This window comes from Misgurnus anguillicaudatus, chromosome 2 (genome assembly GCF_027580225.2).
Source record: "Misgurnus anguillicaudatus chromosome 2, ASM2758022v2, whole genome shotgun sequence".
NCBI lineage: Eukaryota > Metazoa > Chordata > Actinopteri > Cypriniformes > Cobitidae > Misgurnus > Misgurnus anguillicaudatus.
The window spans coordinates 48456429-48528517 of record NC_073338.2 but is presented as its reverse complement, the minus strand read 5'-3'; the positions used below and the strand labels follow the sequence as shown (position 1 = coordinate 48528517).

General features: G+C 36.6%; 2 protein-coding genes across 2 annotated transcripts; both read right to left on the bottom strand.

Annotated features, from left to right (window-relative positions):
• Positions 1-34088: 34088 nt before the first annotated feature.
• On the bottom strand, positions 34089-36751 carry LOC129443155 (relaxin-3 receptor 1). Its single transcript, XM_055203585.2, has one exon. It carries the CDS (start codon positions 36528-36530, stop codon positions 35334-35336), a length of 1197 nt encoding a protein of 398 aa, XP_055059560.2. The 5' UTR covers positions 36531-36751; the 3' UTR covers positions 34089-35333.
• Positions 36752-39815: 3064 nt separating this feature from the next.
• Positions 39816-68693, bottom strand: LOC129443154 (cyclic AMP-responsive element-binding protein 3-like protein 3-A). The gene is made up of 10 exons (XM_073857005.1): positions 68507-68693; positions 62676-62789; positions 61768-62047; positions 57022-57155; positions 55524-55634; positions 53650-53756; positions 49799-49867; positions 49044-49128; positions 45076-45172; positions 39816-41612 (listed from the first exon to the last, which is right to left on the bottom strand). The coding sequence occupies exons 1-10, from the start codon at positions 68525-68527 to the stop codon at positions 41365-41367; spliced, it is 1266 nt and encodes a 421-aa protein (XP_073713106.1). The 5' UTR covers positions 68528-68693; the 3' UTR covers positions 39816-41364.
• Positions 68694-72089: the final 3396 nt, after the last annotated feature.

Here is a 72089-nt window from a genome sequence, read left to right as displayed (position 1 = left end):
AGCCATTCAGCCAGAAATGGATTCGTGAAGCAGGAGCTGCTTTCCCACAGGGGCACTGCTAAGGATTTTGGGCCCCATGAAAAGAATCTTGACAGGGCCCCCAACACAGCTGAGACTTTTTTCATATTAATTTACATAAAACCATGCGCTTTTATGGTATTTTGACTACCAATGGGGTGAGAAAATTTTAATTTAATTTTGAATTAAGTGTTTAAGAAAAAAGAAATCTTATTTCACAATTTTTTCTCACCTCATTGGCAGATCATTTTGCTCGTTTTAAGGACAATTTCACTTAAATTGTATTTTATTTGTCTTAAAACTAGACTGATTTACTTAGGTCATTTTGCTCATCAAGAAAAAGCATCTTAATTTAAGAATTTCTAGATATTTCTACTGAAAACAAGACAAAAATACTAAGTAAGAAAGTCATTTTTTGCAGTGTTAAATGTTTAATTAAAACTGTGTATTGTTATTTTTTCCAGCTTTTTCTTGACCTAACATGAGGAGAAAATTGAGTTCCCTTATCATGCACTTTTAACAACGGCCACCAGTAGTCATTTTAACCGCAACATTTAAACTTATGCATTGCAAAAAATGATTTTCAAGAAAAAAATTCTTAGTATTTTTTTTCTTGTTTTCAGTAAAAATATCTAAAAATTCTTAAATTAAGATGCTTTTTCTTGATGAGCAAAATGACCCAAGAAAATAAGTCTAGTTTTAAGAACAAAAATATTACATTTAAGGGATTTTGTGCATAAAACAAGCAAAAAAATCTGCCAATGGGGTAAGCAAATTTTTCTTGAATTTAGTGTTTAAGAAAAATGTTCAAGATTTTTTTGCTTACTCCGTTGGCAGATTTTTTTGCTTGTTTTATGCACAAAATCCCTTAAATGTAATATTTTTGGTCTAGAAACTAGACTTATTTTCTTGGGTCGTTTTGCTCATCATGAAAAAAGCATCTTTATTTAAGCAATTTTAGATATTTTTACTGAAAACAAGACAAAAATACTAAGAACTTTTTCTTGAAATTCATTTTTTGCAGTGTGGTAATTATCTTTAACACTAGAATGAACAAGGCGTCATTTTGAAATTTGCAATAACTTTGTCTAAATAAATCACGTGCATAAATAAACGTGCTTACTTGTCGAAAAATGCTACCGTAGAGACCTGGGGCCTTGTGTACAAAGCGTGCGCGTTAGCACAGAAAAGTGCATTGTCACGGACGGGCGGTCCACTAACAATTTAGGCCTACTTACAAACCCACCTTGGTAACATAATGTCGACCCTTTGCCTCTTTCACTTCTTATTTTTTTCTCTTTCCGTTTTTGACTTCCAGATTTTTTAGGCATTTTCACTTCCTTGTCAGTCAAGTTGATATTCTTCCGGCGCTATAAGTGAAGTCAAGCTGTGTTGCCAGGATTATACAATTTGGGCGGACTAAACCATTTTATGACAATTGAGAGGGGGGAAAGGGGCCCACAGACGTTTGTGTTTCCTACACAAATACATTTTTGGATACCAGGAAACCGCAAATAGAATAATTTAAAGTTAATAATTTTTACTATTAAATATTTTTTTAGCACCACAATTTTGAGGGCTTCTCTGGGCCCCCTCTTACTCGTGGGCCCCGAGAATCGTCATTGTTTACCCCCCCTTTACAGCACCCCTGCTTTCCCATATAGAAGAGTTGTCATACCCTGGCATTCAGACAAAACATTAGAAATAAACAGTTCATGATGATGCTCATTAAATATAATTTCTGAATAGATCATTTATAGGTAAGCGAACTCCTCCGCATGATTTATTGAATCACGGTTTCTTGTGGTACTTTGAGCCGTTTTCAATCCGAAGGCTTGAAGTCTTCTGGAGGTCGCATTTGTAGGCTGAATACGTCATCAAGACTGTCTTATTTTGAGAATATTAACAATCATAAAGTGAACTATTAATCTTTTTTTAATTTTGCCTATTGGCAGCGACACATGAAGTCGATTGGATCTCACTTAAAGGGATAGTTCACTTTAAAATGAAAATCTGTCATCATTTACTCATCCTCATGTTGTTCTAAACCTGTATGAATTTTTTTCCTGATGAACACAAAAAAGATATTTTGAGAAGTGATGTAAACACACAGCAGTAAGTGACTATTGACTTCCACAGTAGGAAATTTTTTTTGGAAGTATTGTGATATGATAAAGAAAAAATTTGGATGAATGATGGTAAGCACACAGTTGACGGTACCCATTAAATCATATTTTTTATTCCTACTATGGTCACTATCTGCTGTGTGTTTACCATCATTTATCAAAATATCTTCTTTTGTGTTCATCAGAAAAAAATTCATGCAGGTTTAGAACAACATGACGATGAGTAAATGATGACAGAATTTTCATTTTAAAGTGAACTATCCCTCCAAGGATTGTGGGTAGTGTAGTGTATGTTACTACCAGATATCAGAGAGGTTTTAAAACACATATCAAGTGGTTATATTAAGAATTTAAATTTTATTTAACACGTACAGTGTAATTTAAATTGTTTAAGAAAATACATATTGTGGAATTTTAAAAGATAAAAAGTTGCGTTCCCCAAATTCATCTCTGTGATGTCACATCAATGCATGCTACCCCTTTAAGAAAAGGATGAAATCTATTTGGACTACTTCCTGTGTTTAAAGGTCATTGCATGAGCTGTTGATCTGAGGGATGCACGTTGGATACATTTTTTTTTTCTTATTTTCTTAAAGGGACACTCCACTTTTTTTGAAAATATGCTCATTTTCCAGCTCCCCTAGAGTGAAACATTTTATTTTTGATCATTTTGGAATCCAGCCGACCATTAGCATCGCGCTCAAAAATAACCAAAACAGTAAAAATCAAAGTTTAACTCTAGAGGAGCTGGATAATGAGCATATTTTCAAAAAAGTGGAGTGTCCCTTTAAATTTAGCTACATTTCTGGCACCTTTATTAGTGTCTGTGGTGTTATGTTGATGCAGATCACAACATAATTAAATAAAATTTTTGATAAATACAGTCTAAATATTTCTGATCTCACAAATTTCCATGGCATAGTCACAGAATTTTTTGCTCATTTTTCCATGCCATTCTCACGGATCTCCCGTGGCCCTGTCACACACTTTCTTTTCTGTGGCATTCTCACGGATTGGCCACTCAACTTTTTTGTTCTATTTTCTTACCATTGTCGCTTCGGTTTAGGGTTAGATTTACATAAAAATGTCATCCTTACCCAAACCCAACGCCAGGCGACAATTGTTTAAAGTTTAGAAAATATAAAAGAGTATATCAGAAAAAATAGTATAAACCAATAGTTAAAGTGACATACTAACGCAAACATCAAATCTAACCCTAAACCCAAGCGACAATGGTTTGAAAATAGGAAAAAGCAGTTGAGTAACCAATCCGTGAGAATGCCACGGAAAAGAAAGTCCTTGGCAGGGCCACGGAAAAATGCGGAGATTCGTGAGAATGCCTCAGAAAAATTCACAAAAAATTCCGTGACTATCTCATGGAACTTTGTGAGATCAGGTTGCAACGCCTGATCCCCTGAAATCATCATGATTGCAGCCTCCATTTTAGAAAAGTAACTGTTTTTCCTGGTAACACCATAGACAATATATGAAGAGTTTGGTTCCAAAACGCGACAAACGCCATTTTTGAAAAAAATGAGTTACTGCCAAAATCAGTATTATATCAGGTCAGTAGTTAAAAGTAAATTCTTAATTTTACGCAAAATCCAATACCCGCCGTGTTATTCTGTCATCTTTTCTCCCTTTTTTCCCAAAATGCGATAAATGCGTTCTCCTTTTTTACAGAACGCAATAAATCCATTTCTGATATTACAGCCCACCGTTCACGCAATGTAAACAAACAATGGCGGACGCGCTGAGTACACGGAGTCCTAGTTTTCCTCATCTATTTTGTACTTCGTGATCAACAAACAAAACAAAATAATACTTTAATTGCATCGCTAAACCTGTGATGGTTTTCTGTGATGGGAAAGAAACGTAAGCCATCAGCATCTAATATTTTCCCTGAGAGGCACTCGGGAGACGGGTGCTTGTTCTCTCGACAGCATCAAGCTTCTCATGCTAACACATTGACCCCAGAGGATCTTATGAAAAACTTTACATAATTTTACTCAAAGTCAACGAAAATCGAGCAGGACCAAAAACATTTTACAGCTGATCTCTGTGAAAGACGTTAAGCGACGACGTAACCGCAATGACAGTGATCTTAATATGACAAAGTAAGTGTTTTGATTAATGACATTAATGTTTATATTTTTAATTAGTGTGTACAACTAGTCAACTAAATGAATATAACATGGCAAAGATGAATGCACATTTATATAGGCTATTGATTCAATAGATTTATAGCATTTTGAATAAAAACTTGTCATGGATTTATTGCATTTTGTGGAAAAAATAATCCGTTTTTATAATAAATCTTTGAAAATCAACTTATGGATTTGAATTTTTTATGTTTTTATAACCTAAAGATGCTATGTGAAAGTTTGTAACAGAAAATAGTTGTTTTCATCTTGTCACTTTCTTGGTATAGAAAACACGTTTTTACCTAAATTTGTCAAAATGGATTTATTGCGTTTTGGAACCAAACTCTTCATATATATTTTTTTACAAATGTTATTAAGCTTTTATTTTACTTTATTATATGCATATCAACTGAACCACCAACTGAGTTTTTTTAGTACATGTAGATCCAACTTTCACTTTTTACAGTGTGTGTTTTCAGGCAGGGTCATATATTATTTATATTGTCTGTGCATGTCCTTGCATTCTTTTAGAGTGGATTTTGTACACGTGTGTGTGTACACGTTTTATACAATGTGAATTTATTGATCTGTTATTTGAGTGTCCTTGCTGTATGGCCAAAAGAAAATTAAGCCATAGGTTTCTGTGAAACGCCATCACTGGAAGTGTATTGATATTGAATGAGAAGAGTGTACTGTATAGGTGTCTCCATTAGACCGTCAGAAAAAATCTCAACGGTGTTTCAAATAGTTTTTAAAAATTCATTCAGTATTCAAAGCATTCAAATTAAAATCATATATCTGTCACGGTAGGAAATTCACTGTTTCCTCTGTGTCATGTGTGTGTGATTGATTGTTTGTTTACTCACCGCTGCCATGTGCTCATTAGAGCGATTCAGTTCACCTATGTGTTGATTGTCTCGCTCCAGCTGTTCATCATTACATCTCCTCCATAAATACTCACATGACTTTCTGTTCCCTGCCAGATTCTTACATTGTGTTCGGCTCCGTGTTGTTTGGTTGTCTCGTGTCGTTTGGATTACAGTTTCAGTTGGATGTGTATTGTCGTCGTCTTCGTGTGGATGTTCCCGTGCTCAGCCTGGATTTCACCACTGCTCACCACTCCACCAACGTCGCACTCAAACACCAACTTCCACCGTAGTCTTCACCACCATTGCCAACAACATCAACACCGGACTCTGTTTACTTCCGCATTGACTTTCAATACTCTCTCTCTGTTTATATTTAATAAACATTGTGTTAAATTTCCCCTGCAGTTGTTTCCACTCCTTACGTGTCATTACAGAAGAATCTGGCCAACATGGAAGCAGCGGGGGAACAACCCATTTTCGCGTTGGAGGAGTTTCTCCAGCGATTGTTGGCTAGGATGGATCATCAGGACAAAGCAATCGACGATATGCGGAAGGCCGTCCATGCTATGGTGGCGAAAGTTTCCGAGCTCTCCCAGCGATCTCCACACACCACGCTACCCACTGCGCCACCCACGCCGCCCGCATCATCTTCACCTCCAGGGGGTAGTTCTTTTCCGGAACCCCGACTACCGATCCCGGAGAAGTATTCTGGTGAGCCCAATTACTGGTGTACATTTCTGTCACATTGCTCTCTTCATTTTGCCCAACAGCCCCGGTCATTTTCTCTTGAGGAGACTAAGGTCGCCTTCACCCTATCTCTGCTGACCGGCAAGGCTGCCCTCTGGGGGATGGCGGTGTGGGAGAATAAGGATATCTGCTGCTCCTCATTCGCCCTGCTATCCCAGGAGATGAAGAGGGTTTTTGATCGCTCCGTCGCCGGGAAGGAGGCCGCCCGTCTCCTCACGGAGCTTCGACAGGAGGAGCGGTCGGTCTCGGACTATGCCATCGAGTTCCGGACCCTGGCGGCGGAGTGCAGGTGGATAGAGGAGGCGCAGTGGGATCATTTCCTGCATGGGTTGGCGGATCGGATCCAGCGAGAGATCGTTAAGGCGGAGTTACCCACGACGCTCAATGGACTGGTGGATTTGGCGATCCGGGTCGATGCTCGACTATCCATTGCCGCCCGTAGGAAGTCATCTGCCAAATCCCAGCCACATTCCGAGGTTTCCCATCTGCCCAGCGAAGTCTCCGTCGGCGGTCTCTCAGATCCGGAGCCCATGCAGGTGGGTCGAGCTCGGTTAGCCCGGGAGGAGAGGAATCGGCAGAGATCCCTCGGGTTGTGTATGTACTGCGGTGAGCCGGGTCATCAGTGTCAGCGATGCCCGGTAAAAGACCAAGCCCGGTAGTAAGACGGAGGCTACTATCGGGCGGGATCTCTGCCAGCAAGACCTCGACATCATTCACTCTCCTTCCGGTGAGGCTACGGTGGTCCACCAAGTCTCACACTGGTCACGCACTTCTGGATTCGGGGGCGGAGGGTAACTTCATCGACAGCTCACTTGCACATAAGCTCCAGTTACCTTTCATTCCACTCACCCACCCGATTGCACCCTTCGCCCTCAATGGACATCAGCTTCCCACCATTAAGCACACTACTGCACCCATCACACTCATCACCTCTGGCAACCACACTGAGACTATTTCATTTTTCATTACTGACACTGCTCTCTCCCCTATAGTTCTCGGACATCCTTGGCTCCATTCCCATAACCCCAAAATAGACTGGAAACTGGGTTCTGTTACCAGCTGGAGCGAGGAGTGTCATAAGTCCTTTCTTGTCTCTGCCTGTTTATCTGTGTCTGAGTCTGTGTTTCAGGGGGAAGCAGTGGATTTGTCTAACGTGCCCGCGGAGTACCACGACCTGAAGGAGGTGTTCAGTAAGTCTCGGGCTGATTCTCTTCTTCCGCATCGTCCCTATGACTGTGCTATAGACTTATTGCCAGGTACGTTTCCGCCTAAGGGCAAGTTATACTCTCTGTCCGTTCCGGAGATGGAGGCCATGGAGAAATACATTTCTGATTCTCTGGCAACGGGGTTCATTCGTCCTTCCTCTTCTCCAGCGGGGGCGGGGTTCTTTTTTTGTGGGGAAGAAGGACGGATCCTTGCGACCTTATATTGACTTCCGAGGGTTGAACAATATCACGGTAAAGAATACGTATCCTTTACCGTTGATGTCATCAGCCTTCGAGAGGTTGCAGGGAGCGTCCGTCTTCACTAAATTGGACTTACGTAATGCATATCATTTGGTCCGTATTAGGAAGGGGGATGAATGGAAGACTGCATTTAACACCCCTAGAGGCCATTTTGAGTATTGCATCATGCCTTTCGGGCTAACGAACTCGCCAGCAGTCTTCCAAGCACTCGTTAATGACATGTTGCGAGACATGGTAGATCAGTTTATATATGTTTACCTGGATGACATATTGATTTTTTCTTCGTCTCTCCAGGAACATTTGCAACACGTACGACGAGTGCTTCTGCGGTTGCTAGAGAATGGGCTTTTTGTCAAGGCGGAGAAATGCGTTTTTCATGCACAGTCTGTTTCTTTCCTAGGACACATCATTTGGACTGAGGGTGTTCGCATGGATCCTGAGAAGGTTAAGGCTGTGGAAGATTGGCCATCCCCAGAGTCTCGCAAGGCCCTGCAGAGATTTCTGGGGTTCGCCAATTTTTACTGGCGTTTTATTCGCAACTTCAGCCAGCTAGCCGCACCTCTGACCGCCTTGACTTCCCCTAGTTTGACGTTTAGGTGGTCAAACGCAGCCGAGGCTGCGTTTGCCAAACTTAAAAGCTGCTTCGTTTCAGCTCCCATTCTTGTTACCCCTGATCGCTCACGTCAATTCATAGTGGAGGTCGATGCGTCAGAGGTGGGGGTAGGAGCAGTGCTTTCCCAGCGCGCATACTCAGACGAAAAGGTTCATCCTTGCGCATATTTTTCTCACCGTTTATCTCCTGCGGAAGTTAACTATGACATTGGCAATCGAGAGTTGTTGGCGGTCAAGCTAGCATTGGAGGAATGGCGTCACTGGCTTGAAGGGTTGGGTGTACCCTTCATTGTCTGGACGGACCATAAGAATCTCGAGTACATTAGAACCGCCAAAAGACTTAACTCCAGGCAGGCTCAGTGGGCACTTTTTTTCGGACGTTTCGATTTTACATTATCTTACCGGCCGGGTTCCAAAAACATCAAACCCGATGCTTTATCCCGTCTTTTTGAGCGTTCCGATCATACTGCTACTCCCGAGCCCATTTTACCGGAGACCATCATTATCTCCGCGCTCAGATGGGAGGTCGAATCGAAGGTTTTGACAGCCTTAGAAGGGGTAACGCCCCCGGCTCGGTGCCCACCGAATCGATTGTTTGTGCCGGAGAGGTTACGGTCTGACCTCCTCCAGTGGGGCCATTCTTCCAGTGTTGCTTGTCACCCAGGGGTTAGTAGAACTAGATTTCTAGTCAAGCAACGATTTTGGTGGCCTGGTATGGCTCGTGACATTCACGACTTCGTCTTGGCTTGTTCGGTTTGTGCCACTGGTAAGACTTCGAATCGACCTCCAGATGGGTTACTCTTACCGCTGTCTGTCCCTTCGAGACCCTGGTCCCATATATCGCTAGATTTCATTACCGCCCTCCCACCCTCTAAGGGTAATACGGTGATTTTAACCGTAGTGGACCGGTTCTCGAAGGCGACTCATTTCATTCCCTTGCCCAAATTGCCATCAGCCAAGGAAACAGCGGTAGCTGTCATTGACCACGTCTTCCGAATACATGGCCTCCCGACAGAAGTGGTTTCTGACAGGGGTCCCCAGTTTGTGTCCAAATTCTGGCGAGAGTTTTGTAAATTGTTAGGAGCGACTGTTAGTCTTTCGTCCGGGTTCCATCCCCAGAGCAATGGTCAAACCGAGCGAGCCAATCAGGATGGTGAAAGGGTGTTACGATGTTTGGTTTCCAAGAATCCTTTGTCCTGGTGTCAGCAACTATCAATTGTGGAGTACGCACACAATTCTCTGCCAGTGTCATCTACGGGCATGTCTCCTTTTAAGTGTAGTTTAGGGTACCAACCACCTAATTTTGTCAGTACGGAATCCGAGGTGTCGGTCCCCTCCGCACACGCACTAGTCCAGAGGTGTCACCGTACCTGGACCAGAGCTCGTAGAGCTTTGCTCCAGGCAAGGTCGCGCACCAAGGCCAAGGCCGATCGCCACCGGTCGAAGCCTCCCCATTACGTTGTCGGTCAAAGAGTGTGGCTTTCTACCCAGAATATTCCGATGCGTTCCGTCTCGAACAAGCTTGCTCCCAAATTTTTTGGCCTGTTTTCTGTTACCAAGATCATTAATCCGGTAACAGTGCGTCTTAGCCTTCCACCGGCGTACAGGAGGGTTAACCCCGTCTTTCATGTTTCCAAAATTAAACCGGTGATTTCATCCCGTCTTAATCCGCCTGCCCCGGTTCCCCCCCCGCCTCGTATCGTTAATGGGGAGACCACGTATTCGGTTAACCGTATTCTGGACTCTAGACGGAGGGGACGCGGATTTCAGTACTTGGTGTATTGGGAAGGTTACGGTCCGGAGGAGAGAAGATGGGTTCCTGCTCGAGACATACTGGATCACCGCCTTATTGATGATTACAATCGACAGGTAAAGCAGGCTGGGAACGTCAAGGGGCGTTCCTAGGGGAGGGGGTACTGTCACGGTAGGAAATTCACTGTTTCCTCTGTGTCATGTGTGTGTGTGATTGTTTGTTTACTCACCCCTGCCATGTGCTCTTTAGAGCGATTCAGTTCACCTGTGTGTTGATTGTCTCGCTCCAGCTGTTCATCATTACATCTCCTCCATAAATACTCACATGACTTTCTGTTCCCTGCCAGATTCTTACATTGTGTTCGGTCCCGTGTTGTTTGGTTGTCTCGTGTCGTTTGGATTACAGTTTCAGTTGGATGTGTATTGTCGTCGTCTTCGTGTGGATGTTCCCGTGTTCAGCCTGGATTTCACCACTGCTCACCACTCCACCAACGTCGCACTCAAACACCAACTTCCACCGTAGTCTTCGCCACCATTGCCAACAACATCAACACCGGACTGTGTTTACTTCCGCATTGACTTTCAATACTCTCTCTCTGTTTATATTTAATAAACATTGTGTTAAATTTCCTCTGCAGTTGTTTCCACTCCTTACGTGTCATTACAATATCACATTTGAATTTCACTGATTTTAGTTATTCACATACTGTATTAAAGTGCTAAACTCTCTGTGTCAGTGTTTCTATTATTTAATACACTTTCCTGTTAATTTAAAAATGATGGTAACTCATCAAAACAATTTACACGTCATAACTGCAAACATCCAAAGTAAATAAAAACATATTCATTTTTAATTATATTTATAATTATAAAATATAATATGTATAATTATATATAATGTTTAAAACTATTTTATTTATTTGTTTGTTTGTTTTCAATGTTCAGTATATCACCCTTAACCTAGAATTTACAGAAATACTGATCTCACAAATTTCCGTGGTATAGTCACATAATATTTTGCTCATTTATCCGTGTCATTGTCACGGATCTTGGGATTTTTCCATGTCTGTACCATTTTCACTTTGGTTTGGGGTTAAATTTGGGGTTAGGATGTCACTTTAACTATTGGTTTATACATTTTTTTTTCAAGATTTTTAAATAATTGTCGCCTGTCGTTAGGGTTAGAGTTGGGTTTGGGTTAGGATGTCATTTTATGTAACAGAAAGTCGTTCCCAAACCCAAGCTACAATGGTAAGAAAATAGGAAAAACAATTAGTAACCAATTCCTGAAACTGACACGGAAAAGAAAGGCCGTGGTACAGACACAAAAAAAATGCGAAGATCCGTGACAATGCCACGGATAAATGACCAAATATTCTATGACTATAACACAGAAATGCGTGAGATTGTTGTTTTATCAACGAGATGCTTTTTAAAGGTGCAGTGTGTAAATTTTAGCGGCATCTAGTGGTGAGGTTGCAAATTGCAAGCAACGGCTCAGTCCACTACTCACCCATCGCTTTGGAAACGCATAAAGAAGCTACGATAGCCACCACTGGGAAAATGTCATCATCGGAGACAACTTAGTAAAAAAGTTTGTCCGTTACGGGCTTCTGTAGAAAATGTTGGAACAAAATGGCGACTTCCACATAAGGGGACCCTCAGCGTATGTAGATAGAAACGTCTCATTCTAAGGTAATAAAACATAACGGTTCATTATAAAAAGGTCTTTATACACCCCTAAAAATATAGTTTTGTATATTATTTTACATTTCTGTCAAAAGATCCTTTTAAAATTTACACACTGCACCTTTAAACAGTACTGAAAGAATTTCTTTCTGTTTTGGGCTCTCTATTATTTCTTCATCCATTTAAAAATATATATATTAAAACACAATTTTTTTTATTAAAAATGTTGTTACAAATGTAAATGACTTCAGACTGAAAGATTTTTTAATATTATGAGAAACATTTCTGCCAAGTATTTCAAATCTTTAAACAGTAATAGCTATAATTGTAGAGAAACAACCAGTGTCCAAACATTTCACGGCTGAGATCATTTGTCTGTCATTTGTCTTATTTTCTGGTAGCTCAAATGATATCTTTCCAGGCATTGCTCATTAGATTTTGTCATCTTGGCTATTGTTCATCCACTGCTTGCTTTCTTTGATTTCAGTGACACTGTCACAACATGAAGGATCTTTATAAGGTGAGCTACCCATTCATATTGACATCCTATTGCATTTGAAGCTTTGCTCATCCAAGAATAGTCTCTCTCTCCCTCACTCTCTCTCTCTCTCCCATATTATTCACTTCCGTCTCTCTTTTATGCTCCGCTGCTCTCACCTTTTCTTTTCTGTTTCTTATTGTTTCTCTGCTCCATATCCTGCTTTTTTCACACTTACAGAATTTGTCATTTATATCTTACCTGCACTGTAAAAAACATTCTGTAGAAATTACAGTATTACTGGGTATTACTGGCAACTAGCTCCCAGTAATTTACTGTAGATTTTACATTTATGTTATTTACTGGCAACAGTTTGTTCAAAATTAAATGAACATGAAACATTTTCAGTTTTTATCTTCTACAGTAAGTTACTGGCAACCAGCTGCATAATTACAGCTAATTTTTTACAGTGTGGTACTTTGTCAAATCATTTTATGTTCAGCACATTGTAATTCCAATTAAACTGATGCAAAACTCTAAACACAAACTGCTCACTAAACAGTGTTGGGTAAGTTATTTAAAAAAGTAATTAATTACTAGTTAGGCTACTAATTACATCTTCAATCATGCAATTAGATTACTTTACAAATTACTTTCTCCAAAAAGTATTTAATTACTTATTACTAATTACTTTCTAAATCCTATTAGTACATGATACTAAGATAAGCTTGAAATGGCTCAAAAAAAATATATATAAAGGTACATAAATTATTCTGGTCCCACTTTAGGGTCCAATTCTCTTTATTAACTAACTTTTTACTACTTTTGTCTCAATATTCTCCAACAACTGCTTATTAATACAAAAGATGTTGTTAATTTTAAGTATTGGTAGTAATGGGGAAGGTTAAAGGGATACTTCACCGATTTAGCATTCAGCTTTGTATCTGTAGAAACCCGGCAGTATTACTGAATGACCATGTTTCCCTCCATCATTTCCCCCTGAGAGGAGAGATATCTGCATTTTGGTTCTGCAAAAAAGTCCTCCGATGATGCAAAAATCGTCATATTACATCATCGGAGGACTTTTTTGCAGAACCAAAATGCAGATATCTCTCCTCTCAGGGGGAAATGAGGGAGGGAAACATGGTCATTCAGTAATACTGCCGGGTTTCTACAGATACAAAGCTGAATGCTAAATCGGTGAAGTATCCCTTTAAGGATGTAGAATAAGGTTTTGCAGAATCAGGCATTAATATGTGCTATTAAAACAGCCAACATCTCATTAATATTAATGCTTATAATAATCAACCAGTTAATAGTGAGAATTGTAAACTAAAACCATGTTTAATCCATTATTGTATTATATTATACATAATTGTTCTACAGTCCATACAGTGTTTAGTTACATCAGAATTAACTGTAATTAGATTACAAGAAAAATAAGAGTAATCCCTTACTTCACTTTTTCAAGGGAAAAGTATAAATTACAGTAACTAATTGCTTAGTAACTAGTTACACCCAACAAAACATACATTTTACACTGCAATGCACTTGTTTTATAAATGCTAAACACAGGCAGGCAAAAGTTGAACACAATTACAACAAACACAGTTGGCATCAAGCAACCCAGTATCACGAAATTACGTACATATAGTCACTTACATTTTTTATTTTTTCCGTCACGTTTTTCCGCATTTTACGTGTCTGTTTTGTTCTATTTTCTTACCATTGTTGCTTCGTTTTAGGGTTAGATTTACATAAAATGACATCTTTACCCAAACCCAACTCTAACCCTAACGAAACGCGACATATAAAAAAATAAATCAGAAAAAATAGTATAAACCAATATTTAAAGTGACATCCTAACGCAAACCGAAGCGAAAATGGTTTGAAAATAGGAAAAAGCAGTTGAGTAACCAATATGTTGCAGGGACACATAAACAGAAATGCATGATACAGTCACGTATAAATGCAGAAAAACGTGACCGTGTCAGGGAAACTAATCAAAAATTTACATGACTATAAGTACATAATTTCGTGATACAGGGTTGCAACCAAACACAACAACTTAAAATTGTACACACTTTATTCTAATTGTATTTTTTACCAATGGACTGGAAACAGTCTGAGAGGCAGATGAAGAGTATGAGGAAGAGCGGGACACCAGAGACGATGCAATTGGCAAAATTTGCAGTTGGATTGCTGCCTTTAAACAAAATACAAGTGCTGCTTACAGTAATATTGAAAACTTATTATTACTTGCAGTACTTACAGTAAAGTATTCACTATATTCACTGAACTAAACTTGTGATTACAGTAATAGGGATTTGAAAAACAGTATTTGTCAAGTGTGTTGTTATATACAATAAACATTCTGTAAGCAGATGTCCTGGATGTTGTGTTTTCCATTTTTTTAGTGTGCAATGGATGCTTTGTAGTGTTTTATATTATGTGTGGATTTTGAGTAGGGGTGAAATGGTTTTAAAGGAATTGTTCGATTTTGAGTCAGGTGTTCTGTGTATTTAGTTTAACAATTTGGATTTGAGTTTAAGGTTTTAAAAAAATAAGTGACAGTTTCAAAAAATGTGTTAACTGTCGCCGTCCCGTATACGGGACACCTGTATTTACTTCAATATTGTTGAGGTAAATGTTAATCTATCACTACAAACTATATATTGTTGGAAAGGTCTAAGCCTCTAGAATACATATTTCAACAGTGTTTTATAAAATAAACTATGTAGGGAGAGTAATTGATTCATTTATGAAGAGAGTGTGCCTCAAAACATTTATATCCTGCTAAATGTCACTGTCTTGCCAGCGGGGCGCCTACGTTTACTTCAGTGTTTTTCATGTGAATTCTTATCCAATCATGACAAACTATATATCATTGGAAAGCTCTAAGAGTGTAGTTTTCATATATCCTCACCATTTTGGAAGAATTATGACGTAGTGAGACTCAGTTTCTAAAATGTCACGGGCCCACATGTAGGCCCAATTTGATTTTACATATTTATAACACTAAACCCCTACTCTAAACCTAAAAAATCTTGATAAACTATATATCACTGGAAAGCTCTCAGAATGTAGTTTTCATATTTCAAGGTCATCTGATGATAGAAATAATTTAGTGACAGTTTTTAGTTACATGACCCCACCCCCCATAGGAATGCATATTAATTTTATATATTCATAATTCTAATATTATATTATAAATCTTCAAAAATGTTGACAAACTATATATCATTGGAAAGCTCCAAGACTATAGTTTTCATATTTCAAAACATTTTAGCAGTAATAATAATGCAGTGACAGTTATTTATTAATTTGCAGTAAGAGTATGCAGCAAACCATTGACACCTAGTGGCCTTTGTTGGTAAAACGACAAAAAAAAGTCACACAAACCTCATTTTTTGTGATTTTACCTTGAAAATTGAATCACAACAACTTGAGACTTATGGCTTCATTTTTGCATTATTTCTTTTTTGAAACATTTACATTTTTATAGTTTTATTTATAAAATTAATATGTTATGGAATTATTTTTATTTATTAAAAGAAATTTAAACTGCTATAACATTTTTTCTGTTTAATATTTTCATATCTTCAGTGAAAAACCTTAAATTGTCTTCTTTAAAACAAGACCAAGATTAGGCTTCTAGACAAAAAAAATGCCAGAGTTATATTAATTTGAAGGTGCACATCAAATTCCCCCCACACACTTAAAAGGGGTGGGTGACAGCAGTGGGGTTAAGCAATTCAGAAAAACTGTAATACCTAAAAGGTACATTTTTATACCTTTTGTTGTGATGTCCTTGCAGTATAACGCATGCATAAGGAATAAAAAGATTATTTTTTTTTAAATACAAATATGCAAATACTCTAGATACTTTCAAAATAAAGTACTGAGTCTACTTTTCAGAGAGGAGGCATGTTTGTCACATTAAATCAGATGAATGCAGATAGCTTTGAATTTTACAAGGTCATAGAAATCTATCTACATCAATCAATTATGACATCAATTTAAAATGAAAAACTTTTTTGTAAAGGCCCAGTGCAGTTTAAAGAAGACTTACACCATTAAAGAACTGCTAAACATTTTCAGATTCAACACTTGTTTAGAGCAGCTGGAGGAAGATACAAAATGTAGAAGCATTGTTTTGAAATCTTTCAGTGTCAAAAATGTATGTTCATGTTACTCTGAAATGAGAAACTTTATTTTTTAGATTAAACAAGCAGGGTAAACATGGTACACTGATTTCGGGTAGTTTTAAAATGCTTTTATAACATTGTGTCACTCGCCAGCTAGACATCTGCTGTAAGTGCATTAAAGTAAATAGATTTTTGTTTTTATAAGGTGCATACACCCCAAATAATTTAGTGGGATACTCTGTCAAAAAATGGTCAAAAATCAATTTTGTAAGCGGAAAGACTGAAAGCAGAGGAAGAAGACCATCAGTTCAAAATTGCGTTGTGTTTTATTCATTATCATGCTTATTTTTGTAAATAAGGCTTTGGTTCTCTTTAAAAGTCATTATATCATTCATTAAGTATTAATTAAAATAAAATGGTAAAGTATGATGCATGATCATTGTAATCACTCCAAACATGTTAATGTAAAAATATGACATTATTATCAAAATATTCTCAACATTTTAAAACTTTATTCTCGTTATATAATGATTTTATTCTCAAAATTTTCCATATTATTCCTCAAAATTTTAGCACTTTATTTTCATTATATAATGATTTTATTTTCAAATTTTTACGACTTTATTCTTGAAATTTTTTCAACTTTATTCTTGTTATATATTGACTTTATTTTCTAAATTTTTGACTTTATTCTCATAATTTTACGACTTTATTCTCATTATATATTGACTTTATTCTCCAAATGTTCCACTTTATTCTCAAAAATGTACCACTTTATTGTCGTTATATAATGATTTTATTCTCAAAATTTTCCATATTATTCCTCAAAATTTTAGCACTTTATTTTCATTATATAATGATTTTATTTTCAAATTTTTACGACTTTATTCTTTAAATTTTACAACTTTATTCTTGTTATATATCGACTTAATTTTCAAAAAAGTTTGACTTTATTCTCAAAATTTTATGACTTTATTCTCATTATATATTTGACTTTATTCTCAAAAATTTACCACTTTATTTTCGTTATACTGATTTTATTCTTAAAATTTTTATGACTTTATTTTCAAATTATTACGACTTTATTCTTGAAATTTTTTCAACTTTATTCTCATTATATATTGAATTTTTCTACATTTTTTTTTTTACTTAATTCTCAAAATGTTACAACTTTATTTTCAAATTTTTAGGACTTTAGTCTTGAAATTTTTTCAACTTTATTCTTGTTATATATTGACTTTATTCTCAAAATTTTCCACTTTATTCTCAAAATTTTACAACTTTATTCTCGTTATATATTGACTTTATTCTAAAAATGTTCCACTTTATTCTCAAAATTTTTACCACTTTATTTTCGTTATATAATGATTTTTTCTCAAAATTGTATGACTTTATTTTCAATTTTTTTCAACTTTATTCTCGTTATATATTGACTTTATTCTCAAAAATGTTTGACTTTATTCTCAAAATTTTACAACTTTATTCTCCTTATATATTGACTTTATTCTCAAAATGTTATGACTTATGTTTTGATATTTTTTTCAGAAAAACTACTAGTTAAATCTCACATTATAATAACTTTAATCTTGAGATGTTTTTTATTTTAGCTTGGCCTTAATTCCCCTTGGTATTCTAGCAAGTTGAGTGTTAGGTCTCTGGCTGTGATAAAAGTGTGTCCATATTTTTCTACCCTGATCAATGAACTTTAATCTTCCTGACAGCTGGGGGCTTCATGTTTATTGTATGAAAAATACCATCTACTGCTGTGAGGATACAGGCGAATTGAAAACAGTGACAGACTACAAAAAGTGGCCTTAAGAAAAGACACGACCTGAAACTCACCGGTCCGTTATTTTGTTTTCTCATCTCTGATATGAGGAAATTTTGTCATTTTTGAGCATTGTTGAAAGTTTCTATTCAGACAATAGCTTTCACAGATCAAAATCACTTTTTGAACCTTCAAATCTCACTGTTACTCACTGATGGATTGATCTAGAACCACACAAACATTCTGTAACCGAATATGTAATTTGCTAGGACATGCTTACATACATTTCCCTGCTTTACATACATGCATTTTAAGACATCAGAAGACCAAAGAGTCAAATAACTACAGATTTGAAAACAAAAGTCAAATATATACAGTGCCCTCCACTGGGACAATAAAGGCAAAAAAGTGTAAACATTACAAGATGAATATGAGACAAAAGTACACAATGTCACATTTTATATCACCTGTTTTAACATACACGATTTATCAACTCAATGAAACAACACATTTGTATTCTTAACACTCTTTTATCTAATGTAAACATATTGAGAAAATGGTTTGACAAGTGTTAAGTGATGAATTGTATCTTGATGCATTATTAATTGCGTGACTATTTCACGCATGGACCAGCGTGAAAATGTCACGCTTTGCCGCGTTTGAGCGTGAGCATGTCACGCTTTTCTGTTTGTGTCACTGTCACGTATTGGTTGCTCAACTTTTTTGTCCTATTTTCAAACCATTGTCGCTTCGGTTTAGGGTTAGATTTGGTGCTTGTGTTATATGTCACTTTAAGTATTTGTCACTTTAAGTATTGGTTTATAAAAAAAAGATACAAGACTTATTCTTTTATATTTTCTAAACTTTAACCAATTGTCACCTGACGTTGGGGTTAGAGTTTGTTTAGGTAAGGATGTCATTTTATGTAAATCTAACCCTAAACCGAAGCGACAATTGTAAGAAATTAGGACAAAAAAGTTGAGTAACCAATACGTGACAGTGACACAAACAGAAAGCGTGACATGCTCACGCTCAAACGCGGCAAAGCGTGACATTTTCAAGCTGGTCCATGCGTGAAATAGTCACGCAATTTCGTGATACTGGGTTGTGTTTACACATGAGAGACTGTGTAGTATCAGATTGATGCATTGCTTCTGCAGTCTGAGTCTTGCATTTGGTGACAACACACATAAGTCAGGATGAAACCTTGTTGGTCTTTGTTTGAAAAGCATGTGTTGAACCATAATGTTAATAAAATTTGACATTCTGTCCTTTTGACTGATATTCAACTTACCAATTTCTTGATTCCACAGCAAATAGAGAAGTTTTGCCTTTACTGTCCCAATAGTTATGGGTACACTGTATGTGTGTTGGTATAGGAACACATTGTTATAATGTTTTCCCATCCTGGGCACAGTGGACTGCATCAGTAAACACAATGTTACTGATATTATTTGTATTGCCTATGTTTCATGAATAACTTTCTTAGGAAAGTAAATTTACTAAAGGAAAAAAACTTCATTCTTATGCCGTCTCAAGCTTATATTGGTTGAATTTAGTATACCCTGAAAAAAGGTGCATTATTACCCAGTTTGGTTCAACCCAACTGTTGGTTTAAATGAACCTAGAAAATGTCCATATTTGACCCAACCCACCATTTTAAGTTTCATCTGATGCACATGTGTTGCATTAGTTATTCGCCTAAACCGAAGTGAACTTCAGATCTGAATTGATTTATCAGTCTCTAAACTATAAAAGAACTCTGCTGTTGTTGATTCTATGTAAAAAGCCACAAAAGCCGTTTGTTTATGTTGATAGCGCCTATATAGCAATACATTATCAATGCCTGTGTTATTATGCTTTATATTTAGTGTCCATGTCGTGAACCATCTTACCCACATCATTCATTTAATTCAGCCAAGCTGTTAAAAGCAAACATAATGAACAGAATTACAAAATCTAGCTGTATACATCAGACAACTAAATGGTAAGGTCTCTAAAACAAATCTATTTCCTCTCCCATCTTTCATTGATGCGAACCCTGTCGGGAAACTGTGTCATGAGTGCGGGAGTGTAATTATTACTGACATTAACTAGAGATAAGCAAGAGCAGAAATTAACTATTTTAGAATGACTGGAAGTGTCTGGATGTGTTATTGGTAAGATGAGCATTGAAAACATCATAGAAAAGTCAGAGATACATCTAACTTTTCACGAAGTATTGGAAGGGCACATGTCTTGTCCTCCTTTAAACCAGTGGTTCTCAAACTGGGGTCCAGGGCCCCCAGGGGGGCCGCAAGATGGTGCCAGGGGGGCCCCAGTTTTATGACTTTTATAAAATACATTCATTTATCATGAATTCTGTGTAATTAAATCTAATAAAAATAAGGCTATTAGAGGCTTCTTTAGGGGGGCGCAAAGGAATGCACCGTACACAAGGGGGGCCGCACGCGGAAAAAGTTTGAGAACCACTGCTTTAAACTACCAGTCATCGTTGAAGTGAGCAATAGGACCAGAAACCTGAAATAATGTTTTAAAGAGGATCAATTCTGGATTGATAGAGAAACTTTTATTTGATCTCATTAGAATTCAAAGTCTTTAGTTGATCTTAAAAGACCTTTGCTGTCAGAAGCAACATGATGGCACATCCCATCATCCCATTTTATTTTTTAAACCTAAATAAGGCATGATTGTGCAGCACACAGGTAATGGGGCTCATCTTCTCTTCAGAAAGTCAGGTTAAATATTTACATTTATGCATTTGGCAGTCACTTTAATCTAAAAACTTGTTGTGCATTATAATATTATATAACTCTGCCTTAGGTTTCATGAGTCAAGTGATAAATAGACAAACGCTGTTACATTTGGGAATTAAGATACAATGATTTCATTTAAATAGATATAACCTTTATCCAGGTATGCCACTCAGACAATGTGATGCTGAGTAAATTGTTTTCATGAACCAGGAGGAACAAATGTCCTCCCAATTAAGATTATAGCTGTAGACAGCCAGCAGGCATATGTGTTCTAGTTATAACAGATTTTAAAAAAATCTTTTTTTCTGGCATTGTCACTATATTTAAGTGCATAAGGTTAATTGATTTTTTTTTCTGAATTGCTTGCCAAATGCCATATCCAATCACTTTTACAAGTGGCATATGAGTATTTGCTTTAAATATGGAAATGCAATTGGATTTTTATAGAGGATGTTAATAGTTTAAGTGTTTTAATTCAACGTGATCTCATGAGAATAATTGTGTAATTTTACGTAAAGCGTGGTTGTACGACAACTACATTTATTTACGTTTTTATATACACTGAATATTATAATATTGACATGTTGACAGGACTAATACGTTAATTATTTATTTATGTATTAACAGCTTTACAGACGTACATGTTTGTAAGTATTCCTATTCATGAATATTAAAATCACGTATGATTATTACTGACATGTTTTCAATAATATCTCTGACTTATTTAAGACAGTTTACTCCTTTACCTAATAAAATGTTCAAGACTTTCAAAGAATGACATAATATTAAACAAGACTACAATTGAAAACCTTAAAATGAATAACATTGCTGTAATCATTTAATTATTTTGCAATATTTAACAATCTTGATCCCAGTTCTCATCAGCACAACCATCAGTGACCATAAACAATAAAATTATTTTGCATTTGTTATGAATTATACTGTAAAATATTGCACCTCAAGAACACATTGCTTTACGGCAGTGATATCAAAAGCTTATTGGGTCTTGCATGCTACGTCACAGATTTACAACATTACCATCTTTCAGTCAATGTACTTTTAAAATTTGAAATGTGCGCCTTGACAGCCGGATAAACATTATTATGGATTATTACACGGCTCTCTGGAATGCTTGATTCTGATTGGTCAGTTGAGACATTTGAAGGTTCGTTCTTTTCAAATAATAACTGCTCCAAAGTAATAACGCATAGCCGGACTACTTGTATGTTTTAAATCCCTCCGCGCCAACAAAGATTACTGTTTGGCGCCATCTTGTGACAAACACTGGACAACCACAATTAAGAATGGAACATTTTGACATTCATTTTAACATGTACGAAAAAAACAAAACATTTAAACAGTGGATAGAAGAATGAACAACGACAAGACACAGAGAGCTTACTGAGACTGAACTTGACAAAATAGAGCATGACAGCTACGAAGCCAACACCAAAAAAAACCAGAATGGGCATTAAAACTTCTCAAAGACTGGCTAAAACAGAAAAAAATGGAGACAGACAAGTATGAAGCAGAGGATCTTAATAAGGTATTACGATCATTTTATACATCTGTGCAAAGTTTCGCGGAAGGATAAAAATTTTAATTTAAAACAAATATGCCAATAAAATGTTTAAAATTCATATTCATGTCCAGTTTTTTTTTTCTTATGTGGCAAGTAGCCGTGTAATAAGCGGGATAATGTAGAGCCAGCCGGTAGTTATTGGGAAATAAGCCCCTTCAGTGTGATACAAGACTGATCACACTGTCGGGGCTTATTTCCCAATAACTACCGGCTGCCTCTACATTATCCCTTACTTAATAACTTTTAATACTTCTTTGTACTTTATATTCTCCAGAGAGTATGCAGCACATCGTCACTTTTGGTACTGCAATAAATTTGCAAAAAATAAGTTATTGTGATGTCTGTTTGTTATGCCTTTTATTTTTAACAGTGGCCTACATGATTTTAATAAACTGTTAGGGGTAGGACTGTATAACATATCTTTCAAATGTTACACTTTTAAAAAATGCTGGGTTATTTTCAACCCAGCGTTGGGTCAAAAATGGAGCTTGAAATTTAACCCATAAAATGGTTAGATTTGACCCAACAGTAGGTTGAAACAACTTGGACTTGGCCACTCAAAAAGGCAGATTTAGTTGTTCTGAAGCCATTCTGTTGTGGACTTGCATGTGTGTTTTGGGTTGTTGTCCTTTTGCATCACTCACCTCTACACAGTTTCAGTTGACGTACAGACATTCTCACATTATCCTGAAGAATTGACTGATATACTTGGGAATTCATCTTCCCCTCAATGATTGCAAGCCTGCCATCCCCTGATCATGATGTTTCCTCCACCATACTTTACAGTGGGGGTGATGTTTTCACGATTATATGCATGTCCTTTCTACACCAGATGTAGCACTGTGTGTTTTTTCAAATAGTTCAATCTTAGATTCATCAGTCCACAAAACATTTTGCAAACACTGCTGTGGAGTGTCAATGTGCTCTTTTGCAAACTTCAGGTGTGCAGCAATGCTTTTTGGCTTCCTTTGTGATGTCCTGCCGTGGATACTCTGCTGGTTCATTGTTTTACATATTGCAGACTCATGAACAGAGATGTTAGCAAGTGTCAACAAAGGCCTTCAAATCTTTGGCTGTCATTCGAGGTTGTTTCTTTACCTCATTAATGAGTCTTTGTTGTGCTCTTGGTGTCATCTTGATTGGGCACCCACTTCTTACTAGAATAGCAACAGTCCCAAAGCGTCTCCATTTGTAGATTGTTTGCCAAACTTTAGACTGGTGAAATAGTCTTTGAAATAACTTTGTAACCATTTCCAACTTTACATAAAGCAATAATTCTTGATCATAGCTCCTCTGAAAGCTCTTTTTGGGGAGGCATAAGCGTCGTCGTCTTGTGCAGAGCAAACTCTAAAGGTTTGAGGGGTTTTTATCAGTCAAAGTATCTGTAGTCCAAACCTCCAAACGTATTTTAACTAGGCTCCTGGTGTGCTAAAAACTGACTCCAGTGAGCTTTTTTGAAGTCATTAGCCTCTTTCACACAGTAATTCTGGTAAATTACCATGAATTTACCAGAACAAATTTACCAGTAAATACAAAAATGTGCTGTTCACACACGCAGTGGCGTTCCGTTATTTTACCAGTAAGACATCATTCACACATCAGTATCAAAATACCGGTAAATTCGTTGAGAAAGCGGAAGTACCTGTAGCACGCGGCGAGCTCAGTGTTGTATTTGTAAACAATCCACGTCGTTCATATCCACGGTCCGTATTTTGCTGTTTTCACTTCTGTGGTAAACAGTCGCGAAGTTGCTCATGACCAAACAACATTGAATGAGACGACGTCAAACCGAAAATGCGTTTTTAACAACACTACTGTTTGCACGTTGGCTTCACAGAGGGCGTGCTAAGGACGTCAGCAATTCGGCGGTAAGCTGTTTTAAACAACTTTGGTGAAGAAATGTGGACGTAAACTTCAGGTGTGCTCAACTTTCAAGCAGCATGTGTGTGTGGAAACGTCAGTAAACAGTGCGGGGGTAAACGCGTCATCTGTATTAAAACGCTATGATTGGCCCAAAGCTGTCAGCACGGTCTGACGTCGTCCGCTCTAAATGCCGGTAATCCTATAATTTTCGTTCACACATAGCGCTTACCGGTAAATTACTGGTAATCTTACAACCTGTCTTACTGGTAAATTGGGAGCACTGATTTACCGGAAAGGTTCTGTTCACACATGATCTGTTAACTGCAATTTACCAGTAAATTACCAGTAAAGACTGTATGTGTGAAAGGGACTACTAACTCAAGGGTTCACTTACTTTTTCCACAAGGTTTTTTGGTTGTTCTCAATAAAGACATGAAAGATCAGAATTTTTTGTGGCATTATTTTTAGACGCATTATGTTTGTCAATACAATTGACTTAGATAAAGATCAGATCACATTTTATGACAAATTTATTTAGAAAATCATGAAATTCCCAAAAGTTCACATACTTTGTCAAAAGGGATATATTTGACCCAACAATGGGTTAACACATACCAGCACAGGTTAAATTATGGCTTAATAGATTTCTCCCTTTTTGACCCAAAAGTGAGCCATACCGGGCCACTCTAAAAACAAATGGTGCTATATAGCACCAAAAGTGGTTCTTTGCTCGTAATCATAGAAGAACCGTTTTTAGTAGCATATAGCACCAGTGAAGCACATATGGTTCTACATAGCACTATTTGGTTCTACACAGGTGCTTCACTGGTGCTTCACCGGTGCTATATGGCACTAAAAACGGTTCTTCTATGATTACGAGCAAAGAACCACTTTTGGTGCTATATAGCACCGTTTGTTTTAGAGTGTATGCAATGGAAAATGGCCATAAGTCTTCAGGGCATAGAAACAGCAAGACCCAAGGAGTACTTCACTCAGAGGTGAAGTTAATTCTTTTATTGAATAAAATCTAAAACTGCCAGAGTGAGATTATTTGGCTGAAACGTTTTGGACTGTAAACTGAAGCTAAAATATTTCAGAAAAACATTGGCACAGACAAACCTAAAAACAATTACTTGACAACCAAAACAGATTCACCTTTAGAGCCCTGTTAAAAATCTTTGGCAACACTGATGTATCGCATTGTGTCAACTGTCTGCAGCGGTGATTCTGTAATATTTGGTGTAATATTTTCTTTGAATGTGTTTTTGAGAACATTTATCATCATGGGACACAAACACTTGGTAAATTTAAGTTTAGACACATAGGAGACTTAGCCTGGGAGCAGTGAGAGTCAGACGGAGACACTTTATCAGAGTTTTTGTTGTAAAGTTTTCTCTCTGCCTGAGGAAAAGATGTGGGATCATTTCTCTTTGTATAAACCTTGGGCAAAGATATAAAATAGAGGTTTGTATGATGCCTCAATAAAATGTGAAGTTTTTAATAAGTACCCTAGTTGTTTATTAGATCAGACTAAAAGTATTTGTTTAAATTCTTAAAAAATAAAGATAAAGATGTTACAGTTAGTGTTCTACTGTATATACTGCCGCCTGCTTTACGGGAGGTGAATGTAGCAAACAAATCAAATACGCCCAGTTGAAAACTTTATAGAAAGATTAAAAATACGGGAAAATACAGGAAAATATTTAAACGGGGTGATAGCAGGATAGAATGGTAAAATACGGGAGAATCCCAAGATAAAGGTTTATGCTGTAATCGTGTGAAATAGCAAACTGTAAAAAAAGTCTTTGATGCCTTTCATAACCCATGAGACAAAATGGCTTTTGTAAACCTACGTATCATGATATGAGGAGCAAAACACCAGACTCTATAATCCATCTCGTCTGCTCTCTGACCAGCTGAATGGACATCAAGTGAACAATAACCTTCATATAGCCTTGAAAGATCCTATTCACCGTTATCGGTGAGGGGATTATTCTCACAATCACACCCTCCCTTCCCTGATTCGCTTAAAAAAAAAAAAAATAGATCATCCATTGTGTTTTTTCAGCAGACCACAGGCTTCTTTCTGTTTCTCATGAACAGAGGTGTGGTGATATCATCCGACAGTCTTGTCGCGATAACCGAGAGCCACATCCAGCGGTATTTGAAGGCTGGGTTTTCTCCTGCTTTGAACAGATAACTATCAGCCGCATGGAAAGGTCATGGCCTGACTTGTTTGAATGAGCATTTGAAGCAATTATGATAATCTTTCAAATGCAATTATTCGTGTTCTCCTGTGTCAAGAGATGCAGAGGCATGCGGACGCAAGTGTAACGTTGAGCCGTGACTACAGGAACGTGATCTGATGTTGTTTGACTTCACTGCTGTGCTTGACATGTGCAACATTTTAATGTTTGATGGCGCTTGCAATGAAGCAAGAAGTTACTTTCAGCTTACAAAGTGTGAATGTTCAGACAAGATTTTAGACATATTTTAGTTCTTATATAAACACAATGGGCACGCGCTGCTAATGCTCTGATAACTTATCCAAAGCACAAAGCGATAACAAGGAAATTTACGCCGCTTACGAAGTGCTTACGTATCTAGTGTCAAACAAGCCAAAGATTAATTCTCTCTTGTGTAACGAAAATGCTTTGATCATTGCTCATCTCTGCAAGAGGATCTTTAATGTGGGCTCCTAAGTTCTTAGCACAGAATTACAGCATTGCTGCCACCAATTACTGCAGTACACCTCCAGAAGACTTAGCTGTAGTCCTCAGAGACACAGATCAAAGATCGCTGTGACAGAAAAGTGTCTGCTAGAGACACTGCAGCCTCATAAAAGCATATCTGTACGGAGTTCAACTGAGGTATGTTCAGTGGTGAATGTACAATGTTACCTGGTCAAAGAGTAAAACAGGAACAGATCTTAATGCCCAGGGATGTTTGTCAGAGTTTTGGATTTATGGTTTGAGGATATTGTCTGCTCTCTCTCTCTCTCTCTCTCTCTCTCTCTCTCTCTCTCTGTTTTATAACTGCAACCAGGAAAAAAATAGCAAGCAAAATGTAAAGGATAAAGAGTCCAACTAAAACAAACACTGATCACCATAATGGTGGTATACATACTAAATACATGATATGCAGGCTAAATACATTAACAAGCTTCGAGAAAGAAGTCACTGATGCATATGTTAGCTGCATTACAGGCACCACTGGACAGAATTGACCTATGACTAAGCCACGCCCCCTCCACTCACTCGGACAAACAATCAACATTCGGTGATAGGCGCTATGGCAGCTGTCACAGTAGGAGACATTTCACAGGAGGAAATTGATGATTTTTGGAGACAGAAAGACTATATATCATCTCGAAGTCACCAAAAGGGCCTATGCATTGGAGGGTTATATTAATAATTTTATTGTTGAGAAGGTCGATGAAAAGCTTCAGCTCCAGGCGTAAATTTACAGGGCACAGTGTAAACGTGATAACCTGGATCTCGTTGCCATCATGATCAAATTAAATATGTACAGGTCTAAGTTGCATACGTTTCCAAGACAAGCCTTTTTACCATCTTTACCAAGAGTACATATCCGTTAGTTTGGTGCTACAATATTTACATGAATCATTCAGCACAACATTGCTATTTCAAATAATATTTGTTATCTTGGTTATTTACAAATACATGAATGAAGCTAAGTGATGTACAATGCAGCTAAAAGCTAACGTTAACATTTTCTAATGTTAGGCTAACACTAAACGTTATCTCGGTTAAAATGTGGCTTAGGAAAGGGTAAAAATACACAACGTTGCCCAGCGTCTTGGGATACTTAGTGTCTGAGTTACATGTACCCCATGCACACCGTTTGACCATTTTAAACTTAAATGACAAGAAAAAACATATAAAAACGAAGGAAACTGACTAACTGCAATGCATTTCAATGGACGTGTAAGCAGAGAATTTCCGATTGTATTGGGTTAGCTATGCGCACTGTGATTGGCTCATTATGTTTTGGGGCTTAGCCATAGGTCAATCTCCTGTTGCGTGCCTCCATTAACTCTTTTCCCGCCAGCGTTTTTAAAAAAAGTTGCCAGCCAGCGAAAGCATTTTTCATGATTTTCACAAAAGTTTAATGCCTTTCAGAAAATGTTCTTCTTTAAATATATAAACAAACAATATATCAGATGAAAGAACAGACCCTCTGCTTTCAAACAAAAAAACAAAAACGTTTCATCCTACCTTCGTTAGTTCTCTTGTAATCACCTCTCAAACATGGGTAGGTTTCTTCAAAAACACCCAATTTTGAGCAAAAAGCTGAGATAATTCAATTTTTGCGAAGGACTTTTGATAGAGATCAGATGCAGAGCGATCTTTAAAACATACACGGAGTTCTTTCTCTTTCACATGGGGCGCTACTTCCGGGTTGTATAAGTTGCGGAAGTGCGCCACCTGGTGGATAATACCGGTAATGCGGAAAGACGGAAAATCTTGTCATTGGCTGGGAAGCGTTTTCTCTTAATTGACGAGATATCTCGTCAATGGCGGTGAAAGAGTTAAAGAGCTCAGATGCAAAACCCGTCAGACATATTTGAAATTAGCATTTTTTTATTATGTATTATGGGAGAGAACATTCAGTTAATATCATTATCTTATCTCTGACTTAGGTTTTTTGCATCTGGCCTCCTCAATTAAACCCAATTGGTCACATTTAATATTTTTATTTTAAATATTGACTGTGCGTGCAATTAATTTAAAGAGGAATTTACTGAATTGCAATTCAACAAGTTTCACACTATAATTGGATAGATGTAAAAGTTATCTACTTTTCATTTGCTTTCTGGTTCTGCAGTAAAAACAAGGCTTTGCACATGTCAAAGAAACATTTTGGTCAATGTTCAGATTTGTGTTACATTTATTTCTTTGAATGTTATGCAGTAAATTAGTTTCACATATGTCAAAAAGAATGCTGGGTTATTTTCAACTTTCAGACAATGAAAGTAGGCTGATGAAATTCAAACAAACACTGATCACCATAATGGGGGTTTGTTGAAATTGAAACTCAATTGTGCTGTCAATAATTTTTTTCTCTTTCTCTTTCTCTCTGCACTAAATAGCTGTGCCGTGATTGCATAGTGCAGATTAAGGGGTGGTATTATTATAATGAGATCCCTTTCTGACATCACGAAGGGAGCCAAATTTCCATGACCTGTTTTTATGTGCTTGCAGAGAATGGATCTTTTTCACATTTTCTAGGTTGATAAAAGCACTGGGGACCCAATTATAGCATTTATACATGGAAAAAGTCAGATTTTCATGGTATGTCCCCTTTAATACATTGAGATAATTCTCAGTTGCACATTGTGAAGGGAAGCTTTTCTGTACATTAGGATTGGTTTGTGAATTTTGCCTTCGTGTCATGGCCACTTTGCACATTAATGACAGGCCTGCACAGCTTTATACTGTATATCAGGTGCAAGTAATTATAGCTATTAATCCTTTATTCGTGATAAGTATTTCCCACTGAGTGTCTGAATAAACAAACTACATAAAAGAGAAACAAGCTTATTAAATCAAACAGTTGGTACATACTTCACAAACCATATCCATTTAAGGTGGCAAATCTGCCCCAGACCTGCAAAGCCGAGCATCTCTGATCAGTAACGCTCTGCACTGTGTTTTTTTCCATTTACCATTTATTCAAGCCGTCTGGATCTCCAGGCATCATGCATCTTTTAAAAAAGCAAGTGGCTTTAATCTAAGTAGCAAATAACATGACATTATAAATCACTTCAGTTTTCATTTCCACTGCGAGCTCTCCAAAAAACCTAATTCATTCACATTTAACCTGAATTGTTTTCTGTGATGTTTGACCGAATGCTCTATCATCCAAATATATTTAAGTTAGATGAATCAAAACACACATCTCTGCTACAAATGAACAATTAAAGTTTGTTTGTGGGTCCTACCATTATTGTACAATTACACCGAAAGTGACAGGAGTGCAAACGTTACCCCATAGGTGGGGTTCATTGTGACAAACAGAGGGTTTGTTGTAACACCTGCTAGAAAATTTGGTTTAAACACAAATAATTCAATCAAATTTTTTATTATGTTTTATGTGTCGAAAAAGGTTACAGATGATAGCTGTGCTTTTTATTCCTCACCATTTCAATTCACTGGTTATAAATCTGAAACTGATTAAACAAAGTTGATGCAGTAATAGAGAACTGATGACAGCTATGATTAATATAGAGCCCTTCAAAACCTCACTCTGTACAGTGAGCATGGAGCGAGAGATGAGATTTAACAAAGACTGACAGTACAGCGTGATGAACGCAGGACGAGAGGTTATGCATGTATTGAAATCATTTTCCAGAAGGTTAGGCAGAATTCAGTTTGAGTACATCATTATGCCGTGTGCATGAATGCTTGTACCTATAATCAAGTGCCAGAGACAACACATAACACTATTCCTGTCACTGAATTGTGTACTCTGATACATATTAAAACGAAGTCTGGATTTGAGTAATGTGTGTTTGTCTCAACTCTTCAGTATGAATATCACAACGTGCAGTCTTTCTGAGTGTGACTTGAAGAAAAATGTGTTGTTGTATACTCAACACGATACTAAATATCTGTCACAAGGGCAGTAGCCTTTTAAAAAGTATACATATTTGCACCTAAAGGGTTCATATTAGTACCTCAGAGATACATATTGGTACCAAAGACATAGCTGTACCTAAATGGTACATACTGCATTAGGTCCTTTTAAAGGGGTACCGCCTCTGTGCACTTAAAAAACATAACTTGCTGCCCTAAAAAATGTCAATTTTGCCTTGTTAAACAAAACAAGTAACTTTAAATTTATTTAAAATTGTGGAACAGGATTTTTTGTTCACTGAACGTAAAACGTCTCGTTCCAGCAATATATTCTTGTTAGATTAATAAAAAATTTCCTGTTCTACAAATAGTCAGTTAACAAAACAAAAGTTGTTTTCTCGTTATCCTGACATGATAATCCAAATGTCATAATGTAATTTTCTGTCAATATAATATTGAGTGTATTTTAAAGTGGACTGCTAATGTATATGAGTTGGGGTCTTCGCCGTAACCACACGTGTAGCTAATGTGTAGACTTAATAAATAAATAAAGTTGAACGGTTCATGTTCGTGAATTTAGGGACCATCTCTAAAGCAATACTGTACATGTTTCTATCTTCAATAGTATTTAACAGTTTATTTAAATAAATATCAACAATCTAAAAAGTCTGCATTATAGCTGACAACCACATAAACACGTGGGTTTTGTGACTGTTTGTTGACTTTCAGTCATTCCATTTAAATGCTGTTAAAAGTAGAAACGTGTATTGAGTAACTTAAAGACGGTCTCTAAATTCACCACTGTAAAATTGTAAATATTGACAAATCTATTTCCGCTTGAGCGAATCTCTGATCCAAGTAAAATCTTGTTTGTTCATCCATGCTAATTTAGCAAAATATGCTTTTGCTGTTTACAAACAAAACATCGAGTACACGTAAGCTTTAATCACATCACAAAAATACAACTTTTGTCGAGATCACGAGAAAACATCTTTTGTTATCTCGAGATAACGAGAAATTAAGTCGTGATCACGAGAAAACAAGCAATCAAAAATAATAATAGTCCTCTCTCGGCTTCCGTAGAACTCTACAATTTTTGCTTTTCAAAAAAGAGGCCACCTTGATAACATCAAATAAAGCAAAGGTTTCAACTTCACACAAATCTCAATAATAGTGACATTAAACAAATCTCATGAACTGAAAAGATGAGCTCACAACAAAAAAATAAGCAACAATGATAACAAAAACAACTGCAGAAGTATAAATGAAGAAATCAAACAACATTCATATAACAGTAGCAGTACATTTATGCATTCTGCAATGCATGATGGGCAGAAGCGGACACTACTTCAGTATTTTAAGTACATTTTTCAAGCATCTGTGCTTTATCAGAGTCTTTGTCTTGGGATAAAATGTACTTTACTAAAAAAATTTCACTACATTCTAAAGCATAGAATCATACTTTGTATTCCTTTTGTATTGCAAATTAAAATTGATTTAATACCTACACTAAAAAATTCTTAGTATTTTGTCTTGTTTTCAGTAAAAATATCTAACAACAAACAATTCCGCACACTATCTGCTTGCTGAAAATTTTAATTATAGTTGCGTTGCAACGTTTCGATCAACTGATCTTAAATTTTAATTATAGTTGCGTTGCAAAGTTTCGATCAACTGATCTTTATGAAGATCAGTTGATCGAAACGTTGCAACGCAACTATAATTAAAATTTTCAGCAAGCAGATAGTGTGTGGGAATTGTTTGTTGTATGTTATGAGACTTTTTGTCGTCTTATCCTACGCACCTATCCATTGACTTCAGGTGTGCGACGCTCATTTGTTTGAGTAAAAATATCTTAAAAAAATTTAATTTATGATGCTTTTTCTTGATGATCAAACCAAAACAAGAAAATAAGTCTAGTTTTTAGACCAAAAATATCAAATTTAAGTGATTTTGAAACAAGCAAAAAAAATCTGCCAATGGGGTAAGCTATTTTTTCTTGAATTTAGTGTTCAAGAAAATTTTTTGAAGATTTGTTTGCTTACCCCATTGGCAGATTTTTTTGCTTGTTTTATGCACAAAATCACTTAAAATTGATATTTTGGTCTAAAAACTAGACTTATTTTCTTGGATCGTTTTGTTCATCAAGAAAAAGGATCTTAATTTAAGAATTTTTAGATATTTTTACTGAAAACAAGACAAAAATACTAAGATTCTTTTCTTGAAAATCATTTTTTGCAGTTTAATCACATAAAAATTGTGTACTTTTACTTTACAAAAGTACTTTTTACTTAACCCTACCTAACCCTAATACTAGTTGTTTAATGTACTTAAATATTAAATATAAACCAAAAAATCTTGAAATTATGAAATGTAGTGGAGTAAAAATTATGATAATATGCTTTGGAATGTATGTTTTCCAAAGAAAAACACAGATAAAATATGAATACTTAAAAATGTACTTTTATGTAAAAAGTAAAAATACTTAAGTAGTGTCCGCTTCTGATGATGGATAAAATTTTCCAATCCAGAGATGTAAATAAGCTAAAATAAATTGATTCAACTAAAAAAAAATGTTGAATGAGAGAAATCATGCAATTTGTGCATTAAATTAAATTACTCGAGTTAAGGTTAAGTGTACTTTTTTATTTGGGTTAAAACAAAATAAGGGTTTACAAAGTACACTTAACCTTAACTCGAGTAATTTAATTTAATGCACAAATTGCATGATTTCTCTCATTCAACATTTTTTTTTAGTGCTTGAGACAGTTTAGGTTAATTTGGTCTAACACTATAAAAAAAAAATTGTTAGGTAACCGAATAAAATTGTGCATTTGCAAATAAGTCAATGATATTGTTTAACATGACTCAATCAAACACATTGCATTACACTACACTCTCGGGAAAAAGGTACAAAGTTGTACCTTTCTGCACAGGGGATGATACCTTTAAAAAGGTCCTTATACCATTTAGGTACAGATATGTGCCTTTGAGGTACCGGTGTGGCCCTGAAATGTGCCATTGACATGACATTTTATAAAATACATTAATGTATCATAAACTCTTCATAATTTAACCTCAGAAAAATAAAGCTTCTTACCAACATCACTAAATTGTATAATATATGTAAAATAAAGGGATGCACCGTACACAAGAAGGAGCAGCATGCTGAAAAGTTTGAGAACCACTGCCTTTTAAGTGTATATAATTTAAAAACGTACCGCCGAAGTGACAACTTACCTTCATTTACATTTTTCCTGAGAGCACCAAAAGCCATTTTTAAAACTAAAAATATACTTTTTAAAATGAAGGTTTTTGGTCTGGCAGAATGGTTTCATAAAGAATCTTTAACTTTCACAGAACATTTAAGGTTATTCATTATAAAAGGGTCTGAAACTTTTAGAACAAACACATTTTATTTAAAATGTTCTCATTGTAAAATAGAAGCCAGACGAAAGGATGATTTGCTTAGAAAGATTTTTATTTACACCGAGCCAAATACAGCTGAGTAAAGTCAAGTACTGCAGTTAAAATGTCAGCAGAAGATTAACATGTGATAGAAAAACTGATTTTGTGTAAAAAAATGACACATGGAAACTCCACAAGAGCAGATTGTGTACAGATTGTACAGATTGTGCTCTGAATGCATTCTGTACATCAGCGTTTGTGTCAAGTGAACACCCAAGGACAGTTTGAAAAAAAAAACACCCCCTCCTTACATGAGCAAACATGTTTTATATTCTGTCTTTGTCCCTTTAAGGTCCACAAAGTGCAAGGAGATAATGAATATGTTCCTGTCCTTTTTCATTTTACTGAAACTGATTTTAGCTTTGGAAAAACTGCGAAGATGATGGTGTTTTTAGGATGGTCTGAATAGCCGTGCAATAATTAATCAATTATTCACGTCCTAATTTTACACTGCATATACAGTTCAGACACACATATTTTTATTACAATTATTTACGGTGTTCCATAATAATAATAATAATAATAATGGATAAAGAATAAAAAATAAATAAATGTTAGATTATTTTTAAATGTCTAGATTCAAGCTTTGAACACTCATTTACTTTTACAGGTGCATTTGGATGGCTTTATAAATAGTCTATGTGGTGTGTGCGTGTTTTTTTTTTTTTTTTTTTTGATGATAAGAGAGAAGCATACACTCATAAAAATAAAGTTATTATTATAAAGACATTTTTTTACAATTACATTTATAATAACATTTATGCATTTGACAGACACTTTTATACAAAGCAACTTACAGTACAGTGCATTCAGTCTATACATTTTATCATTATGTTCTTTATTGTTGGTGTTCATTGTTTTTTCTGTACAAAGAAACTTTGTGCAACACAGCATATTAAAGGTTCTTTATGCCGACTGTCAATAGACTTTTAGGAACATTTATTTCTTTTAAAAATGTATGAAAATCATACAATTATATTTATCTCTAGTTTAGATAAAAACGTTTGAGATAGAAAGTCAGTTGGCTTCCTCGCTATCCACTCCAGCTAATGCAATTGAACAAACAAACAAATAGCCTACAAATGCCAGTATTGGAAATATATTCATCCAAAGACTCAAAGTCACTGTGTGTTCCAACATTTGACATTTATATGCCTTAATTTTAACTGTTTGCAAATCCACGTTGCAAGAGAGATTGATGTGAATTTTCAGATGTTCTCAATGTTCTTTTCTCCATACTGTTATCTGTCACATCCCAATTTCCAATGGTACCACAGCCACTCCAGGTGGCGCTTCAGCCACCTTCTTGCCCCTGTACACCAGTTTGGCCAGATTGCGAATGGATGGAGTTGCCCTAAATAGCAGTTTCTTAAGGCCGGTTCGGTACTCCTGTCTGATCAAGCAGTACAGCACGGGGTTCAGGCAGCTGTTCGTATGCGCAAGGCACACGGTTATCGGGAACGCGTATGCTTGCGCGTTATAGAATGCGTTACTGAAGGGTACCAGATCAAATTTTATAAGCACCCCCCAAAGGGTCAGAGCCTGGTTGGGCAGCCAACACATAAAAAACGACAGCACTACAATGGTGACGGATTTGGTGACTTTGGAGCGGCGCTTGTGACGCCCCCTTTCGCTGTCTGACCCGGGGATGCCGCTGACGCGCCGCCGCAGGACGAAGCGCAACAGGAGGAGATAACAAACGCAGATGATGATAAGAGGAATAACGAACCCCAAAAGAACCTTTTGGGTCTGATAAAGACCCAACAGCAGCTGCGGGTCCCAGCTTCCAGAGTCCGAGAAGCGCACCAGGCACAGTTCGTCGTCTGATATCTGCGCTGTGGTGGAGTACACCGCATGGGGTATGGTGGCCACCACGGATACCACCCAGATGCCCAAACTGGCCCATTTCACCTCCACCGAAGCCGTCTTGGGATTCTGCATCCGTAGGGAAGAGGACAGTGAACAGTAGCGCGCAACGCTCATTGCGGTCAAGAAAAAAACACTTGCGTACATGTTCATGGTGGTCACCGAGCTGATGATTTTGCACATCACCTTTCCAAAAGGCCATCGGAAATCCAAAGCAGTGTCCACGGCCCAGAAAGGCAGCGTCAGGACGAACTGGAGATCGGTCACGGCCAGACTCATGACGAAGCAGTTGATGGATGACTGCTTAAGTCTGTGGCGGGACTGCAGCAGGTAAAGCGCCAAAAGGTTCCCGACGAGTCCCAACGCGCACACAATCAGGTAGACGAGCGCGATTACGACGCGCATTGCCATGTTGACGCTGTCGCCGTACAGCTCCGGCGCGGACTCTTTGGAGAGCAGCTGAAGCCAGCAGCGAAGGGAGAGGTTTTGGAGAACCCCCGCGGTCCGGTTCGACAGGAGACCACCTTCATCTAAAGCCGGTCCGCATGGCGCCTGACCGGGTACCCCGTTTCCCTGCATGGCACGGCTTTACGCGCTCGAATCTGATGATGCGACAGTGCTTATTTCTACAAAATGTCACGTGCGATATAATTTTTTAGCATAGTTCAAACTGGTGCATCATGCTATTAAACATACCACTGTGCGTAAAACGTCCACCCAACAATGACTGTTCTGTGCGAATCTGTCACCAGATATGCTGCTCCCCTTTTACTCTTGCGCTGCGCATAGTGAGCTCGTGGAGCGCTCATGCAGCTTATATAGGGGAGATTGGGGCTGTTGTCACATGGGGAAGGACCATATTTGTTATTTAACCATATTTGAAGGACCTAAGTGTTATGTTTGCAAGTCAAATTGCACGAAGGGTCACATTTTCTAAACTGCCCTACTGTAAATATTTTTTATAAGAAAAAATCTACATTCTTCTCATTTTGGTTTCCACCTTAATTCTCATTTTATGTATTATTCAAATAAAAAGCATCTGGAACACTATGTCACATTTAAATCCATGTGTCTTTTTCCTGAAAAATGTTAAGAATATTCAATATAGTTTTATGCCAAATATTGGCTCATTTTGGATTTCATGAGAGCTACACATTCCAAAAAAGTTGGGACAGATAAGAGGCCAGATCAAATTTAAATTATTCCATTCTTTTTTTACTCACAATTTCTACAGTGTCCCAACATTTCCTGATTTAGGGTTGTACTATAAATGGTTAACATATGCCGCTCTCTTTCAAAAACGCACCACAGAAAAGAAAAAGTTTGGACGGCTGTGGACATTAACATTATAAACTGAGGCAGGATTGCCAGATCTGAATACCTATTATGCAAAGGGAATGCAAGGATAGTGAAAGATGGGAACAGTAGTGAGAGCAGTCAGTCAAAGCTACTGTCTGTCTAGCGCATGTCTTTATCTTAACCCTGTTCTTTCAGAAAGACCTTTAATAAATATCAAACTCTGCCATGGGATCTGTGGAGACATTGATTGATCATTTTAGAGATTGAGGGTAGATCTTCTTTATGATGTTTGATATAATTAAGTTCATCTGAGGACAGCTACAGTACGCTTAACTGTGCATATATAGAGATATTCAGGAAATATATTTAGGTAGATATCAACTCCTATTTTTCCTCCAGGAATTCATATTTGATGTTTTTGATTTCGTATATGGCTAACTCAGTAAATACATTATTATATTATAAACATACACTATTTATTGCATTTTCCTTAGGGCCACTTTAAAGTAGTGCAGATATGGGACAACAGTGTTAGCAAATATTTGTCAGCATTTCTTTTTTGTAAGATATTTCTGCATAACAATTTTGGAATATGAGAAATTATGAAAAATGCATGTAGCAGACACTTTTATCCAAATATACTCATGCTATACATTTTATCTGTAGTATATGTGTTCCCTGGTTCAAACCCATGACCTTTGCATTGATAATAGATGGTTTTATTGGATGCACAACATGTGCATTGTCACAGTGACCCGGCCCAAAGTTAACTTCTAGTCTGTGTATATTTGAACTTTGTGAGATCATGTATGTTGGACTATACTGACTTCTGGAACAAATACCTTGTTGAAACAAAATCTTTGGTTTCCTAAAGACAAGGGGAGATGGCAGTTTCTTACTCCGGATGCTTCAGTCAAAACATGCAGGTTAGTTGAATAGGAGTTGCCAAATTGTTCTTACCCCACTTAACTTGTGTAGGCTATAAATATATACACTCACCTAAAGGATTATTAGGAACACCATACTAATACTGTGTTTGACCCCATTTCGCCTTCAGAACTACCTTAATTCTACGTAGCATTAATTCAACAAGGTGCTGAAAGCATTCTTTACAAATGTTGGCCCATATTAATATGATAGCATCTTGCAGTTCATGGAGATTTGTGGGATGCACATCCAGGGCACGAAGCTCCCGTTCCACCACATCCTAAAGATGCTCTATTGGGTTGAGATCTGGTGACTGTGGAGGCCATTTTAGTACAGTGAACTTATTGTCATGTTCAAGAAACCAATTTGAAATGATTCAAGCTTTGTGACATGGTGCATTATCCTGCTGGAAGTAGCCATCAGAGGATGAGTACATGGTGGTCATAAAGAGATGGACATGGTCAGAAACAATGCCAAGGTAGGCTGTGGCATTTAAACGATGCCCAGTTGGCACTAAGGGGTCTAAAGTGTGCCAAGAAAACATCCCCCACACCATTACACCAGCAGCCTGCACAGTGGTAACAAGGCATGATGGATTCATGTTCTCATTCTGTTTACGTCAAATTCTGACTCTACCATCTGAATGCCTCAACAGAAATCGAGACTCATCAGACCAGGCAACATTTTTCCAGTCTTCAACTGTCCAATTTTGGTGAGCTTGTGCAAATTGTAGCCTCTTTTCCTATTTGTGGTGGAGATGAGTGGTACCCGGTGGGGTCTTCTGCTGTTGTGGCCCATCCACCTCAAGGTTGTGCGCGTTGTGGCTTCACAAATGCTTTGCTGCATACCTCGGTTGTAACGAGTGCTTATTTCAGTGAAAGTTGCTCTTCTATCAGCTTGAATCAGTCGGCTCATTCTCCTCTGACCTCTAGCATCAACAAGACATTTTAGCCCACAGGACTGTACTGGATGTTTTTCCCTTTTCACACCATTCTTTGTAAACCCTAGAAATGGTTGTGTGTGAAAATCCCAGTAACTGAGCAGATTGTGAAATACTTAGACTGGCCCGTCTGGCACCAACAACCATGTCACGCTCAAAATTGCTCAAATCACCTTTCTTTCCCATTCTGACATTCAGTTTGGAGTTCAGGAGATTGTCTTGAACAGGACCGCACCCCTAAATGCATTGAAGCAACTGCCATGTGATTGGTTGATTATATAATTGCATTAATGAGAAATTGAACAGATGTTCCTCATTATCCTTTATGTGAGTGTATGCTTATGGTTAATAATTTGGTCACCCAAATTTTCAGATGCACACCCAGAGTCTCTTTTCTGGCTACTCTACTGGTTGGGGTGTACATCACGACAGTCAGTGTTCAGATTGGTCTGTTTTCCGGCGGTCTTTCGCATGCACAAGGTTTACATAAGGAGGAGGAAACAATTGTGTTTGAGGCTCACGATATGTCAAAACCATGTAGAGAACTCATATTATTCATCTATGCCTAGATAAATAGTTTTACATTCTATGCCACCTTTAATCCCGGTCTCAGGTCATTCAGAAATACCACTTTGTTGGCAGAATCCATGAAAAGTCTGATGAAAACTGCTAATTTCAAAGTAAACATGCCAGACGCATTTAGAGGGTTTTGCATCTGAGGTCTTTAATTATTAAAACAATTATAATGTACTGAACATTGTAAATTTGATCTCATTGATCATTAACCAAAGGCTTTTCGGGTATAATTTTCATTTCAACTGGCGATTCATCATCAAGTTTGTTTCTAGCCACATTAAAAGAAAATAAATACAATTTATTCACTTTCTGTTAGCTTGTAGATCTAGAAAAAAATTAGTTATCCCCTTGAAACTGTAAATCAATTCTTAGGTTTTACTAAAACTTCCAGTTATCATGCAAAGAGACAAATCTTAAACTACAAACATCTAGGCAGGTTGATATGTTCATTAAGAAAGTCTTTTTTTTAAAAACATTTGCCTTGAACAAAAATTGAAAACAAACTTCCTCCTTTTTGTCCATGGTTGTACTGTATTTTTGTAGGGCTTTATATATAAGTATTGCTTGTGTACGGATTTGTGTTCATGCAAACACCTGACCCCATGAGCTGACAGAAACAGAACCCATTAATATTCACCTATCTGCCCCCTTTACATACGGACAGCAGACATCACACATTCGCTTTGTGCACCTAAAACCTGCAAAAAAATACATCCTGCGTCCTTAGCGTAGTCAATTTCACGAGGTGCGTTATACTCAACGGGTCCAATTATGCACGTATTTCAATTGTCAGGCAACAGCTGTGGGTTCACAGAGGTGGGTTACGAATAGATAAAGAGCAAGTATCAAAGGAATCAGAGATATAGGCCTGCATGCCCAAACTACGGCCTTTTTCCTAGCAACCATTTGAGAGTTTACTGCTGTTTGTTGTAAAGAAATAAAACTGTTTGTGTTAAGCATCACTTACAATTCATGAGCCGTGTTTGACCGTATGAGTCATAGTACTCAAGCGGTCTCATACCGATCGAAAGATTGAGATTTTTTCTCAGTGAATGCCAAAGGTTTGTAAACAAAGCAAATCAAATCATGTTTGGACCTCTAGTTGGTTTGAATTTGCTGACATTGAGGATTGATATTGGGATTCACATTATCGAACGCTGGTACTGCGGCGTCTCAAGGGTTGCTGAACGCCGGTACATTGCGTTCAGCTTAATTCTGCACAAATGAGGGGCGCTGTATGTGCATCAATCTGAATTTATCACAAGTAAAGCTTGGCAGGAGCGTTCACTCTTATTGTTATACGCAGGGCAAGGTTTCGAACATGCCAAAATTGTTGCGTATTTCACACAAAACCTACTGTATACGCAGTTCCTTTAATGTGACGAGCTCCAATCTGAAAATCGTCCAATAAACTTAGTAGCAGAAGAATAAGTACTTGTTACTTTTAAACAGACAGAAGATCAGTCTGCGCGCAGCTTATTTATCTTTTCCCCCTTTGAGACCAGTCACAGATACTACAACACCAAGGTATACTATTGTGCATAACATAAAACGGCCCCTTAATGGCTCGAAGCAGACTGTGATTGGTCGCTTTACATGTCACACACCATCGCCTCCCAGTGGGCAGGTGTTGGCCAGAATAAACTACAACAAACAGCCTAATCAATGACATCACTTCCTTTCTTTTTCAGGGTGAGATAGCCAGCTCAATGTGGCAGGGTGACCGGTGATGGGATCGCCATGATGATGCTCGTGGTCCTCGTAACTGTGGTTGTGAGGTAATGGCTCCATGTCAGCATACTCGGGTCTGAGTCGAAGGTTGGTGCGTGTAGACGCCGACACCACGACGTCGCCGCTGACCGCAAAGCCAGGCTGCATGCTGTAGACCTCCATTACAGAGCGAAGTGACCTGGACTGAACTGCAAGAAAGAGGGGAGGTAAAAACAGTCACTCATGGTTTTAACAGTGTTGCATATTCAGCGTGTTCAATCTCTGTGCTGTATACAATGTAGATACAATGTAGTACTGTTGGTTAGCAATATCTTGCATCCAGTGTTCGAATTATGTCAAAGATTATGGGGGTCCCCTAGCTAGTTTTTGTGCTTTATGGGGGCCCTTCGATGCTTATAGGAGGTCCGTGACCACTCCAGATCCCCTTCAATTTGAACACTGCCTACATCGGCTCTCGCGCATAAATACAGGACCATACTGTGCCAATACAAATTGTTTTGGGTATACTGGAGAGTTTGTTCATTTTCAAAAAATAGCGCACCGAAATAAGACCACGTCTGTGACATCCAGGTAATTTGTTTACATAAAATCATCCTGTGAATATGAATTTGATAAGCAGGATACAATCTGTCCTGATCAAACAATCGTCTGATGTCCGAAAAATGTTTATCTACGATATCGATTACAGGATAAAATATTGGTGCATCCCTTTACTGTAAAAAGTGAAAGCTGCTCTTATTTGAAAAAAACTTACTCCAATTGGTAACCCCTAAACAAAATTAGGTTTTATAAACTAACATTTTCTCACTTTAAGTGAAAATTTCAAGGTGGAAAAACGTTTTAAAAATGACTACACTTGGTAACAGTAGCAGCCGGTGACTTCTCTTCCGAGGGACGCACATTCAAAATATGTGTTCGTTGTGTCATGTGAACCATGCGCATCACGCGTCATGTCAAAACACGTGCCCGCTGCACACGCGTGGATAGGGTTTATGATAAAATAGATGCTCACAAAATACTCGCAAGACAATAACTTAACACTACATTCTGATTACACATGATATTAAGTAAGTATCTGGCAAACACGAGCGTCTCTTTTATCACAAACCCCCTCGATGCGTCCGCAGCAGAGACGCACCTCGACAATGACGCGTGATGCACATAGGTTCACATGATGTGCCGAACACATATTTTGACACGACGAGCCACACACATGATGGGCTAAATACATTGACGTAAATACATGACGAGCTTCGCATCGTGCCCCCTCGAAAAAGAAGTCACCGGCCCCACTGATTGGTAACCTAAAATAATACAACATTTTCAATTTAAACTTTTCACTTAAAGTGAAAACATTTTGTTGAGAAAAAAATTACTCTTATTTTTAGGCATTACCAATTGAAGTAATTTTTTAAGTTGATCCAACTTTTGTCTTTATATTGTGTTGTTTAAACAAAATCTTAATGTTGATTGATTTATATAAATGGTTTGCTATGTTTTTCTTAACTTTAACACTTACAGTATACAGTGGATGTTTTTTAAGAGAAATACTTTAATTGGTTCTCTAATGCCTATCATTTTTTCAATCAAAATAATCCCACTTTAAGTAAATTTTTTTATTTAAAAGTATTTAAATATTTTGGGTGTTACCAACTGAATATTTTTTTTACATTTGTTTTTTACCTTAAATTTTCACGTAACTCAAGTTTCAAAATGCCTTCCAGGAAAATTTTCTTCTAAAAATATATATAGCCTACATACAAATATATTAAATAAACAAACAAACCAAAATGGAGAAAAAAACGTTTCATCCTATCTATATTTGAAGAGTTTTGTTGCAAAACGAAATAAATCAGTTTTTAACATTTTGTCAAAACATGTTTATTATTATGTTATCATGTTATTATTTTGTTTTATGGTGCTACTAGCTATATTTTTTAAGTTATGAAGGTTTAAAGGTGCAGTGTGTAAATTTTAGAAGGATCTCTTGACAGAAATGCAAAATAATATACAAAACTAAAGTATCAGGGGTGTATGAAGACTTTTCATAATGAACCGTTATGTTTTTATTACCTTAGAATAAGACAGTTTATCTACATACACCGAGGGTCCCCCTACATGGAAGCCGCCATTTTGTGCAGCCATGTTTCTATAGAGGCCCTTAATGGACAAACTTTTTTACTATGTTGTCTCCAACGATGACATGTTTGTCTGGTGGCGGCTACCGTAGCTTCTCTATGTGTTTCAAATCAAGAGTTCAGAGCAGTGGACTGAGCCATTGGTTGCGATTCACAACTTTATTTATTTACACACTGCAAATCAAAACAAGCCAACTGCAGTTGAATTGATATTAATTGGAATGCACAACCAAAAAACGAGATTTTTGAATTAAAAAATCTCGTTTTGCAACAAAACTCTTCATTTTTTTCTCTGCTTATAAACTCTTAACTATGGGTATTTTTCTTTAAAAATGCTGAAATAATTGCATTTTTGTGAAGGAATTTTGTTAGAGATCAGGTTCAAAACGATTATCAAAACATACACCGAGTGTTAAATTAGTAAATAACTTTTGGCTTCAGTTTTTTCATAAATTGGGTAGATAATCGAGGTATTGCAGATTAACATAAAAATTCTTCAGAAACACGTTTTTTTTTATGCAAATGTTTTTTTTCTTAATTGAATTGACAGGGAAAGACTTAAGTGAAACTTGATATATTAGACGTTACCAATTAATAATACTTTTTTAAGTTAATCCAACTTTTACTTTTTACAATTTAGATGTTTTTAAGACGTTTCTAAGAGCTTTAATTAGTTTTAATTAAAATCGAGTTTTCTATTTTTAAAAAGGCTCTGAAAAGACGAGCTACATCAACTACATTTACTTTTTGAATAGTGCCTGATGTGCGTCATCTTGTTATATGACACTAGCACAAAATGATCCGAACATTGTCATCTATTAAAGCAAAGAGCATTGAAAAAGGCTCATTCATGAAAAATAAATGCAGGCAGGGTTTGTGAAGAGCGTTTGGTCTATGATGACTGACATCTGTGACCCTACTGCTTCCTTATTATTGTCATTGCTCAAGTACACAAGAGTTTGAGAACGCGCCATAAATCTGTTCACTTTAATGCCACAGTCTTCATATAACACTTTAGACTGGTCAAGAAAACCTGAAAGTAAATCAGGTCAGGCCTTCCTGTGTATAAGTCTGTATTGTAAGTCTCATTCAACAAAATTGCAGCGGCTTCTATGCTTAAGTTTAAAAGGGCTTAAAGGGCTTTTTTACTTCCATAATTGACCATGTACGTCAACAGAGATCATGTTAGTAGATTAATAGTATTGTTAAAAGCGTGCATGATATTTACAAAGACAAAAAAAAAACATAAATTCACTGGAATATCAAATGCACAGAAAAGCCAGAAATATTTATAAAATCTGTTACACTGTCAGGAAAAAATATGATAAAACTTGTCCCAATGTTGTATAGATTTGATACCTTCTTTATAAACTAATATGAACTCTTTAGGTAAAAAGCTGTACTTTTTGAAATGGCACCGCCCTACTGCAACAGGAGACCATTTTTAACTATTTTTTTCTAACAGTATATCATATTGATTTTGAGAGCTCGTTCAGCTGAATGGTGCATTAACCTTTGGCAGTGCTGAAATCCCCGGGGTTTGTGCTCCTTCTGTGAAAGCCAGGATGAAGGTTTGGCATCACAATGAGAGAGAAAGAGAGAACCAGTACCTGAAACACAACAAACAGCTCTCTGAATATAGGTCAGCTTATGACCCATATCACTAACATGTGTTTACTTCAACCAGTACTTTCATTACAACATATTAGCCATGTCCTCTTTCTGTTCTGTTTGATCTCTACAGCGCAGACTCACAAAATTTGTTTCATGTAGATGTAGAAAAAAATCAATGTATATCCTTTTAGAAATAAAGGTAGAGAAGCGGTCACTGGGGTGGTAACCTTTTAAAAAGTACACCTTTGTACTTGTAGGGTGCATATTGGTACCTTATATCAGGTCAGTATTTAAAAGTAAATTCTTAATTTTACCCAAAATCCAATATCCGCCGTGTTATTCTGTCATCTTTTCTCCCTTTTTTCCCAAAACGCAATAAACGCCACTCCTTTTCTAAAGAATGCAATAAATCCGCTCCACAAATTACAGCGCACCATTCCACGCATTGTGAACAAACAATGGCGGCGCGTTGAGTGCACATCGTCATAGTTTTCCTCATCTACTTTGTACTTCGTGATCAACAAACAAACAAAAACAAAATATTACTTTAATGGCATTAAAAAACCTGTGGTTGTTTTCTGTGACTGGAAAGAAACGTAAGCCATCAACATCTAATAATTTACGCGAGAAGCACTTCGGGTCAAGTTTCTGTCATGCTAACACATTGACCCCAGAGCATCTTATGAAAAACTTTCCATAATTTTACTCAAAGTCAACGAAAATCGAGCAGGACCAAAACATTTTACAGCTGATCGCTGTGAAAATGTTATGCGACGACATCAAGCATAACCGCAGCAATGACAGTGTTATTAATATGATAAAGTAAGTGTTTTTATTAATGCCATTAATGTTTATTTTTTTAAATCAGTGTGTACAACTGTTCAACTAAATGAATATAACTTGGCAAAGATGAATGCACATTTGTATACTGATTTAATAGATTTATAGCATTTTGAAAAAAAAAACTTGTCATGGATTTATTGCATTTTGTGGAAAAATAATTTGTTTTTATAATAAATCTTTGAAAATCAAGTTATGGATTTGATTTTTTTATGTTTTTATAACCTAAAGATGCTATGTGAAAGTTTGTAACAGAAAATAGTGGTGTTCATCTTGTCACTTTCTTGGTATAGAAAACACGTTTTTACAGAAATTTGTCAAAATGGATTTATTGCGTTTTAGAACCAAACTCTTATGTTATTCTGTCATCTTTTCTTCCTTTTTTTCCAAACCGCAACAAACGCCCTCCTTCTCTGCATAATGCAATAAATCTGCTCAACCAATCAGAGCGCACACAAGGTGGCATGTTAAATACACACAGAATCCTAGTTTTCCTCATCTACTTTGTACTTCGTGATCAACAAACAAACAAAAACAAAAGAATAATTTTGATGGCATTGATAAACCTGTGGTGGTTTTCTGTGGTGGGGAAGAAACGTAAGCCATCAAAATCTAATAATTTATGCGAGAGGCACTCGGCCGAAGGAGAAATGATGGCTGTTGCTTGTTCTCCCGACAGCATCAAGCTTCTGTCATGCTAACACATTGACCCCAGTGGATCTTATAAAAACTTTACATTATTTTACTCGAAGTCAACGAAAATCGTAGCCTGGTTAGCCAGACCTACATCAAGATGTAAGGTCTGGCAACTCTTCACACAAATGGCTCAATGCAAGGGGCGGGATATAAGGTTGTCCCTCAAAATGCCTCTGCACGCAATAGGATAGCGCTATGACCAATCAGAGCAACGAAGAAGGTGACGTATGAGTCCCATGCGTTTCCCCACCAGTGGAGCTAATTGGTATATCAAACTTTTACCGTAACCAGTCGGCAAAACTCCAAACACATCTTTCTTGCTTAAAAAGGACTTCAGTAGGGTTATTTGCTCTTCACTCAAACAAAAACATAAGTCTAAGTCCTCCAGAGTTGCGGCCAAAGCCTCTTTAAAAGAAAGCTGTTCGCCCGCAGCAGCAGCCATTCTTTGTTTTCAAGTAGGAACCGTCGCAGGCAGCTCTGTCGTCATCATGTTAAGCCCGCCCCACAGACGCTACACACGATGTGATTGGCCTGACCAAATTTTGGTTTTTGGAGCTGTTAAGTGTGTTGTGAGTGCCTAGACTAAACCCTGGCAGCAAATATATTTTGCGGCCGCTAGGGTGCGTCTAGATTTCTAGGCTACGAAAATCGAGCAGGACCAAAACATTTTACAGCTGATCGCTGCCAAAAAAAGTTCAGCGACAACGTCCCAAGAATGACAGCAGCAATGACAGTGTTCTTAATTTGACAAAATAAGTGTTTTGATTAATGCCATTAATGTTTATTTTTTAATCAATGTATACTACTAGTCAACTAAATGAATATAACATGAATGCAAATTATTTTAAAGATTCAATAGATTTATTGCATTTTAGGTAAAAAAACTTTTTGCAGAAAAAAATCATCAGTTTTTATAATAAATCTTTGAAAATGAAATTATGGATTTGATTTTGAAGGTTATAACCTATGTATGAAGAGTTTGGTTCCAAAACGCAATAAACGCCATTTTTGAAAAAAATGAGTTACTGCCAAAATCAGCATTATATCAGGTCAGTAGTTAAAAGTAAATTCTTCATTTTACGCAAAATCCAAAATCCGCCGTGTTATTCTGTCATCTTTTCTCCCTTTTTTCCCAAAATGCGACAAACGCCACTCCCCCTTTTTTACAGAACGCAATAAATCCATTTCTGATATTACAGGCCACCGTTCACGCAATGTAAACAAACAATGGCGGACGCGCTGAGTACACGGAGTCCTAGTTTTCCTCATCTACTTTGTACTACGTGATCAACAAACAAAACAAAATAATACTTTAATTGCATCGCTAAACCTGTGATGGTTTTCTGTGATGGGAAAGAAACGTAAGCCATCAGCATCTAACAATTTCCCTGAGAGGCACTCGGGAGACGGGTGCTTGTTCTCCCGACAGCATCAAGCTTCTCATGCTAACACATTGACCCCAGAGGATCTTATGAAAAACTTTCCATAATTTTACTCAAAGTCAACGAAAATCGAGCAGGACCAAAAACATTATACAGCTGATCTCTGTGAAAGACGTTAAGCGACAACGTCAAGTAACCGCAATGACAGTGATCTTAATATGACAAAGTAAGTGTTTTGATTAATAACAGTAATGTTTATATTTTTAATTAGTGTGTACAACTAGTCAACTAAATGAATATAACATGGCAAAGATGAATGCACATCTATATAGGCTATTGATTCAATAGATTTATAGCATTTTGAATAAAAACTTGTCATGGATTTATTGCATTTTGTGGAAAAAATAATCCGTTTTTATAATAAATCTTTGAAAATCAACTTATGGATTTGAATTTTTTATGTTTTTATAACCTAAAGATGCTATGTGAAAGTTTGTAACAGAAAATAGTTGTTTTCATCTTGTCACTTTCTTGGTATAGAAAACACGTTTTTACCAAAATTTGTCAAAATGGATTTATTGCGTTTTGGAACCAAACTCTTCATATATATATATATATATATATATATATATATATTTGTACCAATGTGTTATTCTGAGGTATTAATATGAACTCAGTGTTATCTTCCATGTTGACAAAATGATGTAATAACAGGAAATGGTGAAGTGAGGTTTTTATCCATGCTGACACCACTTATAATAATCTCTTTTCCCCGGATAATGTGTCACTACAGATTTCATTTATTTCGTTTTGTACATGCACCTCTTTTCTGTTTTGTCCAACTCTTCCCTTTGAACATTTCCTTTGATATGTTTGACTGTTGACTCATTCACAGCTCTGTTCTGTCTGTCTGTCTTTGTTAGATCAAAGCATTGTGTTGGTATCTTACCAGAATGCAGGTGCCAGTTTGAGCAGGTTTACTGTAGCTGTTCATCACTAGAGCCTGCAGTCGACGTAACTGCTCCATCAGAGACCTGAGAGAGAGAGAGAGAGAGAGAGAGACTGGTACTCAATACATGTGGTCATTGCGTCATTTTGTCTGAAGTTTTAACTTTGGTCTTTTCAGTCCTCCTCCTTGTGTCTAACAACACTTTAATCATAATGTAACCACTGTAATTCAAAGCATTCATATTTGTGACCCTGTCTGTGATACCCGAGCCAATTCTTATGAAGTGCGTATGTGGAGTCGTGCAATACATAAGCCAAATTCTATTTTTGCATGCACATGATATGCCAGTCCTTCCCGTTCAATTAATACAGCACATCTTTTCATGTCGTTTTATGTATTGGTTTCTTTTTATTTTTCTGTCTTACCATTGTCGCTTGGGTTTTGGTTTAGTACAACTCTTGTTACATAAAATTACATCCTAACCCAAACCCCAATTCTAACCCCAACTTCAAGCTACCATAGTTTAAAAATAGAAAAAAACATGAAGAAACCTCTGACATCCTAAAGAAAATCCCAAATCTAACCCCAAATCCAATCAACAATGTTTTTTACAGATTGGGTCACATATGTTTTCATTGCACAGACCCTTTAAATGTTTTACTTCATAACATATATACATTATATAACCCACATTTATACAGTAAAGCCATATCTGAGCAGGGTATATCTAATAGTATACTGTAAACTAAACATACATGTTGGTCTTTTCCAGCTGTAGGACTTTTTTGTGTAGCTCCAGATTTTGTTGGCTGCAGGCAGACATCCTAGATGAGATAAAACGGCATAATTAATCACGCTGATCAATTTAACCTACAAACACAAGTCACTAACTAAACACTAAAATAACCAAGTAAAAAATAATCCATCAGCTTAACCGTTAAATCATAAATTCAGCTGTATGTTTTCAATGCCTACATGCATGTTTCTTTACCTACCGTAAGTGTTTCTGTAGCTTGGCTGGTATTGCGTTAGCAGCTCAAAGGTCGTGGGGTCGATTTCCAGATAGCACATATATACTACAAATGTAAAACGCATAACTTTAATGCACTGTAAGTCTGTTTGGAAAAAACATCTGCAAAATGCATAACTAAATGCTGCACACTTAAAAGTCCACTGTGTGGATTTTTAGTGGTGAGATTGTGAATTGCAACCAACTTCACATGCAGCTCACCTCTCCCTTTCAAAACGCGGTAGCTGGCACAGGACAAACGTGTCATTGTCTGAGACAACATTTTGACAAAACACGCTCAATCCATTTAGGGCTACTGTAGAAACATGTTGACGCAAAATGGCGACATCCATGTAAGAGGACCCGCAGTGTATGGAGATAAAAACGTCTCATTCTAAGATAATAAAAACAATAGAGTTCATTTATAAGGTCTTCATACAGCACTGATAATATAGTTATGTATAGATCTTTTCAAAATTTGCACAATGCACCTTTAAAAAAATGCCATTTTTTTATGTTGTTAAAACAATATGTTCATATGAGCCGTGTGTTTGTTCACCTTTGACAACAGCCAGAAAGATAATTTGCTCAAGAGTTGTAAAACAATACTCAAATTTGAAAACAGTTCTTCGTATGACACTAGAAAAAGGCCGTCCGGCTTCTAGTTTTCCGATACTTTGATTTTATAAACATTTTGAATTTGCCGCCTCCTCGCCTCCAAAAACCATGATGCGGTAAAGTGTCAATGCCACCCATACTGAGAAATCTCAGCGGACCATATTTCTCAAATTATATTTTTGCATACTAAGGTTTTTGACATCATTTCACATATTGATTTTTGCATACTATATGTGACACTGGACCACAAAACCAGACGTAAGGGTCAATTTATTTTATTTAAGACTAATGCACCCCAAAATAAGCTTTCCATTCATGTATGGTTGATTAGGTAGGATTATATTTGGCCGAGATATAATAAAAATCTGAGGGTGCAAAAAAATCTAAATATTAAGAAAATCGAGTACAAATGAAGTCCTTAGCAACACATATTACTAATGATAGATACATTTTTGATATATTTACAGTATACAATTTGCTAAATATCATGATCTTTCACTTAAAGGCTGATATTACGCAGCGCCCGAAAATAGTCCCCTTGGTATCTTTCAATAGCAGAGGACCATTTTCGGCTGTTGCGTAATATCATTGCGCCTGGTGCAGCCATGTTACGGCAGCAAAGTCTTTGATTATTACGCTAGAATGAGAGTATAGTTCCTAGCCATATCAGCCTAGAAAATCAAAACTTTTAATTTTCCATCGGTCTTAGTACAAAATGTAACTTCAGAAGAGTCAAGTTTTAAATAGGAAAATATCTAAACTCTTTGGTCATTTTTAGCGCAATGCTAATGGTCTAATCCGATTCAATGGATTATGCTAAGCTATGCTAAAAGTGCTAGCGTCAGACCCATAGATCGGCTGAATGGATTCCAAAATGGTTAAAATCAAATGTTTAACTCTAGGAGAGCTAAAAAATGAACCTATTTTGAAAAAAGCGGAGTATCCCTTTAATATACTAATATAAAAAAGCTTGAGCCATGCAATGCTATTGCTACAAATATACTTGTGTTTGATGACTACTGGTTTTATGGTCTAGGGACACATTTAGTATGGAATTAAGTGATTAAAGACATTTAAGGATATTTTTGTCATTTTTGGACCAGGACTTTACAAGCAAATATGCAGATTAAATGTCATTAAGTGATTCACCTATACCACAAAATTTGATATTTTTATATTTCAAGCAGACTCAAGTGCATTTCCCTGTTGGGAAACCATTACATTATCTGCTAAGCAAACTGAGAAGTTTGATCAAGGCGCTGTTCTTTTATTTTATTTTAGGTCAATCAAAAAAGAAAGAGATGCTTACAACTATAATTTAGTGACATTTCTCTACATGCGAAGGAAGACCGAGGTAAATGTGTGACATTTTGTTAGTAATGGTTTTTGTAATGGTTTGTTCCTGCTGATGTCTATCAGAGTTACACACTATGTGTACGTCCATGTGACCTATCAGAACTGTGCTAAAGCAAATGACTGTGGCACTTTCACTGATTGCATGATTCGATGTATGCACTTCTCTCTGTGAAATGAATTTGTCCTTTGGACAGATAGACCCAGCGTATTTTTCTAAAGGCCAATTTCAAGCCTGAATTTTGTGTGTTAGTTGGTTCTAAATAATTTTCCAGGAATATTTTATTCCTTTGATCACAGGCTAAGATAAGTTCAAGACTGGATTTTTTAATGACTTTCGACCTCAATTTCAACTTCTCCAGATACTTCTAATAATGTGTTTTACTTTGATGTAATATTCATTCGGTCATACTCTACCTCTCTTTATTTGTGCCAGTAACAGGGTATCTGAGGTTAGTGCATTATAGATGTGACATTTGCAGTATAAACTTGAAATATCATTTCTCAGAAAATGCACAAATATATTGAACTTCTGTTTATATTTTCCCAAACCCTAATCGAGTTCAGAAATCAAAATAATATCAGCCATTCTGAAGTTTTCTATTTAAGATAAAGGAAACTTGCATATGTTTTGGATGTGACAAATGAAAGGACACATGTTTTTGGTTTTTGGGAGACAACATACTTTGTAGGAATTGTGTAATTTTTTCATTTTTTATTTATTCTTCACGCCATTCCAGCATATATGGCTATAGATGGTTTCATTGGACGCACATGCAGTGGGAGGGGGGCTTAGCTAGGGGACCCCCATAATCATTGATCATAATTCAAAACACTGGTCTTAACCCATAGAGTACCATATGAATCTAAAAAACAAGTCATTACCAACAAATTATCATGTTTGCAACCTGATCTCACGAATTTCCGTGGCATAGTCACAGAATTTTTTGCTCATTTTTCCGTGGCATTCTCACGGATCTCCGCATATTTCCGTGGCCCTGCCACAGACTTTCTTTTCCGTGGCATTCTCACGGATTGGTTACTCAACTGTTTTGTCCTATTTTCTTACCATTGCGCTTATATTAAAATATTAAATTATTTAAAAAAATATGGGGGGGGGGGTAATAGTGTAAATTAATTGTAAATAACTTTCTTACAGTAAAAAGATATCTCAAAGTGATGCATATCTGCAGGAAGTAGAGATTCTAAGCTTTCAAACAGTATCTCATATGTGGTACTGGGTCCATGACAGACCATTAAACATTAAAGGAATATTTTATATTAAGTAATAATAAATAATAAAAGTAGTTAATGTTTTTATTAAAAAAACTTACAGTGCATTTATGGTACTGGAAACATATTATTGTTGTGTGTTTCCTGGACCAATAAGCTTTTGCCATACAAACACAATACTCAAGCTACAAAACACTATTGGTTGTAGCATAGCATTCAAGCTATACATTTTATTAGCATGTGTGTTCCTGGGAACTGAACTGAAACCTTTGGGCCACTAAGCGCAATGTCTAAGAATTGGGCTACAGAAAGACCCAATTGGTTCGGCAATCAACACTAAAAAAAATTTTATTAAGTGAGCGATATACAACTGGGCCACACAGTTATACTCACCTTCCCTCAAGTCCATCAACATATTCCTTTTTCTTCTTCCGACTTTCCTGTGCCGACTGCTTGTTCCTGATTTTCCTCCGAATCTTCTTTAGAATCTTTTCTTCATACTAGTCAAAGCGTGACAGACGAGCAAATTAAAATCCCAAGGTTGAATTTCATCTATTTCATTACCGAATGTTTTTTGATGTGGATTTCAAAAAGGTCTAAAGCAGATGCGATGGGAATCTAAATGAAATCCACTTGATTACGGATGTTATCTTTTACACGTGAAGAAAGCAAAAAATCCATGTTTTTAAGATAAAGGGAAGATGTTACTTTGACAAAAACTTCCTTTAATCATTCTCATCAACAGCCTCTCCCCCGGCGAACAGATGGGTGCATTTGCTATTTAATCAACGTGGCCATGGACGTGAAAATGATAATTGCATCAGGCTGAAACAAAAACACTTGCGATGAAAGGGTCTTATGAGTTTAAAAGGACCATTTGTGACATGTTGAAACCTAATAATGAGCTATAAAACATGCAAATGTTGTATTCTGCTCCCTGAAGATTGACACACCAACGCTTCATAACTTCCAAGCTTATTGCCAGAGGCTAAATCAAACATCAATATTTTTATTTATTTAAAGGAAACATATCATGAAAATCTAACTTTTTCCATGTTTAATTGCTATAATTGGGTCCCCAGTGCTTTTTACAACCTAGAACATGTGAAAAGTTCAACCCAGTAAACTAATTTCTGCAAGCATGTGAAAAAATAGCTCATTGAAATTTGTCTCCCCTTGTGATGTCAGAAGGGGATAATATCGCCCCTTAATCTGCACTATCCAACCACACACTGCTATTTAGTGCAGAGGTCAGCTCATTTGCATTTTAAAGGACACACCCTTAAACGGCACATTTTTGCTCACACCTACAAAGTGGCAATTTTAACATGTTGTAATAAATTAACTGCGGGGTATTTTGAGCTAAAACTTTACATATGTACTCTGGGGACACCAAATATTTATTTGACATCTTAAAAAAGTCTTGTGAACAACCTGATCTCACGAATTTCCGTGGCATAGTCACGGAATTTTGTGCTCATTTGTCCGTGGCATTCTCACGGATCTCCGCATTTTTCCGTGGCCCTGCTACGGACTGTCTTTTTCCGTGGCATTCTTACGGATTGGTTACTCAACTGTTTTGTCCTATTTTCTTACCATTTTCGCTTCGGTTTAGGGTTAGATTTACATGAAATGACATCCCTACCCAAACCCAACTCTAACCCCAACGCCAGGCGACAATTGTTTAAAGTTTAGAAAATATAAAAGAATAAATCAGAAAAAATAGTATAAACCAATAGTTAAAGTGACATACTAATGCAAACACCAAATCTAACCCTAAACCAAAGCGAAAATGGTTTGAAAACAGGAAAAAGCAGCTGAGCAACCAATCCGCGAGAACGCCACGGAAAAAGACAGTCCGCAGCAGGGCCACGGAAAAACGCGAAGATCCGTGAGAATGCCACGGAAAAATGAGCACAAAATTTCGTGACTATCCCACGGAACTTTGTGAGATCATGTTGCTTGTGAAATGTCCCCTTTAGGGGAGCGTTAATAATATGCACCTATTGAAGGGTGCAAATCATGCATAATCTGCTTATTACACACACATGGACGCACCTATTTGAAGTAATGATGAATGCAGATACGTTAAGTCCTTGCAACTGGCTTAAAGGGAATGGGAGATGAGATTCTTGGTTTATTACACATTACGCCCAAAACACACCCATGATTCAACCCAAGTGCATTCGGACACGCCCTAAATACAACTGCACCATGCACTTTAGACCATGCGCTTAGATCGTTAAAATTGTAGTGTGTGTTTTTACCTTGTTAAGAGGCAGTTGACTGGAAAGAGAGACTCCTTCTTTAGCTAAAAGTTTCTTCTCGTCCTCGTTGAGAATCAGCTCTTGCTGAGATTGCTGGTCAGATGGTTTGGACTGGAAACACAGACACATAAACATTACAATGGCTGCACCAATAAATGTTCGTACAGTAAAGTCTGAATTTAGGGGGCGTGCACACCAAGGCATTTAAACGGGTCTGAAAGCGCAAGGCGGATGCCGACTGTATGCGCTTGCCAGCTTTTTTCAGCTGAACGCTTTGATACTTCTGCTTTATTTATCAGACTGATGTTCGGGTTGGTCGTTGTGATATTTGTCCCGCCTCTCCTCCGCTATGATTGGACGGCCAAGTGAGAAGGGACATTGACGAGCCCAGCGTTTCACCAAAAGTTGAAAACTTTTTAACGTCGGTGCTCATTGCGGACGAAACCCGTCAGCAGCTGGCTTTTTTGAAAAGCGCCCCACTTCCATTTAAAACAATTGGAAACATACGCCGCCCACTGGCTTAAACGCTTTGGTGTGCACACTACCTTAACATGGTACGGCGGCGACAACATAACCAAACAGCTTTTGTGACCCAAACTTAACTTTAGGTAGACTTTCGATTAACAACGAAGTCCATGTAGAGTAGATATTATTATTATTATTATTATTTTATACCCGGGTCTGTTGAATGCTTAATTTTGATTGGTTGAGAAATGTTTCATGGGTGTTGAATATTTTTCATTGGCACACCTAACTTGTCAAATGTCTTTAAAATAAGCACCAGTGCAATGTTTGTGGTAACCGTGGTATAAGCGAAATAATTGATTCCGATCCCAAAATCCATTGTGACAGGTGAAAAAAATGTTATGTAAGGAATAATTGACGACAGACCGTTGACTTATTCGAAAATAATGCACAGGCATAATAATCATGCCGTATTACCACCTTGGTTGTGCAATATTTTCCTAAATTCAACGGCCTGTCGTCAATTATTCCTTACATAACATTTCTCATTAGCCAATTTTTTTCACCTGTCGCAATGGATTCTGGGATTGTCTTCTCCAGAAAGCATTATGCAATGCTGCTTTACATTAAGTTCAAAACATTGAAATGAATCTACAGTATGATGCTTAAAATGCTATTTAGGTGGGTGACGCAGAAGGTTCAGTAAATTCTCAATCCTCTTTAATTCTTTTATTTTTTTATTTTATTTTTTTTTGCTGTCAATTTATCTCTAAATATCTCAGCTTGTCCTATTGTCCAGTATCTGACATTTCCACGACTCCTCCAGCCGGCCGACATTAACATCCCTGAGGATATCATACTCATCTCAGAGTGTGAGAGTTTGACAGATGACTCATAATTAACACTGTATTTCTATATATATATTTTACACATCTCTTCCTCTCTGTTTCTGTCTTACACACACACACACGCACACACACACACACACACACACACACACACACACACACACACACACACGCTCATTACTCACTGTTTCTCCAATGCTAGAGAGTAGCAGGTCTTTTACGGTGAGCTGGTAACCTGGTGTTGGTTGAATTCGCTGTGTTGTTGATGCACATTGTGAGTTTGGCTGACCATTAGAGAATAAACAGACCTCCCAATCCGCTGCACATATAATAAACACAAACGCAGAATCATGTCATTTAAAATGCATCAAAGTTGTTTCAGTTCTCAAACCTGAGATAGGAGAGATGCTGATATAATAAACAGTGCTGCCACTAAGATTAAAGGGATAGTTCGTCCAAAAATGAACATTCTGTCCTAATTTTCTCATCATCATGTTGTTCTAAACCTGTATGAATTACTACACAAAAGAAGATATTTTAATAAATGATAGTAAGCAAATGATGACAGAAAATGCTGAGAAAATGATGACAGAATTGTCATTTTTGGATGAACTATCCCTTTAATCAATTAATCAGACAAATATTTTTTCTGATAAAATGTTAAACTGTTTTTTAATTCGATTTTTGCTTATAACCAAATAAAGCCCTAAATCAGCACTGTAAAAAGTAAAACTTGGATCTACTTAAACAAATTACTTGAATTGGTAACACTTTTTGTTAACTTTTCACTAACTCACAGATGGGACGTTTGGCATTACATATTTAAAACAATAAGTTCATAGTCTAAACTTACACCAATCTTGACAAACGATATATCGTTGGAAATCTCTAAGAATGTATTTTGTTATTTCAACAACATAAAAAATTGTCATTTTCTAAATGTTGCGGGCCAACAGGTGGGCCCAAGTTCTTATTACATATTTATTTGTAAATATCCTATAAACCTGAAATAACCTTGACAAACTATATATTGTTGGAAAGCTCTATGAATAGTTTCATTCAAGGCCATTTGATGATAGAAATTGTATAATGACAGTCATTTTGTAAATTGTCACTGACCCTGTAGGAGTACATATGAATTTGTATATATTCATAATTGTAATATTCTTTACATTAATCTATGAATCTTCAAAAATCTTTACAACATATCGTTGGAAAAATCATGCAGAGACAGTAATTTATTAATTATAATTTATTAATAAATAATGGAGCTTACCGTTGACACCTATTGGTAAAACCACTACAGGTGTGACAGAAACCTTATGTTTGTGATTTTGGGATTTTTATTTTATGAATACATACTTTATCGCTTTTTTACTTTATTTTTATTATTTAAATAACTTTTAAAATGGTATAACTTTTTTATTTAATATTCGCAACTTCAAAACTATAAAGTGTCTTCTTTAAAAAGATACCAGGATTTAACTTCTAGACCAAAGAATGCCAGAGTTATAGTAATTTTTGAAGGTGCAGGGCTGCGTTTCCCGATAACGTTGACTCTTAGCGCGCTACGAAGACACTTAAGTTAATGCTTAACTACAGGTTTACCTTTTCTAGGCGGGTTTCCCGAACTGTACCTTAGCGGGTTTCTTAAGGTATTCCTTCTTACGTACGACGTTACCGGGTGCTGTCCATGGCGATGGTGCTGAATAGGTTGATATCGATTGCTCGACAATCAATTGATCACTTTATGTAATACGTACTTCGCTGCGTTATGAGAGAGCGGTGTTATTTATTAAAGAAACATTTCAGAAATAGTTCAAGTTACATTTATTAGGAATATCTGGTAAAAATATTTCAAATTGCAAACAACTAAATATAAAGTATAATGCATAAACTGCTCCAATGCATCAATTATTCCTTGGATAATTTATATTAGGGTTCCCAATAAATGCGTTGCACAGGGGAATAAGGTGGGTCGTGCGCAAGTCACCTGGCTTGGCATTACACTTAAAATAAAAACAAATTGTTGTTCATTTGTTCACGCGTGTATGTGCTTGGACAATGCGGATAAAACGCTTAATGGACGCATTTCTGGAGCCGCGCGCCCGCGCCTGTCTGTTTAACTTAAATATAACATAAAAATATATATTATATGATATATAAATATATATTATGATTGATTTAGATTTTAGCTTTGATTAGTTTTAATGTGGAAAATTTGTTGACCTTATACAAGCAATAATCAAGTGGAGCAGTTTCTTTTGAGTGTTTATAAAGAATATGGCATGCAGCTGCCTCAAAATTAAAAACTTCGATGCAAAGTCGACTTAACATCAATAATAATATTTAGGAAAATCAACAATTATGATTTTGTGATGAATGTGCTCCCGTGGCATGCGATTTTACTTGATTTGTTTTATTGCAGCTAAAATAGCCGGTAAACTAAAGATTTAACGGATTTGAAATGCATAAATGAAATAGTAAGATTCGCTGTATAGCAGCTGCCTGCCATAGTTTCACCAACTCCTAAACCCAAAATGTTTTTTTAATAGTTTAAAATCTAACAACCACCAGTGTAATGATGTCTAATTATGTGAATTTCTTATTCTTTAAATAAAAAAATGCCTAATTTAACACGGAGTGTACTTCAACTTTTTTTTATAGATATTTAGTTATATAGACTGCAATATACGTAAGCTTTTATCACAGTGATGGCCCCTAGCGGAGTCAAGTGGGATAAGGTATAGCTAAGAGTGCTCCAGACCAACCTTCCGAACGAATGTCTTACAGAAGTGATACGTAACTAAGAACGTTTCGGGGAAACACGTATTAACGATAAGGTACAGCTTAAGGTACAACTTAAGAACGACGTAGAGCTAAGAAGGTTTCGGGGAACGCAGCCCAGATCATCTTTTCACCCCCACTCAAAAGTAACAGTTAAAGGGTTAAAATTAGAAAATTGAAAGTGAAAATCACTTCAATTGGTAACACCTAAAAAATTTTTTTTTCCAATTTCAAATGTTAAAGTGAGAAATTATAAGCAGGTGTAACCATGTTAAAGTATTTTTTAAGTGAAACCTACTTTACATTTTTACAGTGACTTTATGGGCTCTATCATTTATGGGCAATGCGCGACACAAGTGTCTTTTGCTAGTTTCAACGCGGCGCAATGATAATTTTTCACGTTTACCGCCATGTTGTTTAAATAGCAAATGCATTTGCACCCCCTTTTGCGCCCATGGGCGTTCTGGTCTGAAAACGAGGTGTGTTCAGGCGCATTGTTGGCGCATTGCTATTGCAATTTATTTTTGGCCATTGACCAACAAAAACCTGCTCTAAAGTATAAAGTCAATGGTGCAATATGTTTATTTATTATTTAAAGAGCGTGTTAGTAATATGCGCCATAAAACGGGACGACAACACGGGTTTGCTTATCACATACATGAATGCGCAGCAGCACAAAAAAGCTTTTAAATATGAAAGATTAAAGGATTGAATGTAAAATATTATAATTGAGTCTCTTGGACATAAATGAGGACCGATTATGAGACGTTAGAAGGCTAAAGAGCTGCTTCACCTGTAGCCTGGTAAGTAAATAAATGCTTTGCTTTAAACAAATGCATCTATTTTTAAATGTTTTTAAATGCATTCCCACGGATTTATTGAATATGATGACACTGTACCTGTGGATATGGTGAGATGAGAAACATTTTAAGTAATGCTTTTTAAAAGTCCAATGGCGCTGTCCGAATGATAAAACGCTTCGGCTCTTTGCACGTTTGTAAATTCTTTATCTCTTGTTTGTATTTTTAGAGTACAAACCTTGCATATTTGCTAATTATTTTATGAGATTACAATGATTATGTAGGATATCAATACAATTACAGCAATTAAAAGCCTGCTATTTGTACTTCGATAACTGAAAGAAAAGCTTTAAAATTTCAATTAAAATGAAAACAACACAATTTTGTAACATTAATCTTAAACTGTTGGTCTTCTTCCTCCACTTAGTTTTTCAGTTTATAAAGTCCGTCATCTAAATAGGGATTAGACATAGCGCCAGAGCAACTGGCTTTTAAAGGGGATGAGAGATAAGACTCTCATTGGTTTATTGCACGTTACACCCAAAACGCACCCATTACTCATTAAGAGAATATGAACAACCCTTTTTCGACCCTGCGCTCGGCAAACCATTTTTCCCGTCGTCAATTTAGCAGAAGTGGAATTGGACACGCCCATTTAGACCGTGCACCGTGCGCTTTGGACAATGCGCTGTAATCCTTAAAATAGGGCCCTATGTATTTCTGTGTAAAATTTTACTTTTAAGCTAGATATTAGGTTTTGATATATATATATGTTTTTATTTAATCTTGTATAAAATATTTCAATATACTATTATATCTTTTATTCTGACATTTTCAACCTTGAATAAACCACAAAAGTTTGTCTATTTTTTAAACATAAACAAAACAAGTAAAGTAAGGTGCATTTCATATATTTTAGGGCAAGGACTCTGTGTTGTGATTAAAGAGTGAAATAGATGAATCAATTGGTTAAGGTTGAAGCAAGCGGGCCTTACAAAGTGAATTGTTTTTGAGAATGTGATCACAATAGCAGAGTTGAAGCTTGCAAAATAAGTGCGGTATGATGCATCTTATCTTGTGCATGAAGTATCTTGTACACATGAAGAGGATGTTTACAAGCAGCAAGAACAAACACGGCAATTATCCAATTTACTGGCTTTTTGGTGACCTCAAGTCTGTATACCAAATGAAACACCACGATAAAGCTTGGGTTTGTCATTACTATCTATTACTTTAGAGAGATCAAAGGGTTCCCTTGTCGAGAGCTGTTGTAATTCTGTTGTAATTACTACATCTACTACTGCTTTGAAATGAAAGCTTTGAGTTATTTGATGGATTTCTGACCCAGATCAATGGAGATATCAGCCTTGTGGTTTGTGCCGGGTGCTCTCTGCACTTCTCCCCTCTGTTGAAGATGATGAGGATGAAGATAAGGTTGGTGAGGAAGGATGATAGAGTCGGGCGGCAGCGGGCTGTCCAGGTGATCTGACGGGGTGTCGTCACTGATTCCGCTGTCACACGGGGAGGAGACCCACAGAGGTGAGCAAGGGTTCGACACACCGTCTGACGCTTGCAACAGGGAGTCCAGGAAGTTATCGACAACGTCCTCATCATGAGACAAAATCTGCGGACATCATAGCATCATATAGCTGTCGCTCAACCTGATTTTGCCAAGTGAAAGACATCCTCATTACAACATTTTTTTTAATAAAACCTAAACCTGGACCAAGCCATAACCATAACTGAACCCCAAATCTGAGGAAAATTAGAAGTTAAACAATAGATGTAAGCTTAAACTTGAAACAAACTGAAAACTTATTTCTGAAATCCGATTGGTTGATTGAAATGTTGTCCCAGGGTCAACATGATGTTGCATAAGTATTTTATTCTTAAAACAAGACTTTTATATTAAAATTAGCAGAACCATAACTGCATCAAGTGAAAAATGAAAAGGCATTATTTAAAAATACATTTATCAAACACTGAAAAGGTTCGCAGGAATATATAAAAAAAAAAATTGCTTTCATTATCCTAAAAACAAGTCCTCTTGGTAAGAATAGGGTTTTATTGTACCATGAACACATCTAAAATGGCTGTGGGGTTGACAGGCACATCTGGGTCGTGCCGTCTGTCTCTCTTTGTGTTTACATCAACACGATGTCACTTTGAAAAAACTAAAAGTAAAAGACTCAGCATGTGTACTCGGATCTGAGTACACATCAGATTAGCTCAGGTCACATGATCAAACTCACATTTTGCTCTGCAATTGACCACACGGGGTTGGCATGGTCACCATTGCTCTCCACATGAGAGATGTTATGGGGCTGTTCAAGCAGAAGATCAAGCAGTTCAAGTCCTGAGTAACCCTGAGTTAAGATGAGAGAGATACAAGCAATGTCAGGTTCCTTCCCAGAAGAACAGTATTGATATGGAGGTCATTAAAGGGCACCTATTATGGCATTTTTACAAGATGTAATTTAAATCTCAGGTGTGCCCAGAATGCGCTGTGAAGTTTCAGCTCAAAATACCTCACAGATCATTTATTATATCATGTACAAAATGCCACGATTTGGGTGGGAGTAAAAACGCGCTGTTGTGTGTCTGTACCTTTAAATGCAAATGAGCTACAGCTCTTTACTTCCTTACAAACAGACAGTAGCTGTTTCTCAATATGCGTTCTTCAGCGATCTTGCGTCCTTGTGTTCTCGCTCTACGTCATCATAAACAGTCGAAGTTCAATTCCAATTCTCAAGAACGCAAGTACAGAAGACGCGTGAAAATACCCGGATGTGTTCTTGATATCGAGGATGCATCGAGTGCGGACCTGCGGGTTGAAATCTGGGGAGGTCACGTGACCAGCAGGAAGATCGCACACATCTCAGTTCTCACAAGTGCGTTCTGTGTTCTTGCGACCTTCTGAGTTCGTTCTTCCAAGGTCGCCTGGCAAGACCAGTCTCCACGAGAACGCAAGTTCGTTCTTTGCGTTCTTAGAATTGAGAAACATTTCAGTTCAAATATATCTGGTTAAAGGGATAGTTCACCAAAAAATAAAAATATTATCATTAATGCCTCACCCTCAAGTTGTTCCAAACTCGTAAGACCTCCGTTTATTTTCAGAACACAGTTTAAGATGTTTTAGATTTAGTCCATGTAGTAAAACATCATCAAAGTAGTCCATGTGACATGAAAAAAAGAGACTTTGGACATCAAATTAACTTTACATATAATTAGAGTATGCAGATAGCAAATCTCTTTAAGGAATATTAATAATATAATAAGATCTTTAATTGCAGACGTAGGATTTCTGGAGTCTCTCAGGAATAAAATCTTAGAGGCAATAAACTTTAGTCGCAGATTTTATCTGCTTGTCTTCTAGAACAAAGACGTTTGAGATATTAAAGAGATTTAATTTATGATTGCTAGTCAGAGACATTTTCTCAGTTTATAAGAAGCTGCTGCCTGATGCCAAGAAGATTAAGATGAGCAGTGTTTATATTGAAAAATATTTTCAATTTTTGGTGAACTATCCCTTTAACCAGATATATTTTAACTGAAAGCCTGTTTGTAAGGAAGTAAAGAGCTGTAGCTCATTTGCATTTAAAGGTACAGACACACAACAGTGCGTTTTTGCTCCCACCCAAATCGCGGCCTTTTTTACATGATATAACAAATGATCTGTGGGGTATTTTGAGCTGAAACTTCACTATAGCTCATACTTTTGCTTAGTGATTATAAATGTAAATTTTTAATACATTTGTCATTTACATTTATTCATGTAGCATGTTCATTGATCTAAAACCCCTAACATGTTATGTTACATAATATTATATGTTTAATACATTTTGTAGAAAATAAAGCCTACTTTGCTGTCTCAAAATGTTTTGTTAAATCAACTCGGATTTACAAGTCATTTCAACTCACCATTATTCATCTTGACTAAAGATGAGTTGTTATAACTACAGGTGAGTTGTTATAACTTATAAAATTAAGTTAACTTTTCTTAACTATATTTTATAAGTGTTAGGGATAGCACAGATGAACCCAATAGCGGACGATGAAGGGGTTAACAAAGGATTTTAATAATAACAAGACAAACAAAAGCCCACGTGGGGGCATACAGCATAGACTGCTGACACAAAACACTAGACTAGACTTGACAATAAAACTCTTGACTTGACAAAACTGGATCACACACCGACAATACAAAATGAACCTGCACAGAACTAAGGACAAGAGAACATTATATAAGAGAAACTAAACAAGATAACGAGGAGGGAACAGGTGATGGGAATAAGTAATAATTAACAATAAGCAGGAGAACGAGGGGGCGGGGACAAATGACAAGACAACGGAGGCACATGCCACACAAAAACAAGGCATGAACCTCCACACAAGGCCTGGGACTGCCAGAACTCTGCCACCATGACAAAATACAAATATAACACAAGACTTCAAGGCAGAGTCCTGACAGTAGCCCTCCCTCAAAGGACGCCACCTGGCGTCCCAAAAGGGAACACACAAGACAAGAACACGACAGATAACAACATGACCAGACAATGAACACATCAGAATAAAACATAACAAAAGGTGCCAAAAACAAGATAATAACGAAACTAAATCAGACACACAGAAGTCCATGGCATTAATCAAACAAAACAGTCCAAGGGGGCTTGGGTGGTGGAGGCTGCAGCTGATGCCCGGGCTCGTTGGGCGGCGCGGACTGCGCGGGCTCGTTGGGCGGCGCGGACTGCGCGGGCTCGGTGGGCGGCGCGGACTGCGCGGGCTCGGTGGGCGGCGCGGACTGCGCGGGCTCGGTGGGCGGCGCGGACTGCGCGGGCTCGGTGGGCGGCGCGGACTGCGCGGGCTCGGTGGGCGGCGCGGACTGCGCGGGCTCGGTGGGCGGCGCGGACTGCGCGGGCTCGGTGGGCGGCGCGGACTGCGCGGGCTCGGTGGGCGGCGCGGACTGCGCGGGCTCGGTGGGCGGCGCGGACTGCGCGGGCTCGGTGGGCGGCGCGGGCTCGACCAGCCCAAGAGGAAACCACACAGCGGCCAAGCCGGAGATTGGGCCGAAAGAGGCCGCTTAGTCCTCAAGGTCCGGATCTGAATTTACAGCTGCCCTCCACAGCTCGGAGAAGAACCTGTCACGGACCCCTCTGTTAAGCCACTCCGGGAGAGGACGTACCACGACCGGCAACAAAACAAAAACGGGGGCTGCAGCTGACCCCGACACCGTCGCTGGGTTCAATGTTGGCAGGTTCATTCTGTTAGGGATAGCACAGATGAACCCAATAGCGGACGATGAAGGGGTTAACAAAGGATTTTAATAATCAACAAGACAAACAAAAGCCCACGTGGGGGCATACAGCATAGACTGCTGACACAAAACACTAGACTAGACTTGACTTGACAATAAAACTCTTGACTTGACTTGACAATACTGGATCACACACTGACAATACAAAATGAACCTGCACAGAACTAAGGACAAGAGAACATTATATAAGAGAAACTAAACAAGATAACGAGGAGGGAACAGGTGATGGGAATAAGTGATAATTAACAATAAGCAGGAGAACGAGGGGGCGGGGACAAATGACAAGACACCGGAGGCACATGCCACACAAAAACAAGGCATGAACCTCCACACAAGGCCTGGGACTGCCAGAACTCTGCCACCATGACAAAATACAAATATAACACAAGACTTCAAGGCAGAGTCCTGACAATAAGTTGTGACAACTCATCTCTGTTGACATGAAAACATGTAAATCTGAGTTGATTTAACAAAAAATTCTAAGGTAGCAAATTATTTTTTACAGTGTAATATATTTATATTTTTGAATTTAAAATATATTTAGTTTTAACCTTCATATATTAGCATATATTTCAAAATGTATTTCAGGGGCAACATATACATTTCTTATACAACTGATACAACTGAATACAAACAAAAAATATGTTTTCCCAGACAAAATATAGAAGTTTGTATAAAAGGTATAAATTATAAAATGTATACATATGTATAAAATAAAAAATAAGTATATTTTGCAGTTTAAAATATATTTAATTGTAACCTTTTCAAACCTATTATGTTTACAAGTTTGTAAAAAAAACATTTCTGTCAATTCGCCTAAATTTAAAATGTTTTAAAATATATTTATTTTTAAAATATCTTTTAAAACAAACAAAAATGGCCAAAAAATAAATTGGTGAAAAATACATTTTTGTAAACATATTTCAAAATATGAAGAGTTTGGTTCCAAAACCAGATAAAATTTTGATTGTGCATTACAATTAATATCAACGAAACTGCAGTTGCTTTATTTTGCTTGCTTCCTTTTTATTTTTAAGCCTTTATAACAAAAAAATACAGTTAAGTAGCAATAAAACATAATAAAAACATGATAACATAATAATAAACATGTTTTGAGTAATCTCATTTTGGAACCAAACTCTTCATATATTTCAACACATATATTTGTTTGACCATTTTTATATATTTTAAAAAATATTTAAAATTATATTTGAAAATATTTTTAAGCTGTTAGCCTACCAAGCATCAGACTGTTGAATTAGTATAGCACATAGATACTCAGGACTGTCAAGTCAGAAGCAATTGACTTTGAATCACTAATTCATGTGCTTTCTGTCCATATTTGTTTGGTAAATAACCATTAAAATGACAGTAGGGTGTTTATGCATCACTCTGGTGTAGTGTGTTTGTAATAGACATTGTATGATAACTGAAATGCTACAGTAATATTTTCTTAGACCCAACTGGCCCTTCCATGCTCTTTTTATCTTGGATTTTCAGATACGACATATCTCAAAATCTATGATTGTCTGCCTGCTAACAATAAAAAGGCATACCTTGATTCATTTCCCTAAAAGTTAGATAAGCTTATCACATCTAAACAGTTTTATATGGTTTGTGCTATTGCCCGAAGGCAAAGCACATAAACCACCACCATGGCAAAAATCAAACCAAAACAAAGACATAGCATTCAAGTTTTTAGGGGTTATTTGCAATTTAACACCAAACCAATTTGAGATCTAAATAAGACCAGATGCACACACATACACAGACACACATGCACGCACCCACACACACTTGAAATACTCAGAGCAATCTTACAGCTCTGAAAGTTTCATTTATAGCTTTGAATAAAGTGATTGCTCTAGTAAATCAAGATAGCAAAGTAATCTATTGCCATGACAAACATTTCTAATGCATGAGCAGCTGTGGGTAATTACAACATTTCAGGTTAATGGTGTAAGATTATTTTCTGAAGATCTACTTTATCCTTTCCTAATGGAAAAACTCGCTGAAGACCTTTGGGTTGTTAAATCTTGTTTACGTGTACAAAAGATCATTATCACAAAAAAATTAAAAAGATTAATCTTAATGAGCAATTGAACAGCAGTCAGATTAAATGTTCCTGTAGCTTAAATGATAGCATTGCATTAGCAGGGCAAAAGGTTGTGGGTTTGATTCCTAGGGAACGCACTTACTGATAAAATGTATAGCTTAAAGGCACAGTGAGTGACTTTGGATATAAACATTTGCCAAACGCATGAATGTACATTTGAACACAAATGGAGATAAGGAAGAGATCTTAATATTGTCATAGCTTAGATATTCCAAGAGTTTCAATAAAGGTTCTTTGTAGTGAAAATGTGCTTTAGATTATAAAAACTTCTAAGAACCTTTGACTGATCAAAACCAAACCGATCAAAAGCCCCATTGACTTCCATAGTATTCTTTGTTCCTATATGGAAGTCTTTTGATCGGGTTCATTGTTATCAGAACAATGAAGTTTATATCGTTTTTTAACAACATGAGAGCGAGAAAGAATTTTCATTTTTGGGTGAACTATTCCTTTAATTATATTAAATATAAACATTGATATGGCTCCAATACTTAAACCTGAGACAGCTTACAAGAATTATTAAAACAGTTTGTAATAATGTTAAATAATAATAAACACTAACCATAAATACAGCATTACTTCCTGATAACAACCTCATGACACAGACAATAACAAAAATACAAAGTTAAACCAAATAAAATGCAATACTTTACCATATCTGAGAGAAGTGCCATGATGATCTAGGTAGAAAATATCAAAATGTTAAATCCAGAAAGAAAACAGAGACTCCTGCGTTGTCTTCTGGATTATTCACTCATGCGTTGTGTGTATGTGCGTTTCTTTAACACAACTCTATGTTCTGGGACAAAGTTGAAACTGTAGATAAAGTCCAGATAATGAGCCCATGATTCGATTGGATTGGCATTGCTCATATGGCTTTGACTGACAGGTTAAGTAATGCTTTTAAGGTTCTGTTTATCACTTAGGAGTTTATTCTGATCTCATCAAAACAAAGTGAAAAACTGGATAACAAAAGTGAATGACATCACTTTCTTAATGTAAAATTTTTTATCTCAAAGCTTCTTATAGCTCAAATGACTGCATGGAGTTTTCAGTTATTTATATACCAAATGTATTGAAGAATAAAAGGCTTATTTAATTTCAAATTTTATTTGTAGTGTTTTCCAATAAGAAAAAAAAAAACAAATAAGATCTCATTAATATACTTGCTGACATTAATGAGATTAAATGCAAGTATCCAATAAAAGTTTGTATCAGTTCAATCAAATCTTGTATCAGTTTTTGTATCAGTGATAAGGCTGACTGACTAATTTTGGGAATATGTTCCAAAGTCTTTCTAATCGATATATGAAGAAATAAAATAAAGATTTTTTATTTTGCTTACCGTAAGTCATAGACAACAGTATGACTAGTATAAGTCAACACATTATGTTCCGGGTCAATTTGACCCGTTTTGATTCTTAAGCTGTCGGACAAACCAGTTAACCTGTGATTTTATTCTTAAAATGTTTTGACTTATTCTCTTTTATGGCCATGAACATGCATGCAAAGTTTGGAGATGCTGATAAGTTTTGAAGTGTACCAAAATAATTTTGTAACGATTTTGAGGTTCGCGGCTCAATTTGACCCACATTTTGTTTTGTTCCAAAGCAACTGTATCAACCTAAATTAAATATATATTTTTAGTGTGTGTTGCTTTATTGGTGTTTTACTATCCTGAAATGGGGGTAAAAATGCTTCTCCTCACTCTTTTGAGTACTGAAAAAGACTTTTACAGACACATATGGTGAGCTATCATTTCTATTTACAATGTATATGAAATACTACTTGAGTTACTGTTTTCTTCCAGACATTTTGTCACTTTTTCTCATTAAGGGCCATGAAACATGCATACAAAGTTAGGATACACTGATGTGTTTTGAAGTGGTTTTTTTAGCATAAATAATGATTTTTGTTAAGATTTTGATGTTCGCGGTTCAATTTGACCCATGTTTGTTTGTTCCAAGGCAACTGTATAGACACAAATTAAATACATTTATTGCGTATATGTTGGTGTTTTACTACCCTGAAGAGGATAAGTGAGCTTTTCCTCACTATTTTCAGTACTGATAAAGACTTCCTCAGACACAGAAAAGTAAATGTGAACTATCATTTCTATTTTCAATGTATGTAAAGCAGATGAATTCAGACCCACAGAAAATAGAGAGGTGAATACATGTGATGCTAGTTGTGCCCCACAAAACATGACACCAAAATAAGCACCATTTGTGTAAAATGCAAGAAGTCAGAAAACACATGTTTGATGTGTGCACATGTTCTTGAATTTGCACAATGAGCCTCAAGAACAAAAGATAAGCCTGTTTAGGAAAAGAAAAGCATCATTTCATTTCACAGCAATATTAAATTGTTTATTTAGGATGTTTTAAACATAAGTATGTAAAAAACATATTTAATTTAAATTTAAAATGGTAAATTTTGCAACAGTTTTTGTGCAACATTTGTTAAAACAAACATGTTAAAAATTGTGGTTAATTTTAAGTGTTAATAATGTGTGGTAAATACTGATACTAAAATGGTCCTGTTCATACCTAATTTCTTCTTGTTTTTCATAATGTGATATTTAAGTAATTGCACTGAATCCAATGCGGGTCAATTTGACCCGCTCCATCAAAATTGTCACAAAAATCGAACACAATACAAGGGTTAATATTTATTTAATGGCACTGTAGTTATAAATGTTTTCATTACGCTTACACGTGCCAGCAAATATCTCTGATTGATCTGACAATGGGGTCCGAAACCCTCAAGATCAAAGGTCATATTGATTTGACCAAACACTGTGGGATTTTGCTTTTTATTAGGAAATGGCATTAAAGCCATTGATATTATTGACTTCCTTGATGCAGAGAAAGTACAATAAAGTCCAGAACAAAAACAGTCGCAGAATAACCATATCTTGGATGTTAAAAAAGATTCAGTGGAAAAAGACAAATTGTGATGTTATATGTATTTCCTATAGCTTAACTGGTTGAGTATTGTGTTAGCAGCGCAAAAGCTTACATGTTCAATCCCAAATTGTATAACTTGAATTAACTTTGAGTCGCTTTTCGTCAACCAAATACATACATTTAAATGTAGGCTATGTCTGTGAACATTGTGTTTGTATGTATGTACACTTCTGAGCAGGTGTGCAAATGTGTAATTTTGTGTGTTTGTTTACATCCCAGTTTAAGAAACCAGATTTGAAAACAAAATATTTAGATATTGAAACAGAACTGTGAATGAGTATTTGTTTATTTATTTGGATATGTACAGTCCTTGGCTCTGTGCCATTCATTTTAAAAAGCAGATAGCAGTGAAGACAAGCACTGAACATTATCAAAAATGACAAACTCAGCCGGTGATGTTTATATTTGACCCAACAATGGGCTAAAACAACCCAGCATTTTGGGTTGAAAGAACCCAGATAAAATTCAAACCCAGCGGGTTTGGTTTTGTCCAGAAACAACATGATTGCCAGAAAATAACCCAGCATTTTTTCAAATTCAAATAGAGGTGTAAAAATGAATCATATTGTCCTTCACAACTCATAAATATTTTCAGTTTATATAATAAGACATTAGTATAAAGTATTAGCCACATAATCAAGGTCAAGGTAATATTTATTGTCTCCCTTCTAAGAATTTTTTTTCAGATAAAAGAACTGCTGCAACATCCACACAACACAGTAACATAAAACACATCACAATTCAATAATGATAAGTTTTCTAAGAAGAAAAATAAAATACAGCCAGTTGTACCAGCAACTGTGTTCATACCAGCATATATGGATATATTAAATTGAGATGATATGGCTTATTAGAAAATTATCTTTTGGCAAATACAAAAAATCTTTAATAAGGTTTTTCTTGTTGATGTATTTTTTAATAATTACTTTCAATTATTTTATTTTCTATTTATGCCTCGATATCATATTGACATAATTAGCTAATAAAACACATTTTCGGTTTTGTTTTGATTATATGTCACTTCTTATAATAAACAGATACTGGATCTGTAACAAAGTGTAATCACTAATTCATAGTTGAATTTATCAGTTATTACCTCATTTTATAATGCATGCAGTAAAATATGTTCAAACTCTTATCAGACTCATTTTAGATAAAACATGTTGACGATAAAGCAATAATGTTAATTGTTAAACAAAGCAATGTCTGAATCATTCGTATGATTTCATGGCAAAATAACCAAGAAAGAAAAATAGGGTGCTATTTT

Excerpts from the sequence above, each read along its gene's own strand:
- LOC129443155 (XM_055203585.2), bottom strand. The coding sequence starts at position 36,530 with ATGCAGGGAAACGGGGTACCCGGTCAGGCGCCATGCGGACCGGCTTTA.
- LOC129443154 (XM_073857005.1), bottom strand. The coding sequence starts at position 68,527 with ATGGCACTTCTCTCAGATATG. Across the intron at positions 49,868-53,649 it reads GTTGATGGACTTGAGGGAAG|GATGTCTGCCTGCAGCCAAC; the intron begins GTGAGTATAACT and ends TATCTCATCTAG. Across the intron at positions 45,173-49,043 it reads AAACTGGCACCTGCATTCTG|GTACTGGTTCTCTCTTTCTC; the intron begins GTAAGATACCAA and ends GTTGTGTTTCAG.